Source organism: Talpa europaea (genome assembly GCF_964194135.1).
Source record: "Talpa europaea genome assembly, chromosome: 14".
NCBI lineage: Eukaryota > Metazoa > Chordata > Mammalia > Eulipotyphla > Talpidae > Talpa > Talpa europaea.
The window spans coordinates 14924092-14985039 of record NC_140082.1 but is presented as its reverse complement, the minus strand read 5'-3'; the positions used below and the strand labels follow the sequence as shown (position 1 = coordinate 14985039).

Genomic DNA, 60948 nt, shown 5'->3' with positions numbered 1-60948 from the left:
CACTCAGGGTCTTAGAAGGCTGAAATCAAAGTGTCTGCCAGGTTGCAGTCCCTTTTGACATCTCTGGAGACGTCACTTGTAAGCTCACTTATTGTTGGCGGAATTCCGATTCCTGGAGTAGTACACTGATGTCCATTTCCTGCTGACTAGCACATGGCCTCCCCACCTCCAAGTCTGAGAGATTTATAATTCCCTTCAAATTTCTTCAGATTGCCTCTTCTACCACTCATCAGAGAAAACCCTGCTTGCACCCGGCTCACCTGATTAGGGCAGGCCCACCTGTGAGCCTCCCCCGCCCCGGGGGCAACTGTGCATGTCGTGTAACATCACCTAATCGTGTAAAAGCCACTGGAGTCACAGTCGCAAGATTACAGAAGGCACATTCACGGGGGCTGAGGGAGATCTCGGGGGGCATTTTAGAATCCACCTCCCACCAGCAGTAGAGCCCAAGCCAACATGTTCATCTTAACACATCTACACGAATGTTACGGTGTCTTATGTAAAATATATCCATGTTTATTTCATATTAAACCTCCCCATCCCAAGTGTTCTAAAAAATGATGCCCCTGGAAGATGCACCACAATGACTTGTGGCTTCAAGTATCCTGGTCAGCGACCTGCAGCCCCACCGAGTAGCACAGGACCGATGGTTTCTAAGGCTCTGCAGGACAGGCAATGGGAGCTATGGCTCCCAGTGCCCAAGGTCCGAGGGCAGCAGACTGTGGAGGGCCATAGTCTTGACCAAGGTATGTCCTGAAAAATGGCCAGGTCAAGGTGCCCCCATGACCAGGCAGCTCCTCCCCCAACCCCTCCCCACCCAATAAATAATCACAAAACCCAACCACTACAGCCTCAGCCCCAGGGGTGCCCGGACAGGCAGGCCACAGCGCCTAGAGCCCTGGGAACGACTGCACTGCCCCACACCCTCTTTTCCCAGGTCCTTGCTCAGGGTTCTGGGAGCTGCCTGCAAGGACAGCAGACACAGACACCCCAGGACTGCACAGGGGTCCCAAGGTGACTTCTCCTCTGTGACTGGCAGGTCTGGGCCCAGCATCCTGGCCTGGAGGCAGTGGCTCCTCCTTCCCAGTGTGGATGGGGTAGGGCATCTCACCCCTCAACAGGGGTGGGCCCTTCTTCATCCTCCCATCCTGTCCTTTCCATTCTGCTGTCCTGTTTCAGGCGCCCAGGCCGAGGGCCAGGGTGCAGACGTGAGGGGTCCCATCCCCACATGCAGAGACCCAGTCGGGGAGGCTAATCATCTGAATATCGGTTCCCTGAAGGGGAGGAAGAAAAAGAACAGGAGAGTGAGGAGGGGATCTCGTGGAGCCAGCCAAGGGCCCCCACACTTGGTGCTTACCTAGGACATTGAATTTGCACAGCGGGCAGGTCTGCTGAAGAATGAGCCAGGGGTCCACACAGTCTCGGTGAAATTCATGCTTACAGGGCAGCACCCGGAGCCACTGGGGGTAGGAGGGGAAGGCTCAGGCCATAAGAATAGGCCTCCAGGTGGGGATGCCTGGCCCTGTGCCCTCATCTGAGCTGAGGAACTGAAACCTTTAAGCCTTGTCCCCTACCCCCAGTTCTGCTTTCCATAGCCCTGGTGGGGTGTGAGAGAAGGATCTGGTGGGCATGTTTCCCAGGGTCCTTCAGAGCAGGGTGGGGAACATCACAGGTCAGCTGATGACCAGCCTCCGCCCAGGACACTAACCTGCTTGTGGCAGAAATAGTCCAGACACACAGCGCAGGTCTCGGCCCCAGGCTCGGGGGGACCTTGCGCGGCCCTACCCAGACGGCAGCGCCGGGTCTTCAGGGATGCCAGTCTCTGCACCACGCGGCGCTTGAGCAGGTCCACCTGTGGGGGGAGGGCAGGCACAGTTGGGCAGGCCCTAGGGCTGGGGGTATCAGGGCTCTTGCGCTGGCTCCTACCTGGCTTCCGGGCTCCTACCTGGCTTCCGGGCTCTTGCTGGCTCTGCCTTGATGCCTGCCGCTGGGCCTGGACCACGAGGCCTGTGCACAGGAGCATGGCCACTAGCAGGATGGCGTTCCACAGCTGCTGCAGGGGCTTCTAGGGAGAGGAGAGTGGGTGCCAGGGCTGCTCCGCCCTCTGCCCCCGGTTAATCTCCCCACAGACCAGGCAGGTAAGGTCCATCAACATGCAAGTCCCTACAGGATCCTGGATTCTTCTGATACTCTGTCCACCCGTGTGTTCGCAAGGTCACCCAGCTGCCTTCACTCCCCCTGCACAGGTAGAGGAGTCTGGGTTTTCTGTGGACAGCGGGAAATGGGAGCAAGAGGTGTACTGTTCCTGTCTCCAGCCCAGTCCTTCTCAGGGCAACAAACCCCCTGTTTTTGCACTCATGGAAGTTTCCATCTGAGAGCCATACCAACTCCCCAGCCCAGGACGCTGTTACCTTCCTACCCCCATCCTTAGCCATACAGCCCCCTGGTTTGCTTTCTCAGCCCCCGATCCACCTACTTGCTTCCAGGCTGAACATCCGCAAGCCCTCACGGAGGGCCCCAGGCCCTGGTGCCTCACTCTCCAAGGAGGCTAGTGTCCCCCACCCACCACCACAGGAATTCTCAACTGCCAACTTGGTCACGCTGCACCCCTGCTTGACACCCTTCTCAGTACATCCCTCGCTCCCTTTTCCTGCCGTCCACAGAAAACCCAGACTCCTCTACCTGTCCACCCTCGTGGACTCCAGCCCTCCTCGCCCTCCACATCTGTGGCTTTCCATACTCTTCCCTGAATTGGGAGCTCTGCCCTTCCTTGCCACCTCCCCTGACTGATGCCTCTGGACACCTCTTACTCCAGAAGTTCACCCCGACCTTGGTTGGCCAAATGCTGCCCCCTTGCCTCCTCCCCTGCCCAGTCCCTATGCCTACTCTCTGCCTGGGTCCTCAGGTCCCTGATGTTGGAGGGAACCAATCTGACCCACTTCATTTAGTCTTTGAGAGGCCCTTGGGGTTCCTAACCTCAGAGTCCCTGGGGGACCACACTGGTCTTTTTTTTTTTTTTTTTTTTTTTAAGATTTACTTATACATATAAGCACTGGGTACAGTCAGAAGCGCGGGAGGGTGAGAGAATTTACCAGAGCCAGAGCGGGGAACAGAACAGGCAGAAGGACCGAAGGACACTGCTGAGGGGAGCAGCGGGCGGCAGGAGAGGTCTGCACGCCATGTGGGACCCTCCTCCGGAGGCCGGGGAGCAGCCAGGGATCGAACTGGCCCTGCAGAGGCTGCAGGTAGCTTCGCAACCCAGAGCTCAACCGCCGCACCACCGGGGAGGCCCCACACTGGTCTTGACTTAACTTCCACCACATGCGGCACAGTGGCTGGGCTCTGACTATGCCACAGGCTCAGGAATCAACGTGGCCACGTAAGCAAAACAGCAGGCTCCCCACAGGCACACCTCTTCTCGGGGTCTGTGATGTGTCATAACCAATAAACATGTTTCAATCAAAGTTTTTCGCGCTCTGGTAGTTTTCTGCCATGTTCTCCTGCAGCCTATGCTGACGTTTAATTACCATCATGTGGGGGGAGGGACCAAGAAGTGACTGACAGGTTGGGGCTGCTAGTGCCGCAAAAGGTTGCTCTTACTCAGATGAAGGCACCCCTGGGGCCATTACCAACAGGTATCTGTGAGCTCCAGTTCTCCACTCCATCCCACCCCTTCCCCTGAGGGCCTGTCTTCCCCCCAGTGTGGTGGCACCTGCTCCAGGAAGCTCTCTCCATGGCCCCTAGGCTGAGCTTGGGTGACTTTACTATGCCCCGCCATAGTGGCCCCAGGCCCACCACCAGCTCAGTGCTCCCCCCAGCAATCTGACAGCTGCTCTGGCAGATTGCCCCATATATAGCCCCATAAGCCCTGGGCTAAGCCATGCCATGCTGAGCCCAGAGAGTGTTGGGGGCTGTGGGTGTGGTCCAGAGACCCAGCCTCCCCAGGCTCAGTGCATATTTGGGATCCCCAGGTGAGGCGGGAGGGCAAGGTCAGAGCTTGTCCAAAGGATCGGGATGAGATTTGCTGGACAATGCTGCAGCACTGGATTCCCAGAAGTTGGGATTGTGGTGACTGGCCTGGGTCAAGGTTGAGAGTCTGCCTCAGCCACTCTCAGCTACCATGGTCATCTGACACTTGTATGGGCCCAGCCCAGCCGGCAGTACGGCTGTTCAGCTTTGCCTTCTGTACCCACAAGACTGACCTGCAGATTGTTATACCCTACCTCAGGCCTCCTGGGGCCTCCCGCCATGATCTGGTCTTTCTGCTGACATTTCCTCACAGTCTCTTATCTGACCCCCCCTTACCAAATGCCTGCAACCCACAGAGGTCTGTGTGGAGGAGGTCCGTGGGGCTCCCCTGACTTCCAGAAAGCCCTCCTGTTCCCAGGCCTCAGTACTCAACCCTGCCACAGAGCTGCAGTTCAGGCTGCTCAGACAGGAGTTAGCATGTTTTGTTTGGGCTGAACTGCCAAGGTCTTCCCTGCTGTCTTTGAGCCCTTCAAGGGCAGGTCCAGGGTCTTACAGGCCTTTTGTACACTCCGCTGCCCTTCTTACCAGGCCCCAAGTGTCCTACGATCTCAAAAGTTGTTTGGTGACCACTGATATATTCGACCACTGATTAATTCAACCACTCGTAACAGTAAAGACAGTACCAGCAGCTGCCCAGTTGGTCAGAGCCCACCATGAGCGTTACATAGACAAGTCCCCAACAGCCCCATGACCATCTACATCCCCGTTCACAAATGAGGAACATGACACCAGAGAAGTTAAACACTCAGCCTGAGATCACTGAGCTAGGGTTTCAGAGCCACATCCAAACCCGAGGCTGCCTGTACTGCATGGCCCATGCCCACCAACACTCGCTGCAAGCCAGGGGGCCAGACATTCCCACTTGCAGAGCAGGGAATTGAAAAATGCTTGCAAACAGACTACCTTTGAATCCTCTTAATGCTGAGCACGATAAATCCAGAGACTGATAGGCACAGCTCTAACCTTCAGGAGACAGTCACACACCTCAGCATGTAAATAGGATGGGCTGTCCCAAGAGCCTGAAGAAGAATCTGACACTGTTGTGACAGAGAGGGAAGAGGGGACTGTGAGCTGAGGATGTGAGGAAGGCTTTCTAAAGAAGGCAGGCGGGGTCTCCCCAGTGGCACAAGGGGTTAAGAGTCAGCACTATCAAGCTATCCACAGCTACTGCAGCACTAGTTCGATCCCCGGCCAGGGAGGTGATCCTCATGGTGCAGCAGACCTCTCCTGTCTTGCCTGCTGCTCCCCTCAGCAGTGTATTTCAGTCAATCTACCTGTTCTGAATCCTCTCACTCACCGTACCTCTGGCCTACACCCCAGCTCTTGTATACATAAATAAATAAATCTTAAAAAAAAACAAAGAAGGCAGGCATGATGAGTTGTGAGGTCTCTGGCTAGACCAGGACACAGAGAAAAGGGGTGTTCATGCCTGAAGCCAAGCATGGATAAGGCCTAGTAGCAAGGGACTAGCTGCATGTGGAGGCCAGTAAATGACATGGGATGCTGGGGTCCTGGAGTGTCAGGATAAGACTAAGAAAAGAGCATGAGTAATCAGGAGAGCTGTGCAAGTCAGGCTCTGGGTCTGAACTTCATTCTGTAGCCAAAGAAGGCTTCTGGGGAGAATGACATGACAACAGCAGCTAACATGACTCGCATGATCCAGGGTTAAGCACTGCTCAGTACCCACCCGGGAGGTGGAAGAGGCTGTGCTTGCCACCAAGGCAGCGAGAGAGACCACAGCATTCAGGGACAAGGCATGTGTGACCCCTCCCGAGCCTCCTCTCTCCTAGGTACCCACCTGCTCCTGGGCACGACTGCCTCCCAGGCACACCAAGTCCTGCCATCCTCCATAGCCATCCTTGGAGAGGCCACAGGTGGTCCACAGGGTCAGCTTCCACTCAATGTTGGCCGACAGGGACTCTCCACTGGTGATCTCAGCTGTGGCCTGGGTCCTCCTGGGAGGGAAGGCCACAGAGGTGGCAGACAGAAGGGCTCTTGGAAGGGGAGGCCCAGACTATCCACCCCCTAGCCTTGTGGAAAGAGTACCCCAAAGTATCAGTCCGAAGCCCTTCCCCCAGGTGCCCTAGGGCAACTCCTTCCTCCCAGAGCTTTTTCTGGCTTTTGTTTTTTAGTTCTTATACCAGGTCAGGGAACCCACCAGCCCAGAGAAAAGGGGATCAATCAGAAATCTGTTTCTCCTTGCTAGAGCCAATCCCCTCTGCCCACAGAGTCTCATCTTCATTCCCGGTCCTGGCACCTCCTTTCCATCCTCTCACCCATTTTTCTGACCCAAGCTCCCAGGCTCAGTCCTTTGGAGCCCCAAACCCAACTCACTGCAGCAGTGCCTCCAACAGCTTGGTGACATTGGAAGAATAATGGAGGACGATCACCGGCCGGAGCAGAAGCTGGGATATGTCTAGCTGTAAGGGCACAGGAAGGTCAACTGGCCTTGCTCCCCTATACCCCAGCCTGCACACCCACACAGCCTCATCCAGTTTACCTCTCGGACCACATTATGGTTCAAGATGAGGAGGAGCAGGGCAGAGGCTCCAAGGAAAAGCGCCCTCCGCATCTGCAGGATAGAAGATGAGGCTAGTATACATCTGCCCACATCCTTGTCTCCCCACCTGGGAGCAGAGTAGTTCTTAGCTCTCGCTCTGCAATGAGCATTTCCCCCAGAAAGACTGAGGTCAAGGGCAGAAGCTCTTATTCCTCGCGTCCTCCCCCTAGGTACTCTGTGGGACCGGGAAAGGCTGCCCATAGAAGGCTGCCTGGGTCGGTCTAGCAGAGCAGACCCCTCCATGAACCCAGCAGGTACTCTCAGCCCGATGGACCTTCCTGACTTGTGCTGGCCTCTTCTACGTCTCAGCTTCCATGCCATACTGACTCTCCTATGTGGGGTCCCCTGCCCCTCCCAGGCCCAGGGTTTCCTTTAGGGGCCCATCTCTGTCTGCAGATACCTTGGGACCCTTCCTCCAATTCCTTCCCCCACATACAACACCCGCTGCACCTGCTGGATCAGGGCCTTGGGATAGGCCTGCAGGCCGCCGCCCTGACTCTCCTGGTGGAACTGGGCCGCCTGCTCCTTGCCCACGTAAGCCACTGCAATCCAGCCTTCTATGGGCACCTCCTGCTCGGCATCCACGATGTCCATCTGTGGGGAGGGGTCATGGGGAGGGGGTAAGAGAGTCAGGCACACAGGAGATGCAAGACCAGGTTTGGGAGTCAGTTTGGAAGGAAGGGCATCTAGAGCCCAGGTTTTGGAATCTGGCATGCTGGGGGCCTGGGCAGCCTCGAAAGGAGTCCTTGGGCTGCCAGAGCCGGGTCCAAGACAAAGGTCGGACCTGGCGGGGGGCGGGGCGGGGGGGCCATGGAGGGGGCTGGGGCCGTAGGCTCGCGGCTCTCACCAGCAGCAGGCGGCCGCCCAGCTGGGGCGCCGGGTCGGCCTCGGGGCCGATCCTGACTCCCTCCAGGAGCAGCGCGTCCTGCCGCGGCAACCTCACGCTCACCCGCACGGCGCGGGCCCCTCCCCGCGCGCCCCCGCCCGCGGGCTCGCTGCCGTCCGCCGCGGCCCCGGGCCCCGCCAGGCCCAGCCAGAGCGGCAGCAGCGGCAGCAGCAGCAGCAGCGGCGACGGCTGCGCGGGCGGGGGGGCCGGCCTCAGCGCGGGGCGGGCGGCGGGGCCCATGCCGGGCAGACGGGGCGCAGGGGTCCCGGGCCGGGGGTGCCGGGGGAGCGAGACAGCAGCCGGACGGGGCGGGGCGCCGGAGGGGCGGGGCCGCGGCCGGACGGGGCGGGGCGGGGCGCCGGGGGCGGGGCGCCGGGGGGCGGGCTCTCGGGGCCGCGGGGAGGCCCGCGGGCGCCACCTGGTGGCAGTGGCGCGCCCCGGCACGGCCACGGGAGGGGCGCGGAGCGCGGGTCTTCCTGAGGGCGCGGGGAGCTGGGATGGGAGGGATCGCAGCTTGGTGGGGGCTGGCCAGAGTAGGGGAGACGCGGGGAGACTGGAGGAGGCGGGTTGGGGAGGCAGATACACCGTCAGGGCCCGAGAAGGGCAGGAGCTGGGGGTGTCCAGGAGGTTGGCCATTGCCCGTTGCTCCGGGCGCCTACCTGGGCCAAGTCACACCCCCTCCTCCCTGAGCCTCCATTTCTCCACCAGACCAACCAAAAGGTGGCAGAGGACAGGAGATGGGAGTGGAAAGCGAACAAGGGAGATAGAGGCAAGGATCCTGCAGGGAGAGGGCGACTGGGGATCCTTGGTGAGACGAAGCAGGCTGGACACTGCTCCTCACCAGGGCCCGGGGCCGACTTCTGGGCGGTGGGGTGGGCGCGCTGCAGGACCAGAGCTGCCTCCCCCACAGCACGGGATCTCCATGCCTGCAAGAACGTGACAGTTGCACACACAGCCCTAACACTTGCTCTTTCCTCCAGGGGTTACAGCTGCTGGAACTGGTTTGGTCTGAAACCTGTTAGAAAATTGTATTGTGAAAAAGGGTGGAGGTGTTGGGGGAAAGGATGTCCTAAAGCTAATTCCATACAGGCTTTGTGGACTCCACCCCCACCCCAGGCCAAAGCCAAAGACACTGGGAACCCCAAATCCCATCCCCACCAAAGGGAAGGTGGCTGGGACCTGAGGGTGGGGTTAAGCAGCCAGGTTGGTATAAAGCCAGACACGTGGGCTTTGGAGGGGTCCCCCATTTTGGCTCTCCGCCAGCTCGCAGGGTCCTGCCAGCTGTGAGAGAGCTTTTTGGGTTTCCAGGCCAGTGAATCAGGTAGGACGCATTAAAGACTTTATTTCCCTATTTTCTCTCTGAGTTGTACATTTTCCTTATTTCCTTTTCCCTTGTAAATAAACCTTTTATTAACCTTTCGTGTGTGCCTGTAGTGGAGTATTCATAAGTCCCTTTTAAGCGCACGGGTGAGGACCCACAGCCAGGCAACCCGTTCAATATCGGGGCTGCCCTATAACAGAGGCACTATGACACTTTTCCCCCAATATTATGAAAAATTTCAAACACATAGAAAAATGGGCAGAATTTTACACTGAACACCCTTATAACCACCTGTGATGAATCTACACTATCCTGAAGAAGATAGACTTAAGACAGCCTGGTATCAGCCTAAAGACTGATAAATGGGGCATCAGACAGATCCAGAACCCACCCACACACATAAACTGTGGCTATGTGAGGAAACCTTGCAGATGGGGGAAGGGGAAGAGGCAGTAAGATGGACTATGTGATAAATCTTGCTAAGAAAATAGGTTAACCAAAAGGATAAGAAATGATATTCTACCCCCACATCAAAAAACATGTAAGTCCTAGATGTAAATATGTAGAGTAATACCTCAGACATTTTAAGAATGAAACAGAACATCTTGATTGATTCAAGGTCAGGAGAATTTCTTTGATATGTACTTAAAAGCAGACTGTAAAGAAACAAGCTGAAAAATTTCATCTACAGTAAAATGAAAAACTCCTGTTATTTCAAAACATTTTAATAAAGTGGCAGGAAAAGATGCAAACTAGGAGAAGCTATCTACAACCGAATGATGCCTCTGCAGAACATACAAATACAGCCATGTTGGGACCAGACACAAATAGACTCTTGACAAAAGAAATAACAAGAAGCATCAATAAATATGAAAAGACACTTAACCTGATCATTTGTCAGTCAAATCATTATTAGAAATAAAAATTAAAATCATATGAGAAATGAACTGGCAATGCCAAGCACTGGGAAGGATGTGGAACCATGGGATCTACATACTGCTATGGGCCTGTTGTACTGGCATAATTACAGGCACATCCAAAAGGATTTTACATCAAATAAAACCGAAGATGCACATCCTTGGGAAGTCCACTCCTGGCTATAGACCCTAGAAAAGTGGTTCTCAACACAGACAACATTAGACTCATCTAGGGATCTTCTTTAAAAGTACTAATGGGCCACCCTCGTAGCACAAGGGTTAAAGTCTCAGTGCTATCAAGCTATCCAGACACTACAGCACGAGTTCGATCCAGGCCAGGGAGCTAACCCACATGCTGCAGCAGACCTCTCCTGTCTCACCCAATGCTCCCCTCAGCAGTGTATTTCAGTAGATCTGCCTTTTCCGCTCCCCACTCTGTCTCTGGTGAATCCTCTCACCGCCCCCCCCCACCCCGCACCTCTGAACTATACCTCCGTTCTTGTATGCATAAATAAATAAAAAATAAATCTTTAAAAAAATAAAAGTACTGATGTACAACCACTAATCCAAATCAACTGAATTGTTACCTCTGGAAACGGGGCCTTTCTGCCAGCCCCGTATAGCGATGTTCTGAAATTAGAATTTTCATACATGGCAAAATGTACCATGAAGTTCTTTTTGTGTCCACAGAGAGTCATACTTCTATTCTGTGAGTGTCCCAGTCCATCTGTTAGCCCCAGTGACAAGGCCGCAAGGATACACCTTGTAACCAGGCAGCCATTGGCTCCACTGTCTGCCTCTCCCCATTCCCACTATTTTCTCTCTCCCAGGCAGAGCTTCCCTACTGCCCTCCTTGCCCCGACACACACTCCAACTAGACACAGATCCTTGGGCACTTCTGCCCCCATCTAGAAATTTCTGCTTCCCCACAAATCTCACTAGCCTTTCATCAGTGAGTGCCAGAGAGCCTCTGGTAACCTCTGTGAATAACCAGTTACTTTGTGGTCTGTCCTCCCACACGGTAATCCTTGTTTACCCTGGAAGAGACAAATGCTTGGGATGTAGTCTCAGTGTGGAGGATGTAACCCAGCCTAGGCCAGCTGGGCCCTTCTGCTGTTGTTTGTGGTGGGGTGGAGGCAGGGGAGCCATGCTGGGCTGCACCAGGACCAGAGCAGCAAAGGGCAGAGACTGACTGCAGAGAGGTGGGTGTCTGGGGAGGCCCTGATTGAGGACAGAGCATCTGAGGGGACTGGAGGCCCCCACAGGCAGGGAAGGGACTCCAGCTGGGAGAGGAGACTGGCCACTCGGCCTAGTGCCTGCCATCAGGCCACCCTGCTCCCAGGGATGGTTGAACAGGACACTCAGCCCTGAGGAACCAAGTCCTCAGAGCCAGGCTTACTTCTGGGGCAGAGTGGGCAGCTGGCAGGGACAGAGCTGTTGCTCTTTTGCCATGTACCTCTAAGCAAGTCACTCCCTTTTCTTGGCATACGTCCCCAAATATAAGATGGGAGTTAGACTAAAAGTTTTTTTTCGGGGGGAGGAGGGCTTCTGATTCCAAGTGACTTGTTTCTTGGAATACAAGGTTTCCTGGGCTGGGCATGAACTGTGGGGAGGAGTCCCCAGAAACACCTACCCGCACCCCACTCACCATCTTTCCTCGCCTCCTGAAGCTCTGAATGTGCAGAGGAACCTAGGGTAAGAGGAAGCTGCCATGGCCAGGCTGGAACAGGGTGGGGGCAGTGAAATGTTTTAGAAAGGGTACCAGGAATAGGTATGGTACCCTAATATGGTAAGGTGGGTGAATTCCACGGGCATGAGCCCATTGCTTGAAATGAGCGCTTTGATCTGATGCCAGATTGTGCATAAAAATGGACCAGGCATTCTGTGAGAGAGCTCGTGGTGGTGCTGACAGAAGGATGAAGAGCAGGGAAAGCAGATCCATATTCAGGAGTTGGCACTGTGATAGACTCAAGCTGCCACAGGGTGGCAGGCTAGTCCCTGGGAAATGGAGTCACATTGGGGCCCAGTGAGGGTCTCCCTGTTTTTATGCAAGGGTCGGAGGCAGGCAATGGCTAGTTCATAGGGACCTACTCCCCTTTTCTCTGTGGGGGTTTGAGACCCAGTGGCAACAAGGGAGGATGGGCTGCTTGGGACTTGCAGGGAGGAAGGTGCTATGTTTGAAAAACCCAGATGGCCCTGGGATTCCTTACATTATAGGCATGGGGCCCGGGACATATAACAAACAGTGTTAGAAAAATCTTAGACTGTTCCTTGGTGCCTAAGTCTATCACCACTTCTCTCCACTCACCCGGATGTCCAGAGAAGGGGATGTTTCACCCAAGACCACACAGAGCAAGTGCAGAGGAGCAGAAGTAGTAAATGTGCTATGTTGGGGAGGAGGGACTGAACAGTGGAGGGATAGTCAGGGGCCTGTTCTTTCCCAGGGCCCAGCCCTCTCGTGGGGGGGGGGCAGGTAAGGCCTGCATCAAGCCCCCAAATGGATGTCGAGTACTTGCTAGATTCCAGGTACTGGGCATGGAGCACTGACCGTGACCAACAATGGCCCCTGCCTTTGAGAACAGTCCACCATCACTGAACACATGAACAAGAGCAGTTTAGACCACGGTAAGTGCCTTAGAAGGAGATAAAATAGCATGAGAGTGACCAAAGCCTGAGGTCTGCTTGAGATTCAGTGCCAGGGGATGGGAGCCTCCAGGAGAGGTGATGTGTGTGGCTTGAGACTTGAATGACAAGGATATCTGAAGGAAGATCAAGAAGTCAGATAAAAGCAACTGGTACATTTACTAAGTTCCAGGCACTGTCCAAGTTTCTTTGCTTGAATTAGTTCATTTAATCTCATCACAGCCTTACCAAGCAGTAAGATTAGCATTGCCAGGGAAAGTGAGGCACAGAGGTTGAGTAGCCTTGGTAGGTGGTAGAATCAGGACCTGAACCCAGGCAGCCTGCCGCGGAGTCTGTGGGCTCACCCACACACTCCTTCTCAGAGGCACTGGCGCTGAGCAAGCGAGTCTGATTATAGGATCTGGACTCTGCCTTAGATCCAGAGGATGGAGCTAGAATGACAACCCAACCTTCCCAAGGGTATCTCTGGATCCTGGTCAGCTAGGCTCCAGAGCTGGGACATGGTCTCCAGCACCCCTTCTCCCTTCTTCTCTCCGCCAGGGGAATCCTGAAGTGCCTGTTCCCTGCCCCCAGCCTCTCAGTTCACAGCTAACTGGGCCACATCATTCTAAAGGGATTTGACTCCAGGAGACAATTGGAGACTGGTGAGAAAGGGCTTAGGGATTAGACAATGATACCCAGAAAGGTAAGGGACTTAATTAGGGGGGTTTGGGTGTGGGAAGTGGGGCGGAGAGAGGATTTGTGTCTTCACAAAGCCAAGGTGGACTGTGGAAGTGAGGAGAAAGTTGGGCACCTGGGGAGGAACCAGATGTGCTGGGTTTCTCACGTTTTGTTGTGCCTCCAGAAATAATCCCTCCCCTTTGTGTACCCATCATTTTTCCCAGGCATTATTTCACTTGAATTCTCAAGTGGCAGTGGAGAAAGGCAGGGATTATTTTCCTCCCCAGGTTCTAGGCACTCAGGGAGGCAGGTGACTTTGCCACCAAAGAAGCTGGGGTTTGGCTCCAAGTTTTCTGGCTCCTGGCCCAAGACGGCCTCCTCTGCTCCTACCACTTTGGGGGACAAAGTGAGAGTAGCAGCCGGAAGCTGCAGCAGAAGTCAGTTGCCAGCAACTCCCTGAAGACCCCTGGCCTCCTCATGGGGACCTGGGGGCTGAGGGCTGCAAGGGGAGGAAGGGAAAGCAAGAGAGGGAACAGAGAACCAGAGTGCAGAGGTTGCCCTCTTGTATTCTGGGCAGCTGGGCAGGGTTGTAAAAAATGCTCATTATCTGCCTCCTCCCTGTAATACACCCCCCCAGGGGAGATCCATTTGTGACCTTCAACCTTCAAAGTTACTCTCTGTCCACAGTCTGAATTGATCCTGGCAGACGTTCTAGACTTGTTCTGTAATGAAGATTCCCAGTCCCCAAAAGGAGAAAGCTGCCCCTCAGGCCCACAGAGCATCCCCAGCTCAAGGATCCCAGATGAGCCCCTCCCCACTGCTCAATTGCCCTTCCTGACATGCACCCCTCCTGCATCCAGGTGCCTCCAAGTCTTGTAGCTGCCTGCAGTCGCCCCCTCACCTCTTCACAGCCTGATATAGGTCTGGGCACCCCGTCGTCCCCAGTACTGTGAGGTCCTTGAGGCAAACTTTTTGCTCCATAATAAGCACAGTACTCCATTAAGGCTGTGTTGAAGGAAAAGATGTAGGAATCAATGAATGTATGGTCTCCGGGCCTCCCACCTGCCGGACTCCTCCAGTCTCTAGAGAAACTGGGAGCACCCCCACCCCGACACACATACACTGAGGGGAGACTCCCTTTTCTGGTCCTCTCCGCGGTGGCACTGGCCACCTGAACTGGAGTGACCTGCTGCTTTGGCTGTCCCTCTGTGGGCTGGGACAGGTCCTGGAGGGTGGGACCTGGTCAGCCTGGTCCTCTGAGGCATCCCCATGCCTGGCACCATGCCCACTGCACAAACATTTGCTGAGAGTCAGGCCTGGAACCCTGGCCACCCTGAGGGCAGAAACTGTCACTCTTGCTTCCTCATCTGCTGCGGGCACCTCCCTCCAGGCAGTTCCAGGGAGTGTGGGTGCCTTCATTCCTTTCCCATCTTGTCAGAAAAGGACTCCAGCCCAATATGTCAGGGCTGGGAGGACAGAAGGAGGCTCGAGACAAGGCCTTTCTGCTCTGCCGCCTGCAAGCATAAGGGCTGTCCAGAGAGTTCCTGCTGCCCTGGTCCCGTGGAAGTAGAGTGTTTCACAAATATTTGTTGAAGGGTTTAAAAAATTGTTTTCTCTGACTCTCAAATCACTATGCCAATCGCTGTACCACCCCTTTCCCGGTGGCACCACTGAATTGGAGGACAGGGCCCCTCGGGGCCTTTGATCTTGAGGTCAGTGGCCTTAAAAAACAGGAGGCATCCAGGCCCAAAGGCCAAGCCCAGAGGAGGCCCCCACTGTGCACCTTGCTGCAGCCAGTGCAATACATTCACTCAAGAATAGAGTCCAGAATCTGGATTCCCAGCCCAGTGCTCCTGCCTGGCACTGGAGCCACTGCTGAGAAGAATCTAAACCCTAGCCAATTCCCCAGACCATTGCATTGCTGCTTCCTTCTCCACAGAGCCAGCAAGAGGCCAGGTCTACCTGCCCCCAGGGGAGGGTGCTGGGCCATTCTGGTTGTGCCAGGCTGGCCCCTGACAGCCACCACTACAATACAAAGTAATCAGTGTCAAAGTCAGGAGAGAGAGGCACTGTGTGGTGGAGAGATTCCTGGAAACAGCTTTTGATCAGCACATTGAATCCTGGGGCAGGTCTGGTAGGAGGAGGCAGGAGAGAATGACAGAGGCGGGAGAGCAGAGGAGCGTCTGCAGGACAGCAGGGAACTCTCTGACTGAAGTGGAAGTGTGTGGAGGGGAGGGGTGGCTGTGTGGGGGAGGGGGAAGGGATGCTGGGCTGAGATGGGGTTGACTTTGATGGCAAGTCAGCGAAATTGGGCTGGTTCCTAAAGGGACGAGGGAGCCAGTGCAGATTCTTTTTTTTTTTTTTTCAACATGAGTTATTTATCAAACAGTTTACAATTTAAGAAATGTAAGCTTACATTTTTACAATGAAAGTACATTATTTACAATTTGAGAAATTATGTCAGTTCTTTTTTCTCATTTAAATGCTCCTTTATTTTTTGAGCATTTTTATTTTATTTTATATATTTTTAAAATCATTTTTCATTTTTGCACAATGCATGCATTTTCATCGTGGTTATAGTCCCCATACAATCCACCCACCTTGTTTTGATGCTACTTCCTCCTCCCCTCCCTGCCCCCTGCAGTGTGTCTCTGGTTTATAGTTGCTTGTTGATTTTGATTTTTACTTTATTATAATTAGTCTTTTTCCTGGTCCCTTTTTTAGGTTTTCTAAATTCCTGCTTTGAGTGAGACCACAAATTAAAGAGCTTCTGCACAGCAAAAGAGACAGTAACCAAAACAAAGAGACACCCCACCAACTGGGAGAACATTTTTGCACACAACACTAATGATAAAGGACTGATCACAAAAATCTACAAAGAGCTGATGAAACTCAACAACAACAAAGAAAATAATCCAGTCAAAAAATGGGCAGAAGAGCTAAAAAGAAACTTCTCCAAAGAGGAAATGCAAACGGCCAACAGGCATATGAAAAAATGTTCAACATCATTTGTCATCAGGGAAATGCAAATCAAAACTGCAGATTCCTGAAGGAGGAAGCAACACACCTATCAGGGAGGGAGAACTAAGAGATTGGCCTTGGAGGAGAGAGAAAAGGTGAGGATGAGAAGGAGGACTTGCTTCTGGTAATCGCTGGACAGGAGTTTACCAGATTATTTGTCTAGCATTTATATTATCAGATTAACTTGTTGCTCCACAGTGGGCCAGCGGTGGTTAACTTTCGGTGAAGGAAGGAGAAGCTGCCAGCCACAGGGCCTGGGAGGAACCAACTGGAGGAAGGGCACTCTACTTAGGCAACGCCAGTTTCCTGGGGACTTGGGGGTGCAGAGGTTGCTTGGGTCTGGGGGCTGTTTCCTGCTGGGTAAATGTTTTTCTTGTGCTTTTCTGGGCAGCCTGTGTAGGTAGCTCCCAGGCTAATCCACACCCCAACTCCCCGGCACCTGGGAGTAGCGGAAAGCCGGAGACTTGGGTCCAAGTCCCAACTCTGCACACGCTCTCACTCAACCATCTCTCTCCCTCAGGTTCCTCAGTAAATCACCTGACCTGCCCACCTTAGAGGCTTACCCGCTTAGATGAAAAATCTAGATCTGAAAGTGCTTGTAAACTGTAATGTGCTGAACCAACATAAAGCGCTGTTCTATTTTTCTTTGAGTAAGCTCTATACTGTCAAGAACAACCTGCTTCTGGAAGGGTCTTAAATAAAGCCATGCATCCAGCAAGGGAGGCAGCCAGGCCCTACCCTGAGCCAGAAGCCAGTAATTCTTTAATTAGGGCAACGCTGTTGGGACTTCCTGAAAACTCTTCGCAGAGGTGGTGGTTGGAGGTTTCCTCAGCCACAGAGCTGCACTGAAACCCTCACTCTGTGCTGTGTAGCTGACTTTGTGGTGGGGGCCATGGCAGGGGCAGAACCAAGGCTTTCTAAGCATTGTTAATGGGTCTGCTGCAGCCTGCTCCTGCCTTCTGCCCCAGAAATGCTGAGGTGTTCTGCTTTCTACTCCCCTGAAGACCTGAGTGTGGAGGTGGGCCCAGAGTTGTTCAGAGAGGTCCGATGCCCACAGCTTCCTGGGCCTGGCTCTGCGTGCATTCCAGAGTGTGACTGAGCACCTTCCATATGCCAGACCAGGCTCTTTTCCACACCTGTCACACCTTTGGGCAAGTCATGCCTTTTTTTTTTGGGGGGGGGGCTCAGTTTCCAAAGCTGTCTGATTTCTGAACCATTTATGTTTCTGTCTCTTTCCAGGGCTCCCCTTGCTCTGTGCTTACACATTGGAGCAATATTTTCATGCACGCATGTATTCATTTGTGCATTCATTCATTCATTCAGCATATATTTTTTGAACAGCCCCTGTGTGCAGAATGCTGCACACAGGAAGTTTGTAGGGATTCACATGGCCCCATACCCATGGACCTCATAGTCTAGCAAGGTAGACGCTACTAAGCAGGGACACGTCGAAGTTCTGCCAGTACTCCCCGCCTGCTCCTTCTCCCCCCTCCTCTCTGGTTGCAGTCACACTTCCCATCATCCACCAAAACCACTTGTGCAATTGTTCCAACGTGGAACAAGGAATCTCCTTTCCACCCCTACATTTTAAGGTCCAGTCCAAAATGCCACTCACTCCATGAAACGTTCTAGAATTGTTCCCACCCAAAACAAATGTTACCTCTGTTAATCTCCCAGGAAATTGCTGCCTCTCCCCGGGACATTATCTCTTGCTCTTGTATTCTAGGTAGTGATGTCTGTCTCTTATCTTTGGGAGGGCAGGATGGTGTTTGTTTCATTTCAGGGTCCCCAGAGCAGAGCTTAGGGCCCTGTCATAGTGGCAGTCATGGGGCAGCTGCACCCACAGGGGTGTATTAGAGCTGGGGAGGTTCTGGGGTGTGGGAGAGGACTGCTAAGTTCTGAGAGGAGGAAAAGGCTTCATTGTGTGGGCAAGGGGCTGTGACTGGGGCATGCAGGACAATTAGATGGCCCAGGAGGCGGCTGGGCTGCAGTTGCTGGGCATCTATCTCCCAGGTCAGACTTGCTGTGAGGCTGGAATCCATAGTTCTGGCCTTGGGCTTGAGCAGGGGAAGTAGATAAGCTGATAGCAGACCTGTTTCCATTGGGCCACCACTTTCACTGTGGTTTCCTCCACGTCCACCCTGCATCTCCCGCACTAGAAAGCCTGGCCAGACAGGCAGCAAAGTGGGGGCTGTACAGCATGAAGTAGGGAGTTCAAACTCTGTTCAAAGCAAACCCTGTATGAGGCAAGGCACTGCACTGAGGGAATGATGAACATTAGCTTCTCTATTCTCTCAGTCCGTCTTAAAGTCCACATTCTTCACCTCCATTTAGTGAACAAAGAAGCTGCAACCCAGACAGGTGAAATTGCACAGAAAGAAGGAGGATTTAGGACTCAGCTGCAGAGAGGAAGCAGTCCTCCAGGCCAGCTCCACCATGAAGGTATCACACCTTAGAGGACACACAGAGACTGGTAAGGTTAGATGCAGGAGATGGGACCCTGGGTGGGGAGATGGGGGTCTGTGCTTCCTTGCCGCTCTGCCTGCCTGCCCGGGAAAGGCTGTCCACACTGAAAGGGTCCACACTGGGCTTGGCAGCCATGATGGTTCAAAACTGATGGCAGAACAGGAGGAGAGCGAGAAGGTCCCAGAAAGAAACAGCCAGAACCACTGTTCTCCCCTCAAATCCCCTCACCCCACCCGCACACAGTGACACCAAGCAAGCTCCCTACCATCTCAAAAGGAGGGGCAGAAGTTCTACGTTCTGGGGGGGCTGATCTTCGAAAAACTCTTGGAAAGCCTCTAGGTGGGTAAACTAAGGCCCAGAAAGCTCAGGTGAGTCGTGCAAGGTCACACTGTGAGCTACGGATAAATGCGGGACCAGAACCCAGATTTCCTGCTCCCTTGAGGCTCACTGGCCAGGTCTCCCGCCTCAGTAGGGCGCTGGGGACGCGCGCAGGAGCCTCCTGCGCCCCGCGCACATCTCGCTCCGCGCCTCCCCGGAGCCTTTAAGAGGCGGGGCTTGGCCGCCGGCCCTGCGGCCCCGGCAAAGGCTGGGACTTTACTCGGGCGCCGGAGACCGAGCCCAGTCCACGCTCCATCAGCCGCCGCGGTCGCAGCGCCCCGAGCTCGAGCCAGGATGAGCGGCAGAGTGGGCGACCTGAGCCCCAAGCAGAAGGAGTTACTGGACAAGGTGAGCGCGCGCCCGCCCGGCCCCCGCCCTGGCCGTGGCCCTCGCCCAGCGGCCGCCGGCGATGGATGGGACCGGGCGGGGGGCGCGCCACGGTCCTCGGCCGGCGGTCGGCGGCTGCAGCCGGCTGCACCTGGCGCCCCCCGCCCGGTGGCCTGTCTCCCTCCCTCCCTCCGCCCGCCGAGGGGGCCCTGGGAAGTTTGGCCGCCCGGGTCCCAGCGCTGAAGGAGCCCTTGGCGGTGCCACCTGGGAAGAAGTGGTTGCTTGGAAGCCCTGGTAGGCAGCTGAGGGCACAAAGGCAACATTCATTCTCCAGACTGGCAGCGGGGCCCTGGGGGGCAGGGCCCCAGGTTTCCTCCCATTTCCGGGAGATTTTCCTCTAACCCGGTCAGTGGCTGGATGGCAAGGGCCCTGGACAGCTCCTCTGGTACTTGGATGGCCCCTGCTTAGGCCCCAAGTCGCTCTGTGACCTTGGACAGAATCTGTCCTTCTCTGTTGGCTCCTTGATGGCATGAAATGAGATTGGGCAGATGCTGTCTAAGGGAGCACTTCCAACTGTGAAGTCTAGGATCCTGCCCACAACTCACTGGGTTGGGGTGAGTTTGAGCTGAGGCCAGCGCTCCTCTCTCCTCCCCTGGCTGGGGACTTGGGCGGACGCTTTTCAGGAGGTTGAGCGATAAGCCTGGCTTTGCCTTGGCACCTGGCTTTGCCTTGGCATCTGGGCCAAGGAGGGGGACAACAGTTCCTGGGCTGGACCCCTCCCAGCCAACTGTCACCCCTGGGGAGAGGGGAGGTTGACTGTTCTTGGAGCTAGGGACTGGGTCTAGTGTCAAGGAGTTTTCCATTGCTGGGAAAGGGAGTGGGAGTGGGGGGCAGTGTCTCCTACTGCCTCCGGGGAGGCCTAGACACTGCTGGGCCTTCCTTATCCCAGGGAGGCTACAGAGGCTTCAGATTTTACTGCTGACCTGCAGGGGAAGTCAGGCAGAGAAGGGATTAGGAGGTGATTAAACTGGAAACCAGGGTCTGGGTCTGGTCCTTGGTGAGAGGTGGCTTCACATCTTGCCCTAGATGAGCAGTTTCTTTGGGGCTCTGGGAGTTGTTTGGGGGATGGACTGAGTCGCCAGCTGACCCAGGCAAGGGGCAGAGATGGATGTCATATGTCAGCACTAGGGAAAGGTGAGTGACTGGGAGCAGGGCACTTTGGGGGGGCTGTGCACACAGCATAGTGAGCAGTTGGAGGTGTGGCCATCTCTTGGGGTCACTGTCCACCTCTTGTTTGGCTTTCCTGCACTTTCCCTCCTCGTGGCTTCCCCCTTCCTGGTCCCTCCTCCTGCTGCCTTTGAAGTCCGTGCAAGCCTAGTTCAAATGCCACTTTTTTCTATGAAGTCAAATGGGACCACCCTCTTACTAGCTCCAGTCAGTCCCCAGCTCATTGCTCACCAGTCTAATTACTAAGGGGGCCAAGACCACTGTGGAGGGGGCATGCTCTGCCTCAGACAGACTCAGGTTAGCATCCTAGCTCTGCTGACTACTGGCTGTTTGACCTTGGGCATGTTACTTAGCCTCTCTGAGCTCTCAGTCCTTCATCTATAAAATGGGGACAGTACTACCTCTAGGCATTCTGAGTGAGGCGTGAATAAGATAAGTGCCAATTCAGTGCTGGCACACAGGGAACGCTTGGGAAAAGGACAGCTTTTATTGTGGCACGGCCCAGAGTGTCTGTGATCACCGTGAGCTGGGAGTACATCTGCCTGCCTGCTGTTGGCAAGCGGAAGGCGTGCGGGTGCACAGTCAGGCAGGGGCAGTGACTTACTCCCTTCCCACCTCCTCCCCGCCCCCCGCCTCCCACCTGCAGGAGAGTGCCCCACGAAGCTCTGCTGGTGTCTGCAGCCTTGACCTGTGTGAAGAGGGTCCAGCAAAAGCCCTTACAGAGAGTCTGGGGCAGAGGGCGGTCAGGGTAGGACCTGCCACTCACCCAGCTGCCTCTCCCTACAGTTTCGGGAGAATGTCCAGGATGTGCTGCCCACCCTGCCGAACCCAGATGACTATTTTCTCCTGCGCTGGCTCCGAGGTGAGGGAAGAGGGGGTTTGGGGGGCTGGGGCAAGGACTTGTTCTGGGTAACAGAATGGCAGCCTTTGGAAACCTTGCCCCGGCCATCAGAGCATCTGGAGTATTCGACCTTCAGAGGCGAGAGGGCCCTTGCAGTTCCATCATCTCAACCCTCCTATCGGGCTAATCATGACACTGAGGCTCAGAGAGGTGAAGTGACTCCCCCCAAGTCCCACAGTGCTTGAGCTGCAGGCAGAGGGAGGGCCAGCTCCCAGGTCAGCACCTTTTCCATTCACCCCATAAATCCACTCTGCATATGGGTGGAGGAAAAATCCAGCCATGTGGGAAGTCAGAGGCTGATTTACAAGCAGAGTTGTGGCCCCTGGGAGATGCTGGCCCCTCTGTGGCTGGTTGGAGTGGCAGGACCTCTGCTGCCAGCAGTTTAGGCAGCTCTAGGGAGAGTGGTGTGCTTGGGGAACACCGGTGTGGGGGGGTGTTTGACCTGACCTCTGTTGATAAGACTCACCTCGAACCACCATCAGGTTGTAGACCCTGAGATCTGGTTCCAGCTCTGCCCACCACACCCCCCACCCCCGGCTGCGTCACATGGGTCAGGGACAAGCATCTGCCCCAGGGTGCTCTCTGGGAGAGCAGGATGAGACAGGGTGCCCCACCTATTGCAAGATGTGACACGACAGGGCCCTGCATGTGGTGATGAAATATACCCATTCCCTCCCGCATCCGGGTCAAACTCAACCCCCTGCCTCAATACCTCAATACCTGAGATCTTCCTGTTCTTTTCTCTTTTCCTCTCCTGTGATTCAAGTCATGTGCCACCCTGTCTGCTTCTTCTGACACACTTTTTCTTTATAGAAACTTTATTACCAGACACAGAAATAATAGAGAAAATTCCACTGTGCTAGGTTAGCAGAGATGAAGATGCGAGGTAGACTCATACCCTAAAATATGAAGGTCTAAATCGTGCTCCTTTATTTATAGACACAGACACACACACACATGCCCTGGGAGTCTTGGGTCTTGTGAGGAGGTGCATGTCCCTTTCCTGTCCAGAAAGTGAGTAGAGGGATTGCTAGCAGACACTCCAGTGTGGGCGGCCAGGAGGGCCACCTGGATCCCTGGGTGCCTTGGGAAGTCCCCCAAACAGCTTCAAACCCACCTCCCCAGCCCACCCCGAGAAGGTGGTGGAGGGGCGGTGCGGGGGTGGCAGTGGAGCCAATCCAAGTCTGGAGGAGATTTTGGCCCAGCATTTGCTAAAGGACTGTAGCCGGAGGGGGTGGCGAGAGAGTGGGAAGATGCAGCAGCCGCCTTAAAGGGCCAGCTGCAAGCTGAGCAGACACACTCCGGAGCTGCTGTTAGGTGAACCTCGTGATTTCAGAGAGCTGTTGGAAATCAAGCAGCTCCCTTTTATTAACAGGAGGCTGGCCTAAGGTCTTGGCAGCTGGCTTCCCAGACACCCCCAACACCCCAGCCTGGGGTACCCCCTCTTCTTGCATGAAGCCTGACAGTTCCCCAAGATCGCGCCCAGGCTCAACCTCCCTGCTCACTGAACACTGAAGAGTGTGGTCATCCTTGTTTGCCAGAAAACAGGCTCAGAGAGGGAAGGGGACTGACCTGAAGGCACACAGCTAATGCAAAGCAGAATTAGGGTGAAACCTCAGGCTTCTGGTTCGCAGATCCTTTCCAGTAAGCCAGAGCTGCCCCCTGAAGCCAGTCTCTGTCTCTTCAAATACAGGAAGTGTCTCGTCTGTACTTGACTTGTGCCTCACATTTCTTAGGCAGGATCTCCGGCCTGGTCAGAGTCTACTAAGAATTTCAATTAGGTTTTTGGTTCTTCTTCTTCCTTATTATTTTTTTTTTTTTAAGAAATATTTTCTCTTTCTCCTTTTGATTCTAGAGGAAAGAATTGCAAGGTGCAAGCCATCCAGCAAGATGTCTTTCTCAAACCTAGGTGTAAGCTCAGGGTTCTACTCTTTCTCCCTTCCTCCCATGTGGCCTCAACCCCCGGCCCTTGAGAGCAGGTACACAAGCTCCCCAGACTCTCCCCCACTGACTGGGGCTGAGCTCTGGGAAGCCCACCAGGGAGGGTCGATGGCAAGATAAAACAAGGAGGTGGTGGGAAGGCACTCTGGTAGTGCCCTGAGTCCTGCTGGGAGCTGCCCCTGGCCGGGCCAAGCAGCAGGAGGCCTGGAAAGGCCTGACTTAGCAGGCTGGGTACCTGGCAGTACCTGGTGCTGCCAGGGGCCAGTGGTGACTTGGGGTGGGTTCTTGGAAAAGATCTGGCAGATAAAGGCTAACTGGAGAGCATCTCTGAGATAAGGAAGCTCACAGTTCATTACCACTCCTGTTCCCTAGACAGATAATGGCTCTCCTCCCAGTAGGGGTGCCCCACCTGTGAAAGATTCCACTGTCCACCTAGGCTTCCCCATTGGGAGGAGATACTGCTAGGCGTCTTCCAAGTGTTTCTAGTTCCTTAGTGGACTCAGCAGAGATGTGCAGTATCCTGTTCAAGGCCAAACAGGTCAAAAGTGGAAGAGCTAAAAGCAAGCCCAGATTTTGTTCCTCTAAAAGCTGCCCCCCACTGCCATGATGGTGTGGAAAGGGGTGACAGTCAGAGGGAACTTCCCAAGAGTGAGGCTGTTGAATTGTGCCAACGTGTGTCAGCTGATGATGGGCATGGTGTCTGTCGGATCTTTGGATGCACCCTCTGGGTGTAGGCAAGTGGATTGACTTCCTGGAATGTGCTCAGCCACTCCCGGGGAGCAATGATTAAGGGTCTGATGGCAGTCCAGAGGGCAGCCTTTCTGGCCCCAGTTCAAGGGCTGTCAGCAGATCTCGATGTTGATCAAATCCATAGAAGACACACAGCTGGGACCGACGGTTCATAGGTCAGATGACACAATTGATCAGAATCTGGATCCCAACTGTTTTTTAAAGGATGAAATGAAGCTGACTGTAACGAGATGGAATTTGATAGGGAGGGAACTAGAAAACCACCTCGGCACACATAGGATGGAGGCTTAGTGGCAGCACAGGTGTAAAGGATTTGGGGGTTTCAGTTGACTGTAAGCTCCACCTGAGTTAGGGGTGTGACGGTTGCCAAGAAAGTTCTGAGGCTTTACTGAAAAAGGGTGGACCACACCTGGGGTTGTGCTCAGCTCTCAACAGCATGCTTTGAGAGGGGCACTGGCAAGCTGGAAAACAGCCAAAGGGAAGTTGTTTGGATGGATTTGAAACCAAACTGTGGGGACTGGTTACAGGGTCCAAGAATGAGCCACTTGGTAGCAGCAGGGGACGCTCCAGGTGGCAGGTCAGAATCTGCTACTATCAGTAGGTGTCAGATGACTGAGGACGCACCCCTTACTCTGAGTGTTTGTAGAGGGGCTCTCTGCTCATTTAACAGTGAGAACTGAGTGCAAATGGCCACTTGATTATCCGGGAGCAGGTGGCTTTGGGGAGGTGGGGCAGGACAGTGAGCTCTTTGTGTTTAAGCCTGAGCAGGATAACTTGTTGGGCCCAGGTGATCTTTGATGCTGAAACTTTCCAGGAAGCCTGGGAGGAGGGTGATCTGCAACCCATTAGGGTGCGCCCGGGTCCTTTGAGGAGATGGCAAGGCTGACTGGAGGCTCATCTACCCATCCATCCTACTGAGTTGTTCTGCCAGCTCTACCCCAAATTACTGGACAGCTACGTTCATCTTTGAACTGTGCGGCAAGTTCTCAGGACTGTGGAGGAGATTGACTTTATATGAGGGAAAGACTAAATGATAAGGGGCTCCAGGGTTCGCTTTCCCTGAGAGGAGATAAAACCCATCACCTGATTGCATCCACTAGGGTAAAAACTCTTTTGACCCTGAAATGCAAATGCTGCCTGCACCTGCTCTGAACCTTGACCTGCTCTCCCAGCAGACCCAGGGCCTACGGAGCTCCAAGAGCCCTCAGTGAAGCTTCTCATATGAACTCCTATGTGTGGGTGACCGGAGAGTCAGTGGGGGTGACGAAGAAGAGCCAGCCCCAGCACGGGAGTAGGAAATCTCCCTGCCCTTTGATGCCCAGTCTGCTGGCCTAACCCTGACCATGTTTCCTTGTTATAGCAAGAAACTTCGACCTGCAGAAGTCTGAGGCCATGCTGAGGAAGGTGAGATCCATTTTGGCTCCAAATCCCATTGCTGCTCCGTCCCTGGCCATCAGAATCACACCATGCTCGGGCCTCTTTTATCCATCCCACCCACCCCCCACCGCCCTTGGCTAGCATGACATGGCAGAGTATTTGCTGACCATCACTGCCTTCTCCCTCTGGGACAAAATGCATTCCCTTCCCGGGAAACACAGCTTTCACGGTTCGGGGCCAGCCAAGAATGGTCATCTGTTCTGCTGAGATTTCTGAAATAGGCAGCGCCTTTCTTTTCCATCCCTGCCGGCTGCCTTTTTGTGACCCACTGTTGGTCTGGGGGTCTGTTCATGCTGTCACCTATTACTAGGTGCCTGTCAAGCTGCAACCTCCTGTTCTTTGAATGCCCTGATTGTGTGTTCGCAGCATGCGGAGTTCCGGAAGCAAAAGGATATTGACAACATCATAAGCTGGCAGCCTCCGGAGGTGAGGACAAATGATGCCTCCTCCCCCATGCAAGGTCTATTAAACCTGCAGTCTGTACCCTGGGTATATCAGATGGGAACCCTCACAATGTCCAGTGAGCCCCAGTGGCTCCCAGAATGGGTGTCCACGTGGAGGGAGAACCCAGAGATGACCCAGGGGCACCGGGTAGGGGAGGCTCCCCTGAGCCTGCTGACGGGGTATCTCCTCATTGTCACTGTTCAGGTGGTCCAGCAGTATCTGTCGGGGGGCATGTGTGGCTATGACCTGGAAGGCAGCCCGATCTGGTATGACATCATTGGACCCCTGGATACCAAGGGGCTGCTCTTATCAGCTACCAAACAGGACTTGCTCAAGACCAAAATGCGGGACTGCGAACTGCTCCTGCAGGAGTGTGTCCGCCAGACAGAAAAGGCGAGTGCGCTATCAAGGTTGCAAATGAGTGAAGCGCTGCAGAGGTATTCAAGCAGGAGCAGAGGGTCACACAGGGTTACAGTTTAAGCACAGATTCAGGGCAGAGGCCTGTTGGGATCTTATAGACCAGTGCGATTTCAAAGTTGTAGGGACTGACATAATGTTGCCAAATTTTAATTTTTCCAAGTAAGAATTTAAAAAATATTACCAGCTGGTATTGCTATAATTTACCCCAAAACTATAGAAATGGCATAATCTCAGACTAAAGGCAGTTCTTTAAAGATTTATTTATTTATGCAGGGTGCAGGCCAGAGATGCAGGGGGTGAGAGGATTCACCAGAGATAAAGTGGGGAACAGAACAGGCGGATTGATTGAAATACACTGCTGAGGGGAGCAGCGGGAGAGACAGGAGAGGTCTGCTGCACCATGTGGGTCACGTCCCTGGCAGCAGCTTCGGAATGCTGCGACTTAACCCTTGCGCCACCAGGGAGGTAAAGGGCAGTTCTTTAAATTGACTCAATTTATCTTCCAAAAAACATAGTACATTATTGTCATTTTCCTTTATTATCTGGGCACCAGTGAAATCTTTGTCAGGGACCACCCAATCTTTGGACATGTATTTGGGTACCAATGGTGTGGATGATCTCAGAGTCTGTGCTTCTTCATTCAGAGAAAGATAAGGTCCTCTGCTCCCACTACTGAGAAAGGGCTGAAGAGCAAACTGGAGCTGCCACCAGATCTTCTCCCCTTCCCTCCTCTTTAGCAGCTGTAAAGATCCACGCCGCTATCTGGGAACATTTCAACACTGTCATCCACAAACACTCACTGAGAGCTTAGTGTTTGCAGAGTCTGGGGGTGCAGGGGGGCACACTTGCTTGGGCTTAGGTTGGACAGGGAGCAACCGGGCCTGGGAGGTAAGTGGCCACGCCAGGCCATGGACCAAGCACTACACACACTGCACCCGGGAGGAGGGAGGCTGCCAGGCCGCACTGCAGAGCAGAGGGACCTCAGATGTAACCTAGATCCACCCAGTCATTTACTGGATGAGAACACAGAGACCACAATTCCGGTCTGGGGTGATTATCTCAACTGGAAAACCCTAGGTGTGGTCCTGTCTAGATCCAGTTGCATTATGAGTGCATGGTGCAATCAGCATTTGCCCTGAATTGGGGTGGGCTTCTGCAGTGGGGTGGCCTGATTCAACTCTTTGCTCCTCTGTCCCCTGCAGGTGGGGAAGAAGGTGGAAACTATCACCTTGATTTATGACTGCGAGGGGCTTGGCCTTAAGCATCTCTGGAAGCCTGCTGTGGAGGCCTATGGAGAGGTCAGGGGCAGGGCTGGGAGGTGTGTGGAACGGGGAGTGGGTTCCTCTGCTAGGTGCCCTGTGGGATGGAAGAAGTGATAGGGGCAGAATCAGCCTGGAGGGAGCAGGGCCTCGCCCTGGGACATGGGTCTGAGCCCACAGGACTCAGTGATTTTGTTTCCACAGTTTCTCTGCATGTTTGAGGAAAATTATCCTGAAACACTGAAGCATCTTTTTGTTATTAAAGGTAAGATGGGAACTACCTGTGATGAAGCCAGTTGGGAAAGAGCAGCCAAAAAGTTTCCTGGGACAGATTCAGGAGAGTCGATAGAGTCAGACAAAGGAGGTGATCTAAGGACACATTCAGAAGACCGACCCTCGACATATGTGGACCACTTTATTATTTGCGAAGCTTTTAGCATTCATAACCTCCTTTGAGCCACCTACCCCACTTGACTGTACCCTACAGACAGGGAAGCTGGGACTCAAAGAGGTGCCCTGGGTTGCCCACATGGGCCCATAGCATTAGAGAAAGTGGCTCAGGAGGCTGTGGGGGGCATTGTTGGGGCAGAATGGACGCTGCCCCAAGCCTCACGTGGCCTGCTCTTTGTTGCAGCCCCCAAGCTGTTTCCTGTGGCCTATAACCTCGTCAAACCCTTCCTGAGTGAGGACACACGTAAGAAGATCATGGTCCTGGGGGGTGAGTAGCCCAGACTCTTCTCAAATCCACAGGATGATCTGTGACCCAAACTGAGGGTGGCCTTTGAGGCGTGGCTGTGGCCACCAGGGTGAGGCTCCCTCTGCTGGTTTGGTAGCAGTGGGACCCAGGAGAAAGCTGGGCCTGCCTATATTTTCATAAGAACTCTTTCTCTCAGACACTTTACAAGAAAGTACTGGGCTTAGCATTGTCGTTTCAAAGATGAGTGAAATGTACTAAAGAAGCTTACGGTGTAGCAGGAGGGAGAAGACCTCTAGAGAGAAAGCCTGCTAGAAAGGGTACAGAGGAGAGAGCTTGCTTTCTGTTAGGGTCAATGAGGAGTGGCTTTGTCCCTGAGCACCTACCATTTGCCAGGCCCTGGACTCTGTGCCAAGGCTACAGAGGTGAACAAGACAAAATCTCTTGAAGAATTCCCCTGGGGAAAAGAGGCACAAACAGATGTATATCAGCAGGATGTGCAAATGTAAAAGAGGCCACTCAAAAGGCGCACGGGAGTCTGAGCAGAGGTACTCATCACACCTGACCTAGGGAGGAGGCTAGCTGCCTCAGCTGAGTGCTATGGGATGACTAAGAGGTGGCTGGATGAAGCAAGGGAGGAAGCTGTTGGGCAAAAGAACAGAAAAGACATTTCACACCGTGGCACAGGTGGTGGTTACAGAGCACATGCTGCTGTGGCAAGGGATGAGGCTGGAGAAGGAGCCAGGAGCCAGGTCACCATGACACCATGGTGACAAGCTGGGACATGGCACTACAGGAACTGGAAAAAAGTCCTCAACAGGTAGTTTTGAGCAGGATTAGATTTGAAATTGAGACAACGCATTGGCAAGGTTGAGAAGAATAGATACCAGTTGGCACACGACAGCCATCGTTCATGCAAGAGGTGCTGCAGGCCTAGGCTGGGACAGTGGCAGTAGGGAAAGGGAGGAGAAGATGGATGTAAGACGTAGGAAGCAAAACCGCAGAACTCAGCTGACTGAATAAGAGAGAAAGAGAAATGTAAATGGACTCCCTGGTGCCTGGCACGAGTGGCTGAGTAGATGGTGATACATTAGTTCAGCTGCAGAAACAACCAGAAGAATAGGCTGGAAGTGAGTTGGAGGAGTGTGAGATATACCGATATATCTCAATATATACCATATATCAATATGGGGATACTTGAGTCTGAGGCTTAAGAGAGTGCTTCAGGCTGGAGATTAGGGAGTTAGCAAGTGATTGATGAAGTTGGGAGGGAAGCAGGTCAACAGGGCCTGGACATGCAGGGCAGCGTAGAGAACGTCAGGGCACAAGGGAACCAAGTAAGGAGGCCCCAGAGGAATTGAGCCAGCCAGAGGCTGATGGGAGTAGAGTTTGCTGGAATATTAGGTGAAGTGGTAGGAGAAAGGCCAGGAAGGTAGATTGGTACTGACTCATGGAAGACTCGATGCCTCCTATGGAATTGAACTTGGGGAGAGGCATTATTCACTGCTAGGCAACACAGCAAAAGTGGTGATTTTCCAAATGTTCAACATCACTTGTCATCAGGGAAATGCAAATCAAAACTACCATGAGATACCATCTTACACCAGTGAGAATGGCACATATTAAAAAAAAACCAGCAACAACAAATGTTGGCGAGGTTGTGGAGAAAAAGGAACTCTTCTGCACTGTTGGTGGGAGTGCAAACTGGTCCAACCACTATGGAGAGCTGTGTGGAGATTTCTGGACCTACTAAACATAGAGCTTCCATATGATCCAGCAATTCCACTCCTAGGTATTTACCCAAAGGACAGAAACATCAATTCCAAGAGCACCTGCACCCCTATGTTTATAGCAGCTCTATTTACAATAGCTAAGCTTTGGAAACAGCCCAAATGCCCAAAAATAGATGACTGGATCAAGAAGATGTGGTTCATATACACCATGGAATATTACTCAGCATTCAAAAAAGATAAACACATGCAATTTGCAGCAACATGGATGGTGCTGGAAGGGATCATGCTCAGCGAAATAAGCCAGAAAGAAAAAGAAAAATACCGGATGGTCTCACTCATAACAGGAATCTAGAAAACTTAAATAAGGGACCAGGAAAATGAATAACTATAAGAAAGTGAAAATCAAAATCAACAAAAAACTATGAAACAGAGACACTCTATGGGGGGTAGGGGGCGGGAGGGGAGGGATTGGGATCAAAATAAGGGGGTTGCAATTGTATGGGGAATATAAAAATAAAATTTATTATTAAAAAAAAAAGTGGAGATTTTCCAAATGCCTGCTGGGCCCCTGGGGAGTGGACTGAGGCATTCTGGAAAGCACAGGGATTCTGGGCTTTGGCCTAGTTCTGGCAGCAACGAGTGCTGCTGTTGCCTCAGTTACTCTCCCTGTAAGATGGGAAGAATCCTGCTGGCCTCATCCCAATGCTTCAGCTGAGCTGGAGGAAGAAATACAAAATCTGAGCAAAAGGCTCTGATGACTTGTTTTTTCTGCTGCTACCACCCACCACGAGCATGAGACGGTGAGGTTTCTGGGCAGCAGAGCTGTGGAGGAGGCTCAGTCTGTTCTCCCTCCCACACCTGAAACTCTTTCAACCAAACCCACCTTGGGCAGAGAAGGTACAGGATCTTTGATGGGAGAGGAGAGAAACTGATCCCGGGCTGGTTAATGGAGTTTAGCAGCACAGATTAAATCATATGAAGACCACCGGGCCCTATTCCAGGACTCATGGTCTCAGGCCCTAGAAATCTAAGGACAAGGAGACCGAGGACAGTCTCTATGGGTTTCTAGCCAGCCCCAGCAGCAGAGAAGACTGGGTTGAACCCCATGACTTGGAATTGCTGCCTATATATGGACTATATAGTCAGCATGGAAAGGTTTCCAGTATCAAAATATTGTCCTTGGCTGATATTTGTTTAGAAATTTGGGAATAGTCGTTCTCAGCATTGTTTGTGCTAAAGTCAAACACTCCCAGTCAGGAAAAGACTTGGCTATAATTAAAAACAAGAGCCCAATCATTGGCAGCTAAACAGTCTCAAACATGAGAAGTAAAATTGTGGCTGGGGTAAAGCCAGGGGAACCCTAATTTAAGGTTCCTTTCCAGTGATGCACTTAGTAAGTCACGACTGAACAGGAAGTGGGGGGACAAGACACGCACATCTGTGTCCTCACAGAGTTCAGTTTAACCAGGACAGATTTTATTCAGATCCTCCTGCCTGTGCACATGCTGTAGAGAATGCCTTTCTTTGTTCCCTCCTGCTTGCACTTCAAATGTTTGTATCACCTTCCTGGGGGTGATGATTCATTCTCATTTGTGTGGAGCACTTTACAGTTTACAAAACCCTCTCAAGTGCTTAGTTTGCTTCACTCCCACCAGAATCCTGCAGGCAGAAGGATCAGGCTTAGAATAAAGGTTGCCTATGGTTGCTCAACTGGCCAGAGGCCGTGGGGACTGGACCCAGGTCTCCTGACAGCTGGTCCAGGGCAGGGCAGTCTCTGGGTGATAGCGCCTCCTGACCCACCTGCAGAGCTATGCACACACCATAGACTTCTAATATCCATGTTTTAGGGGAGGGGGCACAGATGGCTTTTTTTCTGCTGCTTTTGTACAGGCTGCCAGGGCTGGGCTGAAACCTTGCCTAATCATCACCTTTTTTCCTCCTTCTTTTCCTCCCCTGCCAGCGAACTGGAAGGAGGTTTTACTGAAATATATCAGCCCTGACCAGATACCCGTGGAGTATGGGGGTACCATGACTGACCCTGATGGAAACCCCAAGTGCAAATCCAAGGTATGGGTGGCCAGGGGCTGGAGGAGGCCTGGGAAATCTGGCTCGAATGTGCACTCCAGCTTACTTCATGCTCTGCTTCTAGATCAATTATGGGGGTGACATCCCCAAGAAGTATTATGTGCGCGATCAGGTGAAACAGCAGTACGAGCACAGTGTGCAGATTTCCCGTGGCTCCTCTCACCAAGTGGAGTATGAGATCCTCTTCCCTGGCTGTGTCCTCAGGTAGGGACCTGGGCCTTCCGAGATATCTGATCATTTTAGCAGTAGGTGCAGTTGGGGTATAAGAATCTCTGGTGGCAAAACAATCATGTTTGAATGGGTGTCTGCCCTTTGCAGGTGGCAGTTTGCATCAGAGGGGGCGGACATCGGCTTCGGAATTTTCCTAAAGACTAAGATGGGGGAGCGGCAGCGGGCAGGGGAGATGACAGAGGTGCTATCAAACCAGAGGTACAATGCCCACCTGGTCCCTGAGGATGGGACCTTCACCTGCAACGACCCGGGCATCTGTAAGTATCTCTGTCTTGGCAATGCTTTGATGCCCCTGCCCTAGCCTTCTGCCTGTGAGGCCCCTCTTTCTCCATGGTCTTAGGGTCTCAGCTTTAGAACTGGAATTTCAACCCTTTCTTTGCATTGAGGAAGACTCCATTTGGAGAGGGAAAATGACCCAGCTAGGGAGGGCCTCTGACTTGATGTTTCCAGGTAAAGGTGAGTCACAGTGCTAGGTGGTCACACAGGTTCAGAAGCTCTGCTATCTGGTCCAGGTTCAGCTGGATCTGTGGTTGTGACTAGTCATCTCTTGGGGCTTCTGCAGACATCAGAGAGGTAGAACTGGCTGGGTGGGTGCAGGCATTGCAGGGTGGGTGCAGGGATCAAAGGGTGAGCAGAGAGCTGAAAAGCCCAGCCTTGACCCCTCTGAGCTCTACTCATCTCCAGGTTGAGCATAAAATCAACAGCGTGTGGACAGAAGTTTACCCAAAAGGCATAAGAATGGCAAATAGGCACTTGAAAAGGTGTTTATGCTCATTCAACTTTGCAGTATCTGTTAAAATGCCCTTTAATTCAGCAGTTCTACTTTCGGAAGTTTATCCTACAGAAATATTTAGACAAATACATAAAAAAAATAGATATAAGGATATTCCCAGCTGTCTAGGAAACTGGCAACAAAATAAGTAACTATAATAAGGTCATAAAAAATTTTGATCTATCCATACACGGCATAAATATACTCATTAAAGAGAACAAATTGACATGTGAGATGTCTGATACATGTTAAAAAAATGAAGCATGAAGCAGAGCATTAAGTGGTATACATTCACTTTGGTTAAAAGTAAGTGTGTAACAGAAAAGAACTCTGGGGCATCTATGCTAACTCTAGTGGTGGTTATCTCTAGGATGGTAGAAAACGTACAGAAGGCTTTCATTTATTATACCGGTTCTGCAGCTATAATTTATTTTATCATGTACTACAGGGATAAGCTGAAAAATCACATAGGCACACAAAACCCCACCGTATCTCCAGTTTTCCTTTTTTTCCATTATTTTTTAAATATGCAGGTGACATTGGCTTATGATACTATATGTGACTCAAAAATACAGGATGCTGCCTCTTCAGATGTATGTTACCACACCACACCCACTGCCAAGGCACCCAGTCCACCACAGTACTCTGGGCCCCCTCCTACCTTTGCTCTCCACTCTCCCCTCCCCCATTGGTAGTTGTGCAGATTTGTTTTTGATTTGGCTTTGTCTGACTCTTTTTCTCTGTATTTGACATATGAGTAAATCCATCTGGTATTTGCCTTTCTAGTTCTCTTTCTACCCAAGCAGGGGACCAGGGAGGGTAAATCAATGAGAGCAAGGGCTTTATCACTGAGCTGAGTTGGACTGATACTGATTAGTGCTTAGGCAAGTGACAGCCTCGCTGAGCTTCAGTGTCCTGATGGCTACAATGGGGATCAAATTCTCTACTTCATAAGGACACGTGATAACTCAAGGTGATAAGGTTTGTACAGCACGTAGTATAATGCCTGGCATACAGCAAGCACTCAACACACCGTAGCTATTATTATTATTAGGGCAAGGCCTGGGGAAGGGCCTATTTCTGTGCTGTGCCCCAATTCTACAGCAGCATCGCCAGATCAGAACTAGCCTCTGTGCTTGTCCACACTGTCACCCCAACCTCACACTGTGTCCTCCCCACATCCCGGGCAGCCTTCAGTCTCTACTGCCCCTTCCTTAAAGACATTTTGTGATATGGCTCCCTGGAGAGAAGTATTCTCATTAGCAAGCAGCTTAGTGCCCCAGGGAGAAGTCCTGTACTATGTGCTCAGGGGCAACAAGGCTTAGCACCAGCCCAGGCATTGTCATCTACCAGGGATAAAGGATTGCACACACACAAGCTTGATTTTGTTTTTTAAATGGGGAGGAGCTGAGGTATAGAAAAGGAACATTCTCTCTCCCACAAAGTAGCTTGCGTAGACCCCAAAAGATAAAACATGAGAGAATCATAGAGTCCTGGTGCAGGAACTCTTAGTGACAGAATGGACTCCCAGGCCAGGATGCAATTTACCCAAGATGATACAGCCAGTATAGAGTACACCCCATTTTCTAGCATTGCCCATTAACCCCCTATAGTACCTGAAGGACACAACCTGAGAAAAGACCAGGAATCTTTTAACATAATTAGGTTTAGGTTTGCAAAGCCCAGAATTTTAGCTCCTCTTGGATCAATTACTAGATGGAATCTGCCTGCAGGGCCTTGGTTACCACCTGCTTTTTGTGTATTCACAGGAGCAAAGGCAGGCCTCAGCAATAGTGGGCCCTCCCCAGGTATAAAGACAATGAAGTGGGAGCATCTGTCGTCTGGGGCCAGGGCTCCGGCCAGAGCCCACAGAACCCCGTGTTAGGTTACAGGCTCACTTGGGGGAGAACCAATAGGTTCCCTGAGAAGTGGAACATAATCACTCAGTGGAGAAATTAAAACTCTGTGGCCACCTCCAATGGGAAAAGCACATTAGCCAGCCCCAGGCTGCCCTGGTCTTTGCCCAAGTGGTCATTGCCAAGTGCTTACTTACTGATGAGAACCAAAGTCTAAATCGATTTCACTTTTTTTTTTCCCCTTAACTAGTATTTGAGGGCAACTCAGTGTAGAAAGAAGATGAGAAAAAAAGATCTGGATTTTGCCAGGAGTGCACAAAATGGCTTAGAAGACCTGAAGCATTGTGTGAAGGTTAAACAGCTCTGCCAGGTAGTGCTGAGCTAAGCTCCCAGCTGGGCACCAAAAGGCCTGGTTTCTGAACCCCCTATTGCCATTGATTCTGAGTATTTTGAGCAAGTATCTCCAAATAATTGATTTTGCTTGCTTCTTCCTTAAAACAAGGGGAGTGGGCTAGTGCAGGAGATGTTAATCTGGGGTCTGTGACTCCCCAGAGCAATTCTAAACTTAAAAGCAACACTTCATTTTTATAACAAATGGTGTGCAATTGTTACAGGGCAGGGAGAGGGGCACCCCAGACCCCACAACCTGCCTGCTCTAAATAGGTTCTGCCCTCCACCACATCAACACAAAACATAGGAGACTTTAATGGGAAGGAACTTTAATACAATTAGGAAACAATACAGGAAAGGCAAGGAATCTAGTTTCTAAATCAAGCACCCAAAGTTACCCGACCCCTCGTGGGTAAAAGTCCACCCAAGCGGAACTGGCCCAGAACAAGGCCCCAAAGCCTGCCATAAATCTAAAGCATCTTCCAGTGGGGACCCAAAGAAAAGGATCAGAAACAACCAGACAAGTATGGACGGAAAAGAGCAAATTCAAAATCAAGACAAAAACCGCCATTGTCACCTCCCCACGGGTCTCTCACCCACATCTGTGTCACCCAGTCCACGACCAAAAGGCAAGCGCAATTTCTTCACATGTCTCTCTGCTCCCTGTGCCTCCTCCAGGTCTCCTCCTGGCTCCATCCTGCTTCTTAATCCCACAGTCTCCTCTGTGGCTTCTTCTCTCCCTGCTCAGCTCCACCCTCCTTTTGGGTGGGGCAGGAAACCTGGAACCTCCCCCTTTCCTGAGGACCACCCAGTTACACAATGTCTTTTTTCTGAAATGAAATTCACAGAAAATGCACCTACACACATAATTTAAAAATCAAGATAGATTCCTCTCTGATATAAGAGAAATAAAAGGATGCTAACTTTTAAAATTAAAACATAAATCTGAGGACATGATTATACCCATCCCTACCCTTCCTTCAGAATGGTACCTTTGCCATTGAAAGCACTGCCCCGGCAGGTCTGTGATGGGCTCCAGATCTGAAATAGTGTGCTTTCCGCAGATTCTCAAGGGTGCAGCGAGTTCCCCAACGAAAGTTAAGAGCCCTAGCCAGGGATGACCTCTTGGGGTTCTGTTGTCAAAATGAGCCAAAAGGTTCACGAATTCCATTTCCCACAGGCCTGTGCCTCGGAGCAGCCCCTTCCTTGTTTCTGACAGCAGAATGTCATTTCAGGCAGAGCCATCTCACTCCTGTTTCTTGGTCCAAGGAGTTCAAAGATTTCTCCAGCATGACTGCTTGCTAAGACCCTGTCACCTAGTGCAGAGAGGAAGCTTCTTTCCAGAGGGACCACTTACTCTGAAAGACCTCTGTCTCAGAGAGGAAAGCAATGACTAATACTTACTTGAAGAAAGGGGTGGTTGATGTGCCCACCCCAGATCTAAACTATGTATTTTATTCAGGAGCAGGAGAGGGGAAAGGTTAACTCTTAGGATTAAATACACAGTTTTTGTTTTGTTTTGTGGCAGGAAGAGGACCGAGAGAGAGAAGGAGCAGAGCTAGTGTTTTTATTTCCATCTCCCTTTTCTTGAACAACTTTAAAAAAAGGGGGGGGGTTTCAAGTAAAAGCAGTCTGTTTCTTGGCCAAAGTTTGGAAGATTTCCCTGCCAATTGCATGCCCATTTTCTCTCCCTGGAGGAAAGAACTGCTAATAAGTCCTTTATCCTATTAAATGTTTTTTATCCCTTTATAAGCATTGTTTCTTTATATATAGGAAATAGACACACACAAGTATATATTCACAGGAATGATATGTTAATTCAGTATTGAAGGAAATTTGAAACTTGTCACAGATTTGAGAAAAGCTTTACCTTTAGATAGCACCTTGGGCGTGTCCAGGGATCAAGCCATTTTTGCCCCTAGTGTGAAAATTAACAAACATGTTAGAAACTGTTTACAAATTGTTCTGCAACTTGCTCTTTTGGTCTAAGGATACACTGTAGAGTTTTTCCAGTCCTTTCTTTTCATATCAGAATATTTTGTCCTACAATGGCCATATAAACTGTTTCAAGCTATTCTCTTTTGAACATCTGGTTTTACCTAATCTTATTATTACAAGAAGTATTACAGTGAGCATCTTTGCCCATTTATCTTTCTGTAGGATAAATTCCTGGTTCTAAAAGTGTGTCAGAAACTGAGCAGTCAGACTTTCCAGGGCCCAAATCAGGCAGCAATGGTAACTGAGGGAAATTCCAGCTCTATCACTTCCTCATTGAGTGACACAGTGACCTCCTTTTTATATAAAATCGGACTAATGCTGAACTCAGTTATTTTGAGGAATGGTGAAGTAATAGATACAGATTACCAATGTGGGGCTCAGACACCGAAGCAGCCATTGTTACCATTACTTTTATTATTATAACAGCTGCTGCTACTAATTCTGCTTCCCCTTTCAAGGAGCAGTGCAACCTCTAACTCCCCTAAAGTCTTTAACAGTCTATAAGGACCCCTTCCTTTAAACTGATACAGTCATCTGCCACTCATTGGCACTTGGCACATTCTAATTTTTTTCTCTCTATGAATATCTTCTCAGACGGGCTTGACTAAGTTTCAAAAGGAAGGAGACTGCTTATGCCACCTTCATCCTCATCACCTACCATACTCGGTGATATTGCTAAGTCAACAGAAATTGTTGTCCATAAGCTCTTAGTCAGAACTGCCTGACTGGTTTTCTGCTTCCCCTCAGATGTCCTGCGGTTTGATAACACCTACAGCTTCATTCATGCCAAGAAGGTCAGTTTCACTGTGGAGGTCCTGCTTCCAGACAAAGCCTCAGAAGAGAAGATGAGTCAGCTGGGGGCAGTCACCCCAAAGTAATGCCTCCTCCCACAGCAGACCTGGCTCCCTTGGTGTCTCCCTGTCAGTTTCTATCCCTTGTAGCAGTCATTTCCTCAGCACCCTGAAGCCTGAAGAAATTGGGCTGGAAAAATGACCTCAGGCTGGATCTGGGGAACTTTTATTTCAGAATTAGGAAGAGACAGAATCGCAGGAGTGGGACTCCTTGTCTCTCAAATTACTGAGGAGTCCCCAGGGGCTGGGCACCATGATAAAATCTGTCTTGTGAGCTGTGCCAACTTCACCTGTCAAGTAACAGTTAAGATAGGAAGAGGGGTACCACAGGTTGGCAGCAGGGAAGAAATTAGAAGAAAGGGGAGAGACTGAGATCTAACACTTCAGGGATGCCAGTAGCAGAGGAGAAACTTGCTCCCAAGTGAGCATGTTTAAGTCTAAATCATAATGAGGAGTAGCAAGGTAGACTGTTGCTAGAATTATGGTGGGGGTCAGAGGCTCTCCTAAACTTTCTATTACCGGGGCTGGGATCTTTTTGGCTCTTCCCAGGTCTTGAGAGATGGCCCAAGTCAGCAAAGATCTTCCCATCCAGGGGCAGACAGGCAGGCCTCCCCATCTTGAGAACTTCAGTAACTTCTGGGCTCCACTGATTGCCTCTTTAATTACTAATGATTGTCAGTGACTCAGAGCTTTCTGAGACAGACAGTGAGCTTTGGTACCCAGCATTGTCCTCCAAAGCAAACAGAAGCACAGGGAAATTACTTCCAGGGATCATAGTTCCATGAAGGACCACAGAGGCCAGGGGTGGGCGTGAGTTCTGTCCACTCCCCTTTTCAGTGCTTCCAGCCTCTTACCAAATAACTCTCCATTTGAGCACCCCAGACAAAAACAAGACAGAAATCAGTGAGGGTACTTCCCCGTCTGAGTGTCTCACTGTGTCCACCAGGCCGCTTTCTGGCTGATCTGAGCAGGGCCTTAGCAATCCCATCTCCATGCGGGGATTAGGGCACGTGCAGTGGGTTCCTCGTGCGCGCAAGGCAGGCTGGCTGCCCTGGCAGATGGACCAAAAAGCCCGTTCAGCATCTGGTGGAGCCAGGAGCTAGTGACAACCACAAATAGTCTCTCACACAAGCAGGGATGACCATGGGGGAGCGCAGCCACCAGCTGGACGGCACCACCATCGCAGGCAACCAAGTACTTAATTCGACCCCATATTCCGCAAAAGAACACCGGGGCCTGGGTTGCAAAGGACATGAGAAAGCGGCCTAACCTGGGCGCTCGCGGGAACTCAGATCCAGGCCCCGGCCCAGCCTGGGCAGCTGGTCTAGCGACGCCGACCGACCGGGCAGGAGTAGGGGTTGGGCCGGCGCCAAGGGCAGGGGACCCGAGGCCGCACAGGCCCCCAGCCAGCCCCCACAGATCCCGACCTGGGTTTACAACGCTCTGTTAGGAAAATTAACCAATGAATAAAACAACGTTCAGTGCGCTGGGTGTGGAAGTCAATGCCCACCGCCTCGCAGCTCGCCGCCCCTCACAGCGCCAAACTTCCACCTCAGCAGCCTGGCAACACCTACGCCAGTGGGCGGGGCGCATGCGCAGACGCCACCTGCGCCCTTCCAGCGCGTGCGCTTTCCCTTGGGGCCGACACCCATCTTGCGTCCTGATTGGTCAGGTGGGGGGGGGGGCTGCCTTCCGCCATCTTTGCTAAGGTCACCAACGGACCTCCAGACCGCCTTCACAGTCAGGGCAGAGGCGCCGCCCGACTAGCGTATCTCTTTGCGCCCGGAGTGGTTCACCAGCGCGGGCGAGGGCGAGTGTGGCGAGTGCGCCGCGCCAGTGGTGGGCCCTGAATGGGGGGGGGGCCGAGGAGCAGCGATCACGTGATATTAGGGACCGTCTCCGAATTCCGTGCCAGCACTGCCGGCAAGTCAGGGGCTGGGCATCAATTTGGACCCGGATCCTATTTTCCTCCGAGATCTCCGCTGCTGGGGTTGCCCGACACGACCCTGCAGTGACAGAGACGCCCAGGACTGAAAACGGAACTCAGTGGTCTGCGTTTCCTCGGTCTTTATTTGATGATAATAAAATGCAATTCTTCAATGAGCTACTGACGGTGGCACGCAGCAAACCCGCTGACCGCCTGCGCGTGTTGCAGAGAGTCAAGGAAATAACACATGCAAAGCGCGTGGCACAGCGCGGAGCCTTCTACAAATAAGTGCACGGCTGTGTTTACAGACGTGGGCGCTGGGCCTCAGGGCCCAACAGCTAATGGGCTGCATAACTGGGATTTGAACTCAAGATTGCCTGTCTTAATAGCCGCGTCCTTCCTTGGCTGATGCCTCTCCCCACACACAGAGGATTCAGCGCTGCTTTGCTTCACGTGGGTAAACTGAGGTCCAGCAGGAGCCGAGTTTCTTCCTCGGTACATACTCACTAACCCCCAAGTCCCCTCATTCTGTTCTGCCCATTCCCCTGGAGTCTTGCATTCCAACCCGATTTTCCTTGAATTTTATTCATTCATTCAACCTGCTGCCCCCAAGGGGCTGGGGCTGGGGCACGCTGATCTTGTTAGTGCTTGAAAGATGAACATGGCATCTGCAGGAAGGGACTCCAGAGCCTAAACAACCATCCCCCAGGGTGTTCCCCATTCACTCCCCCAGCCTCATTTATTGGTATCGCCTTAAGAGGGCGGGACCTGGAGCCACACAGCCACGGGATTCAAATTCTTACCTCACCACTTGACAGCTGCTAAGACCTGGGAAAGTGACCCATTTGGGGCCTCTATTTCCTCACGTATAAAATGGGGGTTCTGGGCTGGTGAGAGGAAGTGATCCGTCTAGAGCCCTAAGCGAACAGTCCTGCTGGTAAAAACAACACGCTACGACAGTCCACCACCCTCGCCAGCGCCCCAGGGCGCGCGCTGTCGCGTTCCCTGTTTAACGAACCAATAACGGAGGCTCAGAGAACTCTAGACTCCTCCCCGGGGTCACACAGGTTGGAGGTGTAGCATCCCCCATTTGAACCGGGGTCTCTTTGGCTTCCAAACTACAGTCCGTCCTGGAGAGGCTCGCCACTCGCTCGTCCTCCAGCGCAAATGTGAAGAAGATGAATGTGTGAGCTCCCAAAGCAGAGGGGCTTCCGAGCGCGGGGGAATTTGCAGACGCTCCCTGCTGGCGGGGACGGAACGACGTGTGTCCTTCAGTCCGGGACCTTCATTCGGTTCTGCCACCACGAGCAGGTATATTGGTGGAAGCCGAGGCAGCAGCGGCGACTGGGCAGGCTGCAGGGGTCGGCCGGGTGCGTGGTGGAAGAGCCATGTCTGAGCCGCACCCACCGAGGGCAGATCGCGACCTTTTCCGAGACACGTGGGTGCGATACCTGGGTGAGCGCTGGGCGAGGGCCGCGGTGACCGCCCCCCACCACGGTAGCAGCGGTCACCGAAGGCGGGTCTGGGGCCTGGAGAGGGTGGGAGGATCTTAGTTCGTGTCTGCTGGTCAGGAGACTGGGCTCAGAGAGGGCTAAGGACTTGCCCAAGGTCATATAGCTCTGGGCAGCCCAGCCCTGCTGGTCCAACCTCCCAGGTGGAAGCTGAACCTTACCAGGAGGCACAGGGTGAGGGGTTACCTCTCTGTCATTCCACACCGACCACGGACCACCGGCTGTGGAGACAGGGTGTTTGCACCCCTCATTGCTTGTATCCACTTTCAGTTTCCTCTCCTCTGCAGAAAGGGATGGACACAGCATCATGGGGTGATAGTTGTAAGGGGATGAAAAAAGGTACAGAAAGGCCTGGCACATGGAGAGTGCCTGGTTAGTGCCCTTGCACAATGCTAGGAGGCTGCCCTTGGTCAGCCTCCTTTGCTGCCAGTACCTATGCTGCCTCTTGGTGCCTGTGCTTCCGAAACCCTGGTTGGGGAGGCGAGTAGCGATGCTGACTATGCAATAAAGCTCTCCCACCGCTTTCCCCATCATGCCCTAGAATCAGGGAGGCATCATGGGTGCCATTTTATAGGATGAGAAACTGAGGCTCAGAGAGGTAAAGTTACATGTATGAGGCCACCCAGTTACTGCTTAGCAGGCTGGGGGTAGAACCAGCTGGCTCTAGTGTCCTCTTATGGTCCTTGACTTAAATGTCCCCTTCCAACTAGGCTACGCCAATGAAGTGGGGGAGGCTTTCCGCTCCCTTGTGCCATCAGCTGTGGTGTGGCTGAGCTACGGTGTGTCCAGCTCCTATGTGCTGGGAGATGCCATTGACAAGGGCAAGAAGGCAGGAGAGGTGAGTGTCAGCCTCAACCCCCCACCCCAGTCCACTCCCCTTGTGGTTCAGTTCACAGCCCTGCATGTGATAAAGCCCAGTTGGACTGTCCACTCCCTACGATGTCACTTGGTGCAGTCCATCCCCAACCCTAAATGTGGTGTAATCCAGAACCTACCACTGGCGTGGTCTTGTCATTGCCCCTCACTGGCCCAGCCTCCCCTTGTCCGCAGGGTTTCCTCCCTCTGCTCCATCTGGATTGTCTCTTGCTCCTGGCAGGTGCCGAGCCCTGAAGCAGGTCGCACCACCAGGGTGACTGTGGCTGTGGTGGATACCCTTGTGTGGCAGGCTCTGGCCTCTGTGGCCATCCCAGGTTTCACTATCAACCGTGTGTGTGCTGCCTCTCTCTACGTCCTGGGCACTGCCACCCGCTGGCCACTGGCCATCCGCAAGTGGACCACCACTGCATTAGGGCTGCTGACAATCCCCATCATCATCCACCCCATTGACAGGTAGGTGCCCTTCCCAGCTCAGGGAAAGTGTGGGGTGCGTGCACTTTGTACAGAACCATGTCAGCAGAGGCGGGGCTGGCGCTTGGTGCTCCTGAGGTAGAAAGGACTGCCTATGTCCTTGTCACATGATCTAGTAGGAACTGTGGCAGCAAAGGTGGGGGAGAGGCTGGCAGCAAAGGTGGGGGAGAGGGAATGGGATGCAGAACAAGTCAATTCCCAGAAAAAAAACCAACCTAGTGTTACAAAAGAACCAGAGGCAAGCCCGAGTAGGTGTACCTGGAGGGGGTAGTTTTGGAAAGGTTTTGCTGGAACTGGGTTAAGTAAAGTAGAAATTAATCTTGTAAACCTGAAAAAGTTCAGAGTTGTGTTGCTTTCAGGCATGGCTAGATCTAGGTGCCCAAATAATGTCTTTAGGGATTTGAGGCTCCCCTCCCCTCACTTTCCCCTTGTGAGAGTAGAGATGCCCCCAGCACTTCCCAGCTTCCATCCACCAGTTTAGTAAGCCCCATGGGAAGCTTCTTAATAGTGACAGCAAAAATCCTAAAGAAGGTTGTCATTGGTCCATCCTGGACAGGGTACCCACCCCTGAGCCAGTTTCCCTTTTCCAATTGGCCAAGCCTGGGTCATGTGCCTGTTCTTAGAGCCAGAGGTAGGGTCAATCCAAGTAGACCAATATAGACTGGGAGAAGTGCCTCAGTGCTCAGTGCCTCAGTTTCCCCAAGTGAATAAAGCAGAGGATGATGGCTGTCACCCAGATGGGGCCTGTGTCCTGCATCTAAGCATCCCTCCCCTTAGCCTTGACCTTCTGCCTCCAATTCCCCCATTAGCACCCCTGGGTTGCCTGACTATCACTCTTCCTGCCCCACAGGTCTGTGGACTTCCTCCTGGACTCCAGCCTTCGCAAGCTCTACCCTGCAGTGCAGAAGCCCAGCTCTTCCTGACCCCACCCAGCACCTGGCCTATGGGTTCACTTACTCCCTGCTTTGTTCCAACTTCCTCCTGCCTGGGGATGCAGGCACTTGTTTCCCAGGTGCATGAGGCCTTGGCATCTGAAGTGAGTTTGAGCTGGACAGAAACTGAGACAAAGGCCGTATGAAGCAGCAGCTGCAGTGAGTCACAGACAGGTGGAAACTGAACCCCATCTGCTTCAGTGGAATTTGTGATACTGAGTGGGAGTGGATCCTGCGTGGCCTAGTCCTGTCTTTTGTCTGGAAAATAACATCCTCCCATGGAGGGTAAGGAGACTGAGGCCCAGAGAGGCCAAGAACTACAGTCAAGATCACTTGAACCAGGAGTCCTAGCAGCTTGGCTGAGTCAAACCAGCTAATGTCCTTGTCACATGGGCTGGCAGGAACTTTGGCAGTAGAGGTGGGGGAGTGGGTACCTGGAGGGAATGGGACACAGGACAAGTCAATTCCCAGAAAGAAACCTAGTGTTCCAGAAGAACCAAAGGCAGGCCTGAGGAGGTTTACCTGGAGGAGGGTAGGTTTTGAAAAATTTTGCCAAAACTGGATTAAGTAAATAGAAATTGTCTTGTGAAACTGAAAAAGTCCAGAGTTGTGTTGCTTTCAGGCATGGCTAGGTCTAGTCACCCATACGATGTCTTTAGGGATTTGAGTCTCCCCATCCTATTATCCTCCCCACCCCTGGCTGGAGGAGCAGCAGGCACGTGGAGAAACGCAGTAATGTAGGGCCCTGAGGACTGATGCCACAGCCAGCCCATCCCCATCCCTATGTAAGGGGTGCTGGGGCCGGCTGGAGGGCAGGACAGCCCTGGGGCAGACACTGGCCAGGCCCTCCCCCAGACCCAATAAATCTTCATGAGATTGAGCTTTCTTCTCCTTTTCTGTTGGGTAGGGGCCAGGGCTGAGGGCTGTCAGGGGTGGAGGCTGAGTTCTCTAGCCGCTGTGACTACACTGGGCCTGGCCACCAACACTCTCCTGCCCATGACTGGGGTTCCACCACTGGTGCTGCCAGCCTCCTCTGGGGTTGGTCACGCCTCATAAGCATCCACACTTCTGGGAGGGGGAGCCTGTCAGGCAGATTCCACCTGAGCCTGAAGGTGCCTGAGATGAAGGCAACCCCCATATGAGTGTCACTTGAGGCTCCCAGAAGACACTGTGGAGAAGAGGAAGGGGTGCGAGGCGGGGAGCTCAGGGTCTAGGTCCCTCTCACTCAGTCCTGCCCCCAGCTGCAAGTCAGTTTCTGGGCAACATCCTGTCCCTGAGCATCCTTCACAACAGTCCCTATGTCCCTTCCATCACTTCTCTTCAGCTCTGTCCTACTGCGGGTCCCCTCTGGCCTGGGTTGCCCCACTGGTGGTCCCACATTGTAAAGAGCTACCTACCGGGGTGCACATGTACCGACGCCTGGCACAGAGCAGGTTCTCACACAAGGGACTTGCAGGCATTCTCAGGCCAGGCTGGCGGGGACAAGGTTTGTGGACAGCCTGCCTGGGGGTCACGGGCAGGAGGGACACCCCCTTTCCCGACTCGTGCATACCTTTTCCTGCTCCCAGCTCCATTTTGGAGATGCAATGGTTGAAGGCAGGCGCATGCAGGAGGTTTCCGGGCAGGCCCTGTTGGCCATGTCCACACTGTCCACCATTCTCTAGCCATGCCAGCCTGGCTGGACTGCCAGGGCACAGCAGGAATGTATTCAGACAGATGTCCTCGTGGCAATGAGGAGGGAGCTCCAGCTTGCTGCCTGCCACCTGTGCCCTGCCACCTGCATGCCCCTCTTCAACCCTGTCCTTTCCAGCTGCATGGTTTTCATTCCACGTGATTTTCGTTCCCCTATTGAAAGCTTGTGGCTTCAGCTGACTTGTGAGGTTCACAGGGACAAGGCTGCTGGGAGCCTGGGGGTACGTGGGAGTTTCGGGGGAGTGGGGCAGAGCTGGAGTGGGCCACAGCCTCTCTGTGTCTCAGTTTCCTTCTCTAAAAGAAGCACAGGCCTGGGTTGCTGCTGAGTCGGGTAGCAGTTGGGGGTAGGAGGCAGGCTTGTCATCTAGCCTCTGATTACATATGCCTTGACTTGCATTTGTTCTTAGCATCCTCCGAAGCCCCTCGGGGAAGTAGAACTATCACCCCTGTTTCCAAATAAGGAAAGTAAGGTTCACAAAAGGGAAGGCCCGCTGTCTATCACCGGATGCAAGTTAGAGCATCATTCTCTAAGCAAAACAGGGTTTTTAGCAGGGCACGAAACTTGAACAAGACTCAGACAGAAAACAGGCCCAACAGGGCAAGTGACACTGGGACCAGGGCCAAGCTGAGACGCAGCCGTTCTGGCTTCCTGCACCAGGAAGGATCTGGTGTCCCCCCAGATCTCTGGGAAGATTGCTGTCCCCTCAGATCTCTGGGAATATGGTGGAATTCTTTCCTGACCTGGTCTGCGCACCCCCATCTAGACATTGTGAACAGCCCCGTTGCTGTCTTCCACCATTCGGGTCAGCTGTCCAGCCAGGCATGAGCACCCCCAGAGCCCCTATGCCTGCCTTGGTCCCTGCCACCTGGAGTCCCTCAGGAAGAGGAAGGTGAGCTGGGTGGGGCTGCCCCTCCAGCAAGGTGGGCACCCGCATGAGCCCCTCTTGCTATGAGTCGGAGGCAGAACCGGGCGTGCTCACCCAAGAGCCTGAATGTGGAACCCCTAGGTTTGCCCCCTCCCCACTTCTCTCCTGCCCTTTGCCTGCCTGGGCTGCCTGTCATGGGCCTGCAGGATTTTTCTTTGGGCATCCCTCACGCCAAGCTTGCATTAACCCCTTCCTGCTTTCCTGCTAGTCCGCAAGCCTCCACGTCACCCCCAGTCTCCTTGGTGACTGCGTCCCGGGGGTCAGACATCTTGACTTCAGCAATTTTGGTTTGGTTTTTCCTTCCTATAGATGGGTCATATTGGCTGAGTGGAGAAAGTGGCCCAAGGGCAAAGGTTCCGGGTTTCCCTTTGTCATCTACACCACCTCTGGGGGGAGCGGGAAGACAGGCAGGGTAAGGGGGCAGGGCCCAAGCCCTGGGCTCCGGGCAAACTGGCCCTACCTTTGCTTGCTTCCAACTCATGCCGTGTGACCTTGGGTAAGCCTGTCAGTGTCTCTGGGCCTTGTGCTGTTCTTGTCTGGTTTCCGTTCCAACCCAGGCTGGGGTGCTCCAGACCTGACCTGTGCCAGCATCGTTTTACTGGATCTGAACTACATGTGGGATTTGCTGTGATTGGCAGTTCCCATCAGCCTTTGCAGCTGAGTGTGGGCAAGTAGGTAACCAGCCCCAGCCGGGAACTTGAAATGGGCCCTGTGCACTACAGCCAGCCCTGCTGAGGCGGGAAGTGCTCTCATCCTGCCTCTTTTCTGGACAGGGGCAGGGGGACAGTTCTGAGTGACTGTCAGTTTTGTCCTAATTCATATTAAACCATTTGATGGGTGGAGAAGCAGGTACAAAGAGATCAACCAGAAAGGCGGTGGCACGTGGGGGTGTGATGGGAAGTTGCTTTCTGAGAGGAGGCAGACCACGTGTTGGGATTTCCCACCTTGAAGCTTCGTGGCCTTTGCCAGGAGTTGGGGCCCCTACAGTGGCCAGGTTCATGCAATACTCAGGATCACCACGAAGAGGCAGCACCTCCTAACAGGGTTGCTGAGAATAGTATCTTAGTGACCAGGCAGGGATCGCCAGGTCCCCGTGCTAAGCATTTCCTACCCTGTGGCTCATTTGCTCTTTACAACTCTGTTAACTGAATTAGGAGTCAGGGGCTCCAAGCTCACAAAACCCTACCTCCCCCAATCTCTCTCCCCACCTCGCCCCCCATGCTTCCATGCCTTTCCACTGCCTCTTGGCCCATTCAGAGTCAGGGGCAGGCAGAGTTGACTCATTGTGTGACTTTGAGCAAATCCCCCAACTTCCCTGAGCCTTGGTTTCCTCACTGTAAAATACTCTGCAATGATCTCCTGAAGCTACTGAGAGGATTATAGGAGAAACAGCTCCCAAAGCATCTGGCATCTGTGGGGCTCTCTCTGTAAGGCCCCACAAATATCAGCTATTATTGTGGCAAGAGACATTCACTTCAAGGGTATTGATTGAATCATTCCATTTGCTGCCTGACAGATATAAACTATGCCAATTATATGGTCCAACAATTCCAATCCTAAGAATGTATTCAAAGGAGATACTTGGATGATTAGCTGAAGACATGCCCCTCAAGGTGGTCACCACAGTCTTATTTGTACGTGTGGGAACTCTACATGCCCAACGCATAAGGAACTTCTGATCTGATCATGTTGGTGAATGGCTCTCCCAAGTCACTTCTGTTCTAGTACCTTCCAGGACTCCTAACCGTCCCCAGCCTCCAGTCTCAGCACCTCAGCTTGGTATTCAGGGTCTTGGGTCTTTGTTAGCCTTGCCTTTCACTGTGGCATCTCCCTGCACCTATGTCCTTGCCTCCCCTAACTCCTTGCTGTTCCCTAGATGTATCCGCACATCCAGCCTCTGAGCCTTGGCTCAGGCCCTGCCACCCTCCTGGAATGCCCTCCCCACCCATCGTTGCCCAAGGTTCTCAGTCCTCTAGGTCCAGTTCTAATGGTACCTGCTGCAGGGACCCGCCTTGCTCCCCTCCCCCCACACCCCCCCCACAGTCATCTCGCACTGCAACGGCCTCTGCTGTGCCCTCTCCCTTCCTCGACAAGAGTTGTTAAATGACAGAGGACACAGATGGAGCGCTCCCGCTGTGCCAGGCACTGTGCTTTGCAGCCTCCCCAAGAACTTATGCACGAGACACCTCCACCTTCATCCTACAGATGAGAAGATGCACCCCACAGTGTGGAAGCCTTCCATCAGCACTCACTATCCTTATTTAGCCCCAAATGGGGGAGTAGAACTTTGGAGTCTTTTCTAAAATCAGGAGGCGCCTTAAGCAGATGTAGAGGGGTGTCCAGGTAGGGGAAGGTGGAATATGTGGCCCAGCTCAGTCATATCCTAGGCTCTCCTGCAGGTTACAGGTGAGGCTTGCTCTGCCCCCAGTCACCTCTGTCCGTTTAGGGAGGCTTGGGGAGGGGGGAGGCTTCTTTTCATTATGGCCTCTGCAATTTTCTCTGGCTTCTGTTCATGGCTGACCCTGGAAAACCACGTTCAGTGGGCATCGGGCTGGGACATGAAGCTCTACAGGTTCGAGCGCGTGGGCTCCTGGAGCCGGTATTTTAATAGGTCTCAGAGGATACACATCCTCATTTTCAGACAGGATCCATGGACTTTAGGGGGTGGCGGGGGGAGATTGAGAAGGGGGGCAGAGGGCAGAGGGCTCTTCCTTCTCCAGAATCGTGCTTGCCTGCACCATTGCTGTAATCATGTGCAGAGGTTTGTCCTGTACTAGCACATTGGTGGCCAAACTTTTTTTGTGTCTGCCCCGAACTTGCCTGGCTCTCAACCTGCCCACTTGGGCTGTGAGTAGAGGTGCAGGCTATTGAGTAGAGGCAGTGGCCTGAGACTCTTGTTACTTGTGGCTGCCTTTGCAACTTTGCCCTTTGCTCAGGCTAAACACACCTGTCCCCAAACTTTAGCAGTGGGACAGGCAGATGTGGCTCTTTAATGTAGCCTTAAGGATCAAGAAGGTCCTTTACTGTGAGCTTCCCACGGCTGCCAAGGAAACTTGTTCAGGTCAGTCTCTGAGCTGATGGCCCCTCTGATCCCCTTGGCTGACCCCCAGGTACCTCTCTATAGGCCCCTCATATGGCCTGCGGACCTGGCAGGATAGCAAGAGACTGCAGTTCAACGTGGAGGTCTTCGTGCTCCATGCAATGTGGAGGAGGGGGTGAGGGTGAGCCCTGGCCCTGCTTGAGGTCTGGAGACTCTTCCTGTCACTCTGCTTCCCCTCCCACGGCTATTTTGGGCAGAGTTGGGTCAGCGCAAAAAGGGATGCTGGATCACCTGATAAGGTTTCCAGATTTTGCTAATTAAAAAAGCACGGGATGTCCAATTAAGCTTGAATTTCAGATAAACAATGTCCTTTTTAGTATGAATATGTTTCCAAAATTGCATGAGACATATTACATTTAAAAATATTTAACTAGGTGACCTGTATTTTACCTAGCATCCTAACCCCTGAGAACGGTGGTGGGACATGGGATCCAGAGTGGGGCTTGGACCCCACAGTCCTGTATTTGGCCTGAGCTCTGATCAAAAGGCTATGTTGTCAGATGCCTCTTTTCATGGGTGGGATCAGGCCTGAGGATCCACAGTGGGGTTAGAAAGGCCCACTCCGCCCAACAAGGTCTGGATAGATGGGATTATGGTTGGGGGAACCTGGGCACAGTGGCTTCTGTCCCTTTGGATGCCAAAGGCCTGGGGCTACTTGAAATCACCTTCCTTGACAGGAAGATCTTGTCATCCTGGGAAAAAAGATGTACAACAGACAACTAGCACTGCTTGAAGATTGACCCAAGGTGGTGCTAGGATTTCCAAGGGGTGTATATCTCTTTATAAGCACTGTTCTCTACACTTGACTCACTGCTTTCTTTTCAGAACTCGATGTTGCTTGTTAATTCATATCTAAATGAAAATTCTGAAGCCCAGAAAATCACCAATACTTATGTAGAGGCTGAAGTCACAGTTTAGAAAATAGGAGTATAGGTACCTTTATTGAACTTGTTGCCCCCACCCCACATGATCAATTCCTACGCCTAGGAGAATGTTCTATGAAAGTTAATGGCCACATAGAACCCCCCTCACTGTTTGGCCAAGTTGTGACTTAACTTACCACAGAGGTGACTTGAAGGTTCCAATTTTTTCCTGTTTTAAACAGGAACTGCGGGAAGGAAATGCTGGGTAGGCGAAATCAGAAGTTTCCTTTGCCTCTAGGGGGCTGTGGTGGGCTGGGGCGGTGGGTGGTCTCAGGTTCACTTGGCTTCTTCCCAGAGGTTCCCCGCCAGGAAGAGAGAAATGAGGCCTAAGGTAGTTCTGCATGGTGGCTGTGTGGGGGTCCATGGGAGTCAAGAGGTGCCTGCTCATGTGGTGTCAGGGGCCCCAGTTTCTCCTTAGTCTTCCCTTCCAGGTATTATTTACTGGACGGGCGTCTGGAGTTGGATAAGAGCCTTCAAGCCCAGCCAGAAATCCTGTCTTTATTCCACCTCCAACAGGTGGGGGAAACTGGGCAAGCTGTGGGACACCAGGCCAACCCCTTCCCTTTTGGGCCTCAGGGCCCATTTCTGGAATAAAAGCATTGGCCCCCGTGACGTGTGAGTCTGCTGGCTGAGGCCCGGGTTCTGGAAGGCTGACACTGGGGAGTGACGAAGGCCTCAGTCAGCCCAAACCGGGTGTCTCCCCAGCAGCATGGGAAAGCCTTGTCTTAGAAATGTAGCCTCTCCCCGACACAGACAGACGAGCAAACGGGAGCTCCAGAGTGGTCATGTAGCTGCAAGCTGTCACACGGCTAATAGGGTCCTGCTGGGATTGGGATTCAGGCCAGGTCCTCTCCCCTGGGGCAGACTGCCATCCCCCTGGCCCCTGCAGGAAGCCAGGGCATGTCTGCTGTCCAGACTGGAGGCAGCTGGGACATATAAGCTGGAAAGCTGGGTGTGTGGCTGCTGTGACGCTGGCTGTTCCCACCCAAAGAAGGGGTGACACCAAGGTAGGACCAAGTCAGGAAGGCCACTGGGGACCTTTGGCTTGTGTGGGTGGATGAACGTCACTGAAGCTGCCACGGGCACTAGCTCTGAGGGGGCGTGAACCGCAGGGTGCATTGCGTGACAGCGGCCATAAAGACAGTGGCTTGTGTCGGGTCAACTGTGACCTGGTTGGTGACCGGCAGCTGCCTCTTTTGTCCCATGGGTGCTTTGAGGAGGAGGTTCACAGGCTCGGTGCCAGGTCCAATGACGGGTATGCTAATAACTGCCCCTCTTTCCCAAACAAATATAATAAGCAAATATATAACCATTCTGGAAAATTCAGCTCTTCAACATGATATAAGCCTACAACTCAGATCATAGCTAACATCTTAGTGTAGCAATATCTAGGCAACTTTTGTTCTATATGCACATTAATACAATGATCCCATTTTTGTGATCTGTAATGTGCTTCTATATTACTCTACAGACAACTCTGTGGGTTAGGTACCTTGTTCACATTTGTGACTGTAAAATAATCCATGGAATGGAGGTACTAGAATTTAGCTAATACCTTGCGAATGGGTATTTGTGATCCACAGCTATTTTCTCTTTGACCCTGCTAGGTGTCCTCGCTGTTCCCGCCCCCACTCAGCAGATGGACACAGAGTGGTATAGGGGAATAAACTGGCTCTTGACCTCTGCCAGGCCCGGGGGGGAGGAAGATGAAGGTCTAACAGCCTCCACTCCACAGAGTTCCCAGGGGGCGGGGACACCCAGATGGCAGTGGCCAGGCCACTGAAGGTCAAGGAGCCACAGGTGTCATGGTTTAAAGGTAATGGACAGTTGTCACTGATCTGGTCCCCAGCAACACCCATCTCCCCCAAGCGCTTCTGGCTTTTCTTTGTCCCTTTTGGTGAATAACTGTGCTCACAGTCAGCTCGCGCTCTCTGGCACAGCCTGCCCTGCACCCCTGGGCCGCCACAAGTGCTCCCCAGCCCCGTCCACCCCAGCTTCCTTCAAGATGCTGGAGGACTTGCTGGTGGTGGGGCTGGCCTTGAGCTCGTCTTTGCTGTTCGTCCTGTTTGTGCTGACGCTGAGGAAGGGCCTCAAGCAGCACCAGCTGGGCTGTTCCCTTGACTCCCTTGGGGGCCTACAGAGGGGGGCCCTGACCAGCGTGGACATCTAGGGGATGGGGTCAGGGGCCTGGGCATTAGAAAGACTCTTCTGAAGAGAAGGTTGATGGGGGTTTCAGTCTACCACTGAGGAGCGCTCAGAGGCAGCCGGACCTTCAAAAACACTAAATCACCCTTTTTTGTGCTTACAATAGTTTCTGTTTCTTTAATGCTCTGGTGTTGTTTTAACTCAGGCACCGGCATGTTGATACTATGTGTTGGGGACAAACCTGACCTCTAAACCTAACCTCTCAATGTATGATACTCAAGCAGATTTTCTGGGAGGTGGCTAGGGCAGTAGGTTTCTGGGGGAAGGAAGGGTCTGTGCCTAATCAGACCACATGGAGTTAGTGTGTTCTCTGCACAGGCCACTGGCAGGGTCTGCATAGTAAGGGACTTGCACTGTCTGGCTCAGCTGCTGAGTAGGATCCTTCCTGTGGGAAGAAGCCTGTGGCCACCACCTTTGCCTCCCAAAGGTAGCTGAGACCACCCCTCTCCTAGCAACTTAATTTCCTTTCACAGACTGTGGGAACCTACAGGCTGTGGTCTTCCTGCACCTACTCTGCTTGTTAACTGCTGCTAGTGGGGGTGCCCATTCATCCAGGATATAAATATGGGGTCTCTTTCCCACCCTCAAGCCTTCTCCTGGAAGTGGAGCTAAAAGCATCTAGCCCTGAGTGAGCCTGGAGGCCTAGAGACTGGGGTCTGGCGAGGGCTGCTTTATACCCACTGTGGCTATGCAGTAGGGCCTGACTTGCCAGGGCTGGGGGTCAGTAGAGGCCAAGGGTCACTGTTTGGTTCTTGGATCCAGCCCTGGCCTGGGTCTCCTGTGCTGCTCCTGCCTCCTGGTAGCAGGTCCCCTCCCCTCAAAGTGTGGCCTGTGAGCTGCCGTAGAGGCACTGAGATATATGTGGGTATTCAAGAGCACCACTCACAACAGCCAGTCCACCCTCCTACCCCCCGCCCCCACCAATCCTCCGACCCTGCTGTAACAAGGGAACCTTTGCTTCAGAGGGTAAGAAGCACCACCCGCCCACTGAGCCATCCTTTCTAAGGACCCTGTGACATCCTAGGTCCAGACAGCAGGTGCTGACACCACCTCCAAGAGAATGGACTTGCTCCCCTCTTCCCTTGCTCCCTCCCTTCTCTTCCTCACCCCTCATTTGCAGGGTGGCCAGAGAAAATGCAGAGGGCCCAGTTACATTTCTATTCCAGATAAGTGAATACATTTCAAGTATGTCGCAAATATTGCATTTTTCCCTTCTAAATTTCACAACCCTGTCTTCTCTTCCGCCCTCCCACCCTCCGATCCTTCCCCAGCTCAGATAGTTGGCAGCCTGGTTGGGTATTTTTTTGGCAAGTTGCTATAGCAACATGTTTTTGTGGTGGGAGTGAGCAGGTGGGGGGGGCAGGGAGCAGCATTAGCGCCGGTTCTATTTCTACTACCCATGGGCTGAAGGAAGCAAGGGCAGTGCCTTTTGGGAGTTCAGTCCCCATCTATAAAAAGGAGAGACAATGCTGCCTCCGTAAGTGTGGACAGAAAGTGTTCGCTGGCCTTTCTGACTTGGTTAGTCTCAGAGTCAGGGCTCGAACTCTGTCTGTGGGTGGACTCAGAGGGTAAGAAGGCACCCCTGCAGTTATGACCTTCAGCTCTTCCCAAGGAGCCTTTCATGGCACCAGCCAAGTTATTTGGTTCCCGCTACCCACACCCCCTGGGTGATTCAGCTGCTCCTGGTGAGAGCTGGGTCAGGACTCGGGGCTCAAGTCAGAGTCTGCATGTCCTTGGCTTGGAGCAGGATATCAGGAAGCCCTGGTATCTTCCCCAGCCAGGGAAGAGGAGGATCACGGTAGGCCCAGGGGCTCAAACTCCCCAGAAGCCACGTGAGCAAGGCGCTGGGTTTTGAAACACAATCTCTGTTCACTCCACTGTGCGTTTCCTTTGGACAAACATAATTGAGTGTCATGGTCTCATTGTTCCAGCTCCCCACAAAAAATCTGGGGCTGGGCCTCCCCGGTGGCGCAGCGGTTGAGCGCTGGGTTGCGAAGCTGCCCGCGGCCTCTGCGGCGCCGGTTCGATCCCCGGCTGCTCCCCGGCCACTGGAGGAGGATCCCACATGGTGCGCAGACCTCTCCTGCCACCCGCTGCTCCCCTCAGCAGTGTACTTCAGTCCTTCTGCCTGCTCTGCTCCCCACTCTGGCTCTGGTGAATTCTCTCACCCTCCCGCGCTTCTGACTGTACCCAGTGCATGTATAAACAAAACAAACAAACAAATATAATAAATAAATAAATAAACATGCCTCTAAAAAAAAAAAAAAAATCTGGGGCTTGGATCAGCCGCTTAGGAACTGCATGAAGTTGAACAAGTGACTCCACCTCTCTGAGCCTGGTTCCTTATCCGTCAGGTGGCTGTGACAAATAGCCGTGGGGGAGTTGGGAGAGTGAAATGAGCTGCCCTCAGACAGCACTTGGCAGCATGCATGGTACAGAGAGAGCACTCGCTGAGAGATAGCTGGGATTTTTATTATTGTTGTTGTTGTTATTGCCAGACAGCAGCTAGAGCCAGATCTGACCACCTTCGCTTCCAGGAATGTACCTTCAATTGCTTAAAACATACAAATTATAGGGGAAGTGTAAAGGGTGAGAGTGATGTTTCGGGGAAGCTGTGGGCCCCAAGTCAGACAGAGACTGATGTAAGCATCTCCAAGGGAGCAGCCACTGTCAGAAATCTGGGGAGAGCCGTTCCCTTCGCGGGCCTGTTCCTGTCCGCGGTGCTGAAATCTGCTCCCATTGATCTCTTTTTAGTCATGCACACCTATGAATCACCCGCTCCTTACCTCCATTCAACTCCACAAGTATACACAGAGCATCTACTCTAAAAGGAAGTATATAGAAGTACAACACATTTAGATAAATCTCCAACCCAAGTTGCTCATAGCTCATGGAGAAGAAATCCAAGCACACACCAATGCCTTAGAAGTGAGGACAAAGATTAGAGGATTCGTTTTCCTAGTTCTTGGGTTTTAGTGACACACACCTCCTGCTTATTCCTCTTCAGCAACCTTAGCATCCTTTGAGAATGTGCCTCTCATACCTTTCCTGATCTCACCACAGCACATGAGTCTTCTTCAAGGCAGCTCATTTTCTACTCAATAATGTCAGAGTCAAGAAGACTAATGATCAATTTCTGGGATGAAGCAGAGGATAGAGAGAGAGAGAGAGAGAGAGAGAGAGAGAGAGAGAGAGAGAGAGAGAGAGAGAGAGAGCAAGCACAAGCAGAGGGTTAGGGGTCTCTGAGAAGTGAGGATCCCGCCTAGATAGGGGTGTACTCCTTGTCGTATTTCTGCATGCCCTCGTCCGGGAGCAGCACCTCCACTGTGAAGCTGACCTTCTTGGCGTGGACAAAGCTATATGTGTTGTCAAAGCGCAGGACATCTGGGGGACAGATGGACAGATGGGGAGTTGGGCTTGGCTTCATATTCTCTGAATCCCTGCCCAGCCGTGTGGGAGGACAGGTTGTATTCCCACTGGCTTTGTGTGCCAAGCCAGACCATGTTCCCACCACTCTTGTTCCCTTCCCCCATGGGAACTGCCACCCCTGAGCAGAGCCTGTAAACAGACACCAACCTCTTGGCAGGTGCCCAGGCCCTGGCATTAGTTGCACCAATTGGCAATAAGAACAATAGCTACTGCATCCCATTGTCTCCACACCTGACACTTGTCCTTAGATGAAGTGAGTGCTGGGCCAGGCCCGTGCATATCCTCTGTCCCTTCACAACCACCTGAGTCACATGTGGGCAAGCCAAGAGGCCAGGTCAGGAAGACTTTTCTCCAGTGTTATACAGCTACCCTGAGGCCGAGGCAGCCACTAGTACCTGTGAGACTCAGGACAAGTTGATTTATTTCTCAGAATCCCAGTTTATTCCTGGGGAATGTTGCACAACCCTAATGGCCCTTGCTTGCATTCTGTGGCCGGAGAACTTTCAACTCTTTCAGGGCCTGTGTGTTTTTTGCCTCTTGATGCACAGTAGGTGCTTGCAAGTGTGGACTGAATGAGTGCATAAATGAATGACACTAACCTAGGCTGCATGCCTTTGGTGGGGGGTGGGCAAAGTTCATTGCTTCTCTGTTTCCTCCTCTAAACTGTGGAACGTGTTACTCCAGCCTCCTGGAGTTGGGACCCAGCAGGGCAGACTTACAGACACCAGCTTCTGTGCAGGTGAGACTTCCGTCCTCTGGCACCATGTGGGCGTTGTAGCGCTGGCTGGTCAGCACCTCTGTCATCTCCCCTGCCCGCTGCCGCTCCCCCATCTTAGTCTTCAGGAAAACCCCAAAGCCGATGTCTGCACCGTCAGATGAGAACTGCCACCTGTGGGGGGCGGGAGAAGAAGGTAGGGGAGGGAGACAGTTTGCTCTTCAGCCTGATGGTCTCCAAAGGGCTAAGGCCCAGTCATAAGGTGGTTGGTGGCCTCTCCCTACCTGAGGACACAGCCTGGGAATAGGATCTCGTACTCCACCTGGTGTGAGGAGCCACGGTTGATCTGCACTGAGTGCTCATACTGAGTCTTCACCTGGTCCCGCACGTACATGGACTTGGGGATCTCCCCACCATAGTTGATCTGTGTACATAGGACACAATGGGCTCGCTCCCCTCTTCAGCCACTGCTTTTGCCATGTTCTTCCATCTGCCTGAGACACTTGCACCATCTCCTGGTTATGTCCTGCTCATCCTGTTCTCCTCCTCCCAGGAAGCTTTCTCCGACCCTTCAACCTAGGCCAGATCCTCCTCTTGGAACTCCCCCTTCCAACTCATCCCTCAAGTCAGTTTCCTCTTTTCTCGTTCGCCTGCATAGCTGCTGAGAACCCTGGCAGAGCAGGGCTGGGACTGTCTAGATATCTCCATAGATATTTGTGCAATGAATGAGTGGGTGAGAAAGGATCCTAGCTTTGCTCACCTTCCCTCCCCTGTCCTTAGTCATACCTTAGTCAAACATTTGGGGTTCCCATCTGGATCAGTCATGGTCCCCCCAAATTGAGCTGGCAGTTCCTCAGGACTGATGAGTTTCAGCAAACCTTCCTTCCAGTTAGCTGGGGACAGAGGGGTTTAAAGGTAGTTATCAGGTATTCAGGGGACTTGTCAACACCTCATTCCCACCTGGAGGACCTGAGCTCAGGGAGAAACCCTATAGGAGACAAGCCAGAGCCACTTCTCCAGACTCCGAAGCCTCAGGCTGAGTCATGTATGGAAATGTGCTGCCCCCTGGCTGATGGGTTTGCACATTTTTAAGGGTCTCCCAGGCATGAGCAGTGAAAATAAGAGTTGTCTACTTGTCTCGAGGAGACTTTGAAGCCCAATGATGTGAAGCACCTTGTTGGGGTCACACAGTTACTAAGTCAGACCTATTGGTAGGGTATGGACAGCTCTGGGCTTTTGGGAAGGACTTTCCCCTGCTCTCCCTATAACCACGATGCCCATTACTATTCTTCATGCCCTATGCAAAACTCTAAGAATTCTGGATCTTGGAGTGTCAATATGACCTCAGCCCTGTGGCCAATCCAGGCTATCCTACCCCTTCCTTGCCACCAGTGTGATGAGCACAAAGACCATAATGTCTAGCACACCAGGGCTAAATGCACAGAACCCCAGGTACCACCAAGTGGGACAGAGGTCTGGACTTGGACTTGCGGTGTGGCAGTTGCTCCAGGTTTGGGGGGTTATCTTGTGACATACCCAAGAGGAATTGAGCAGAGGCAGAGACTCTGGTAAAAGGGAGAGAAAGCAGGGATTTGCAAGACAGTCCATCCCCAGATCCTCAGATCTCCTGATTTGATGATCTATCCATCAAATCTTGTGAAAAGTATCCTTCAAGCTCAGAGTCACTGGTTTGAGTTTAACAACAATTTCTCTGGTTCCTTCCTTCCTTCTTGTCGAGCCTCCATCTCTGGATTATATCTCTTCTTCATCATCCTCAGCCCAGGTTGCTTTTAGCAGCACTGAAAGGAAACTGAAGCCTATAACCCAGAGGTTGACTAGCAACCAAACTGAAATTTATAAACAGGAAGGAGTAGAGGTCTTAGTCACCAAGGGCAAGGAATAAGATCAAGATAACTGGATAGCCTCTGGCCCATATCACTTTTGGGAAGGAGGAGCCTCATACTCTGGGTAATGTATATATCTCTGGATGGGGTAATGGACCAACCACAGTCCAAAACCTGTGCACATATTCAGGGCATGGAACTTGAACTACTTACTTCCCAACACTACAATTTTTCTACGAGTGTCCTCACTCAGGAAAGGCTTCATAAGGTTGTAGCCCACAGGGAACAATTTGGTGGCTGGAGAGATGCAAGAAGGAAAATGGAGAGAAAATAATTCCATTGGGTCAATTTTTCAATAACAGTTATGTCAATACTACAAAGGAGTCATGAATAATCTTGGAAAGTTCCAATGATTTGCACCTGACAAACCATCCAACCAACTGGTCAACCAGTCAACAAGCAGTCAACTGACCAACCAGCCAATCATTATCCAATCTCTTAACCAACCAACAAAACAGTCAACCAATTCATCTTCTAACCAATCTATCAGTTAGTCTACCAACCAATCAGCCAACCTACCATATAGTCAAACAACCAATCAACACATTAGACAATCAGCAAACCAGACATTTAAGCAACCTGCTAACTGCCCAAACAACTGCACACTCTAGTCAGTCATCTATTCAAAAAACCAGCAGGCAATCATCCAAGATCCAACCACACAAGCAACTACTTAATCTGCCAACCAGCTACTCACCCACCCAATCAACCAAAATGTCAGCTAATCACTCAGTCAACCAAGTTAACATGTATTCAACTAATTATCAGTCAGTCAACTAACCAGCCAACCAGCAGACAGTGAACTAGGCAATTCACTAAGCAACTAATCAACCAACCAATCAACCAGCCAACCATCAAACATCCATCAATCCCTCCATATAGACAACCACCCAAACAACAAATACCCACTGAGCATCCACAAGGACCCAAGTCTTGAAAGATATAACAGAAGTGGAGAATCAGAGGCTTTGACTTCAAGGAGCAGATAGTCCATCAAGGAAAACAGGAGGAACACACACAAGACAATTGGAAGCCCCCACCAGACAGCTGATGAGAAAGGCCAGATTGCATTGCACCAGATGCCAGGACCAGAGGCACTTTGGGGAGAGATCAGTGTTGTAGGAGGAATGAATGGGGATTCTTGGAAAGCTGCCTCTTATAATAGCAAGGTCAACCATAGAGGTTACCATTAATTGAACACTTACTCCATCCCAGGCACCCCAAATAGTTTGCATGCAGGCAAGCAAACAACCTGCCTCACTACAACCCTGGGAATAAGGCATGCATCCCCATGGTGCAGATGAAGAAATGGAGGCTCAGGGAAATGAAGTCACTTGCCACATACCTTTCACAATCAGCATGAACTTCAGGGTCTCTGGGTAATTCTCTTCAAGGAGGCCAAAGAACTGTGGAACCAAGAAAGACCCTGTCAGAGACCATACCACATCTTCGCTTACCTCCATGACTGCACTCTCTCTTCTGGAGGGCTCAGAGGACTGTGGTGGGTTCCCATCACCTCCACTGGCCCCTCAAGGGGACCTTCTCATTTAAGATTATTACAACCATATCCTAGTAATCATTACATAATAATAATTTTTAGAGTAAATATTAGAGTAATGATAGTAGAGTAATAGTAATGACTAGTGTTTATTAATTGTTCATCAAGCAGTGAGCAAACATTTCATATATCAACTCACTGGAGCCTCCCTATGTCCCCTGAGACGCAGTGTTTCAGTATCAACATATTGTAGGTGAGGAAACCAAAGCACAGAGGGTGGCCGACTTGCCTGCAACAGAGCACTAGGGATGACAGTGCAGGGAGGGGTTTGGAGGAATCTGCCCCTATGATCTCAGTGTAGTGCTGTCCCTGAGGCCTGTTCTGTGGGTTCTGTCAGGAAACACATTAAAAATCCTTTGGACCCTGAAGCGCAGTGATGGGTCCCAGGATGGCCATCTCCTTTTATCAGATCTTGGGTCTGAGTGAGCAACAAGGCCTACACTGATCATGAAGCAAGCAGGGGTCTCCCCGGAGCCTTCTCCTCACCTCCTGATACACTTCCACCAGAGGTTTCCAGAAGTGCTTTAGTCCCAGGCCCTCACAGTCAAATATCATCACAATGGTCTCAATCTTCCTCCCAAG

At 52.3% G+C, this 60948-nt stretch overlaps 4 protein-coding genes across 5 annotated transcripts in view; 2 read left to right on the top strand and 2 right to left on the bottom strand.

Moving 5' to 3' along the window:
* Positions 1 to 1251: 1251 nt before the first annotated feature.
* Positions 1252 to 7715, bottom strand: RNF215 (ring finger protein 215; the record flags this gene model as incomplete). Its single annotated transcript, XM_084254454.1, has 9 exons — positions 1252 to 1274; positions 1358 to 1460; positions 1709 to 1852; positions 1946 to 2065; positions 5828 to 5984; positions 6364 to 6449; positions 6530 to 6601; positions 7040 to 7183; positions 7437 to 7715. The coding sequence occupies 9 exons, from the start codon at positions 7713 to 7715 to the stop codon at positions 1252 to 1254; spliced, it is 1128 nt and encodes a 375-aa protein (XP_084110580.1).
* An 11460-nt stretch (positions 7716 to 19175) lies between these two features.
* SEC14L2 (SEC14 like lipid binding 2) lies at positions 19176 to 38224 on the top strand (the record flags this gene model as incomplete). Of its 2 annotated transcripts, XM_084253698.1 has the most annotated exons (12): positions 19176 to 19229; positions 21222 to 21297; positions 25388 to 25431; positions 25831 to 25890; positions 26113 to 26301; positions 27531 to 27626; positions 27792 to 27852; positions 28222 to 28305; positions 31975 to 32081; positions 32164 to 32303; positions 32418 to 32587; positions 38094 to 38224. In XM_084253698.1, the coding sequence occupies 12 exons, from the start codon at positions 19176 to 19178 to the stop codon at positions 38222 to 38224; spliced, it is 1212 nt and encodes a 403-aa protein (XP_084109824.1). The 2 variants fall into 2 exon arrangements, with proteins under 2 accessions (XP_084109824.1, XP_084109825.1); XM_084253699.1 differs by lacking the exons at positions 25831 to 25890; positions 26113 to 26301.
* A 3288-nt stretch (positions 38225 to 41512) lies between these two features.
* Positions 41513 to 43905, top strand: MTFP1 (mitochondrial fission process 1; the record flags this gene model as incomplete). Its single annotated transcript, XM_084253477.1, has 4 exons — positions 41513 to 41579; positions 42346 to 42473; positions 42732 to 42964; positions 43833 to 43905. 4 exons carry the CDS (start codon positions 41513 to 41515, stop codon positions 43903 to 43905), a joined length of 501 nt encoding a protein of 166 aa, XP_084109603.1.
* Positions 43906 to 56022: 12117 nt separating this feature from the next.
* LOC311184324 (SEC14-like protein 3) overlaps positions 56023 to 60948 on the bottom strand; it is a gene marked incomplete at both ends in the record, with an annotated part of 8522 nt that continues 3596 nt past the window's right edge. The window contains 7 exons of the mRNA XM_084254220.1: positions 56023 to 56144; positions 56909 to 57078; positions 57189 to 57328; positions 57691 to 57797; positions 58962 to 59045; positions 60154 to 60214; positions 60853 to 60948. Coding sequence (XP_084110346.1) covers positions 56023 to 56144; positions 56909 to 57078; positions 57189 to 57328; positions 57691 to 57797; positions 58962 to 59045; positions 60154 to 60214; positions 60853 to 60948 — 780 coding nt within the window. The remainder of the gene's footprint in view (positions 56145 to 56908; positions 57079 to 57188; positions 57329 to 57690; positions 57798 to 58961; positions 59046 to 60153; positions 60215 to 60852) is intronic.